Below are 72,089 nucleotides of genomic sequence, written 5' to 3' on the forward strand. Positions count from 1 at the left end.
CAGCCTGTATTGGGGGTTGCCGTAACCCAGGTGCAGGACCTTGCACTTAGACTTGTTGAACTTAATGAGGTTCACATGGGTCCAATTCTCAAGGCTGTCAAGGTCCTGCTGGATGGTAACCCTTCTCTCAACTGCACCACTCAGCTTGGTGTCATCTGCAAACTTGCTAAGCATGCACTGAATCCCACTGTCTATGTCACTGATGAAGATATTAAATAGCATTGTTCCCAGTACAGACCCTTGAGAGCCACCACTTGTTACTGGTTTCCACTTGGACTTGAAACCATTGACTGTAAATCTTTGGACATTGCCATCCACCCAGTTCCTTATCCATCTAACAGTCCATCCATCACACCCATATCTTTCCAATTTAGAGGTAAGAATGTTGTGGGGGAGCATATCAAAAGTCTTACAGAACTTTAGGTAGAGGACATCCGTAAGTCTTCCCTTGTCCACTGATGCAGTCCTTTAATTTTAGAAGGCCACTAGATTAGTCAGGCAACATAAATGTCTCAGGTTGTCCACAACAGCCAACAGCAGGAAATGAGGAGTTAATTTGGCCAACAAAAACTCTGGGGAGCAAGATCAGACTGCACTCCTGTCTATCTCCAGGCAGCACCACTTTTACCTCAGAGGGCAAAGTCCTGAACACCCTTCTGAAGTCAGATGTTTATGCCTAGCCTTTTTCCAAAAACACTTCTGGCAGCAACAGGCACACTTTTTAAACCAATACTTCCTTTCTGTCCCCCACTCTCACTCTCCCTTTGCTTTCTGCACCTGAATATGACAGAGGCTCTTACTGTGTGACGGGTATGAAATCCACCTTGGTGACATGCATTGAAGTCTGGAGTCATGCCAAGTTCCCATTTTGCATGGGGCATTGAGCAGGCCATGGAGGAGGAGATCTTCTGGATCTTTTTTTAGGCATTTTCTGAATGAGGAACCTGAGTCTTACTGCGTGATACAAGGATTTAGTCATTGAGCATCAAATGGGAAGAAAACAAACCACTGTCACTCTTGAGAATGAGGAAGACTAAAACATTTCTAGGTCCTCTTTCAGTATCAAGAAACTTCCCTCCAGATGTTATGCATTGACACGGGGAACAGCTGAAATAGCATATCTGAAACTCTCTCCCTCCTGTTCCTTCAGCTGTTTATTGCGGGTCTCCTACTTGCATTTTCCCAACCCCCAGCTGAGCTGGTTGAACAAACTGGCTGAGAGGGGTGAGTCTAAGCGGTGTGGAGGGACTGCACACTCACATCGGAGGTCTTGCCGTGCCTTATCTGGAGGGACTGTCACCTCCAGTGGGTTACATTTCTGAATAACTGTTGGTAAAAATTTTAAACCATTTCATGTGTATCTGCAACCATGTCTGCAATGTATCACTCACTCTCTAATTCTGTTCTGATATTCAGGCAGCTGTCTGTCTTACACATTTCATTTCCAAAGCCAGTTCTCTTTCAGAGGAGCAGGCACTCTTTAAGAATGAGCATTGCTGTGAAAAGTCTTGGGGGAAACATGAGAACCAAATCATTTTTTAAAGTGCAGCCAAAAAAATAAAAGCTGCTTTTCTGTATCCTGGCTGAGGGAAATGTATTTGATGCACTTTGTGAGCTCCGTGTAAAAACAAAGATTGGCATAACTAAAGATTATGCACATCAATTCTGCTTAATTGACTGCTTACATGGGTCACATTTCTGTTAAGTTAGTTAATTAACAGAGCTTTCAAATCACTGTTGCACTGCATTCTCTGGAGCTATCCAAGTTTTTGTTCCCGACCCCAAGAACCTTCCTGATACTGTCTTCTGCTTCAGAATGAAGTAACTATTCAGCATCTAATTGAGATATTGTAAGTATTCTATTAGTGTTGTAATATTTTTCCCTGAAGGAGATGACCTGCTTAATCCATGAGATTAGGCTGATGCTGTGTTTATATACATCAGGAAAGCCTAAAACATACAACCTTTTGAACATTTCTGTAAGACTATATCATACATATGCACAGCTTGCAATGCATGTTGCTGTTGCATGTTTTTAAATTTAGTCCTCTGAGGTTATGTTCACCTTAGCAAATACAAGTGCATTTGTAGAGAAAAAAATCGACACTGAGGCCCCACTCTCCATAACACATGTATTTCAGGGGTTTACCTTAGACTAGCTCCACTCTGGTTCCAGGACTGAATGACCATTAGTGGCTGGAGCCTGATAGGTGTATTCCCAGAATGCATCTTCTGTCTTGTTTTAATCTTGCCATTCAGTGATATGAACTAAAGCATGCTAAATGGGGACAGTTAGGAGTTTTGTTTCAAAAGTGCACTCCTGGTAGAAGCAAGATGACACAGAGACATAGAAGTTTTGAAAATAAACCATTACTAGTTTGTTGTCATCCTCTCCTAGTCTTTTGATTTGCTCAAAGGAAGCTCCAAAAATTTGTCTAAACCCTCTGTTATTCCTTATTTATATGACATGACTGAGACATGTCATATATATATATATATAATCCCTTCCCTAGTCCAAGTTAAAAGACACTAAAATTAAAACAAAAAACCCCCATCTTTGCACCTTAAAGGAAAATAATTTTGGTCATGTCATAAAAGCATCAAAGAAATACTATTGGGGTTTTAAGTTTTCATTTTAAAATCTTTTAAATTTGTATATATACAACATAATTGGAATACGTAAAAATAGCTTGCATAGAAAATATCTTTGTGGTAAGTATTTCATACCAGTAAAATGCATGGAGACATTTTGATTTCTTTTGTTGTTGTTGTTCTTAGAGTTGGTGATAATGTAAATTGTATGCATTGAGTATGTAAAATGCTGCACAAAACCAGCTGGCAAAATTTCTTTGCTATCACTTCTGTCATAAGGATAGGATCCCTGATATTTCTCTCACAGGCAGTTTCTAGCTGCAGCTGCTATGCTGTTCTCTACATGAGTGATGAACATTTAACCCTCTGTAGAACAAGGTGCAAAACATGACCACGTTGGAAAGCACCAGGCTTTACCCTGACAATATTTTGTAATCAAAATAACCCAAGCCCTGACCCTTTGGCTTTATCCAACGAGGGTGTCTCAGAGAACCAGTTTGGACACCTGATGTGTCTGACCATGGGTTCAGGAATGCTGGATCTGAGATCAGGATTGGAAGAGAAGATGTGAGTGGTGCGTGGCTGCAGTACCATCGATACAGTAAGACCCACTGGTATTGCTCAGGTGCTTGCCAGTATTGTCACTGCTGATATTAATCATAGAGCTGATAAGGAAAAATCAACACAAGTGAACTGTGATTTATAGGTATTTCTGTATCACAAGATATAGATCCGATTTTTGGTCCCGGACCAAAAAGATATCATTTGTAAGCAAGTATTCAGTGTCCACATGTATTAAATAAAAAAATTTTAAAAACTCCCCCACCACTTATTTGTGAATGCTGCTTAAAATTCATTAGCCTTTGCTGTTGTTTAGACTTTCCCTTTAATTAGTTTTCAGACTGTACATTCTTTATAATTACCCCAAGCAAGATAAAATGAGAAAGTTTAATACACTCCATTTGTGCAATGAACTGAATAATTTGCGGAAGGTGCTGTATGATTAAGATAGGTTTGTTGCCAAAGTACCATTTTCCATTTGATTACTGTTCACTTATTGCTATGTCTAATTTAGAATCCTATTGTATTTTGTGTGTATATCTTCAAGATGTGCTAGAAATGCCCTCAGATATTGAAAAAACAGCCAGACTAATTTTTGAAAAAATTGTTCCATTCAAAGTGTAGAAGCCAACTGGGTTTTGTTGTTTGGTTTGCGTTTGTTTGTTTTTTTTTTTTTTTTGGGGGGGGGGGGGTTGGGTATGTACAATAATTTGTCATTTTAATGTTTGGGGTTTTTTTTTAAGTAATAATAAAACCGTTTTTTTTGGACATGTTACAGGTACTGGACCCTAACCTGTTACACACCATTGCTTTTGATCTGAGGAGTGTAAAGGTTTCTGAAATCAATTATATTTTAATGGAAGGCCATCATTGCAAGAATTGCTGTAATATCCTCTGTACTAATATATTTCATCACAACCTTTATGAAAGGTTACAAATAAAACACTGATAATTATTTAAATATTTTCTGTGGTTTTTTTATATTTAATGAAGTAATTTATTCTTTATTTTCCTTGTTGTATAGAAAAAATGGAAAACCCTGTTTCAGATGGAAAATTGTTTTAACTGTTTCAATTCAGACACAAAAACTGAAGCTGTTTATTTGAAACAAATTTAAAAATCAAAACCAAATTGAAACAATATTTTAGCAACTGCAGTATCAGTACATGTGAAGGATGATACACCTGATAATTTATTCTATAATAGTTTTCATGGTTACCTAACTCAAATGAAGCACATCATTATATTTAAACATATACACTTGTTCTAATGCAGTAAATATGGGTGCAGGTGTAGAATTACTGGACTAACACCTGATAGGTTAAAGTCTTTGAAAGTTTAGCCTGTAATTAGAAACATAGATATTATATTCCCAGGAAAAAAGCACCTCATTATTTTCATCTTTTTATATTTCAATAACTATTCCATTATTTTGTTTCTTACTAGATGGTAAAGAAATCTATTTTGACCTGAGCTAAAGCTTATGAATCATGAAAACTGGAGTTTCTGGTTATATTTGCTCCTGGCCGTTATGACATTTAAGGATGTGCTTTAAGCACAGGCATAGCTGCATTAAACAGCTGTGTAAAGCTGAGAAGTTATAATAGATCTCAATGCATGCTAAGATGTCTTCATGCTTTTACAATGAAAAGTAGATTCTCTTGCAACAAAATCCGAGTACCAAGTTTCTTGCTATTTCCTGCAAATGGTCTGCTTCCAGCAAATGGTCTCCTTCCCATTCACAGTGAATCTATCCTTCCTGGGACAGCCTAGCCTTGAGAAGAGAAGAGCAAAGTTGCTTTTGCTCAGGTATGCCATCTCAGACACTGGTAACTAGTGGATCTGTAGAGAAAGAAGGTAGAAACAGGCAAGTACATGAAAAATTTTCTTTGGCGCCAAAAAGCAAAATTCAGAAAGCTCCTCAGTTGGAAATTCTGCTGTGGCTCTTCTGTTCCCATGGTTAACCCATATCAATGGACTTCTGCTTCCCAAATTTAAGTCCATATGTTTTTCAGGCATAACATCCTGTGGCAAAATGCCTGGCAATCAATTTTAATTTTATGCTGGCTAGAAAATTACTTCCTTTGATGTTTGATGTCTTAATTTAGGGGGGTTATGGTAAGTGGTGAACAACTGTTGTCTGTAAATTTCCATTACATTTATGACTTTCTAGACATTGATTGGAGGGTATGTTTCTGTAAGAAACTCTGAAGAATGACTACTTTATTCTGAGTATAATGATAAATAATATTGCATCCTGTCTATTTTTTAAAAAAATTTCCAAAAAGTAGATTCCGAACAAATTTGTTTGGAAACAATCAAAGGAGCTCTGGGAACCAACAGCTCTGCTAGTCTCCCAGGACTTCTGATCTTCTGGTTGTACGGCAGAGAGTTGGGAATTTTTAAGTTCCCACTTCAGACAAATGTGTATCTTTGATTTTGCCACCCTATGCCATCAATCTGATGATGCAGTCATAGCTTAAGCCCCTTCACAAATCCCAGGAAAATGATTAAATTTTAAAATTAAATCATCTAAGTTCCTATAGGAGTAGCTATACAAACCTGAGTACTCAATATACACCTGGATATTCTGCATATAAAATGGATAAAAGACTGTTCAAAACCACTTTCTTTTACTGGGGAGTAAAACAATGACATGGTAGAGAGGCACATGGAGAAAAAATCTTGAGCCATGATGTGGTCCAATACTATGCAGCTATCTTAAAGAGCATCTGATCTTCCAAAGACATGGTTGCATGAAAGACAATGAGTGAAACTGGACTGAGACCATACAGAAGAAAAATTGTCAGAGGAAGGCAGGTTGAACCACTGTGGAAGACCTCACCTCTGATTCTCTTTAGAATTCCTACAAGAATTGGGTGCATTTCTTCTATAAAGCTATGAAATCTGACATTGCAGGCTCATCAAGAGATGGCGATGTTTATATCTAAAAAATGTAACCAAAAATAGAACCAAAGCTGAGTTCCCATGGAGTTTTAGAAATATATAAACAGAGTCCAACAACTGCAAAAATATCCTAAAAAAGAAAAAAACCCATCACTTAGAGATGACTCATATCTCTCACTTTCTCAAATAGACAGCTTCAGCACTCCAGCTTCTTATTCATATGAAAGCCTTTGTGGGCATCTAAAAGATACATATCTTTGAGACGTTTGGGGTTTTTTTACATTGTGGAAATTGTAACCTGTCTAAAAGAAAAAAACACATATTAAATGTTCTGCAGGCAGGAGGTTAGACTAGAATTGCATCTAGAAATTTCCCAGTGTTTGACAGTTTACAAAGACCTTCTTGAAACAAGTGCACACTTCAGTCTAGTGTTAGTTGACAGTAGTATTTCAGTTGTAGTTTTGTTCCAATACTATTATGGTCTTCTAGAGAAATTTATGAGAGATTAGTAAGATGTTCATCTCTAATAAGTCCGACTGTATCTAATATGTAGTATTTCTTAGTGGCCAGATGAGAAATCCAATGCTTAGTCTTTGCCTCTCATGGTTTCAGTTTGTGAGAGGGGCTTTGTTGAAAACTGTTTAAGGCTTGGATAAACGACAGCAGAACCAGATAGCCACATAAATATTTGGAGTATTATACAACTATCCTTATCACTACTGCTATCCTTACTTGCTGTTACTTAATAAATACACTAGAATCACTTCTGTGTACATCCAGACTATATGTTTAACTATTTGTAATCAAGCCCATAATACATTCAATATATTTCCCATATTTCCTCAATATAAACTTTTTTCTAAGGCTGGTATCTTAAAGTACTTTATATTGTCAGTATCCCCATGGCTTTAAGTGACATAAAAAGTTAAGAGTGTCCATTCTATGCTGAAACATTTGTTACCTGTATGGAAGAGTACAAAAAATTACACTTGCAGAAATGTTGGTATTTATTACATTAGTTTCAACTTGAACATTTCTTCTGTAAAGCATTTAAAACAACTGGATACTCATAATGATACTGATATTCATGGGCATCATGAAATTTGTATTCTAAAATGTTGTCACAGGAAGGTCATGCATGACACAGTGCTGTCTTTTCATATTTTCAGTAAGTTTTTTTTAATGTAGTAAATGATGCTTCCTAAGACATCTATAAAATAACCAGTAATACTTTAACTAAAATGAAATGGCCAGCTTAATATTTTGAACTCCTTGATATAGCAGCATAAACCATAAAACTAAACAAAACACACAAAATCAATCAAGAGTGGATGGGAAAGAGCATGTAACATGTCTCAGTAATGTCTTGTAGATATGGAATAACTGAGGGTTTAGACAGGTTTTTGGGCTGCCTTTGAGTATATCAAATGGCTAGGAGAGGATGGCAACAGACACCAACAGTTTATTTTAGAAACTTCAATTTCTCTGTGTAATCTTGCTCTTAGCAGGAGAAAACTCAATAATTCAAATTGTGCTCTAATTCTCTTAGGAAACAACCTTTTCTATTACTTCACTATATTGATTATATCAATAACAATTTATAGAGATTACACTGTGCACCAGCAAACAGCATATGTCCTTTGCTAACTTATTACATCCATTAAAAATAAGACATTTTTTGTCTTATAATCAGAAGTCTAAGTAAGAAAATATTGTGTTAATTGTTCATAAACTAAAATGTCAATGCTATAAAAAATAATTAAACATTTAATGCAAAATAATTGTAAACCCCATCTAATTATGCCACTCTCCTTTTAAATTCCCTGTTCTGGCTTTCTCTTGGCTTTTTGGTCAAGTTCGTAATCCTTGTTTCCACCTAGAAACAGCCTATTATCCAAATAGACAGGAAACTCAACCTGTGTTATGATTTGCATTTATCAAAGCTATTCTGCTTCTGATTTTGGCATTTACTAAGGAACTCATGTTTATGCAAAAAAATTCTGACCAACTCCACCCGTTCTGCTTCTGTGACTGCCTATTTTTCTCTGTTTTGGAGCTTGAACAACTGTCAGTAATGGATAGATTTTATCAAATTCTTTTTATTGTTTTTAGCAAAGACAAAACAAAACAAACCTATTTCCCCCAAATTCCTAGAGAAAATATAAACACAATATACCAAATATTTTTCATAGCAGTTGTGAAGAACAGACTTCAGCCGTATTTTTACTTAATGAAATGTCTGCCTAGCCATATTAGCTTCATTTTCTTTGGTCACTTGTACAGTGGATGTCCTGTAACTTAATGCAATGTAATTTAATTTCCTATTTAAACTCCAGTTCAGGACACATCCATTTAATCCATGCAAACTGATCTTTGGAGTGGCCTTCTGTCATACAAAGCTAGACAAATGTGATGTAGGCTTTGTTTGACAACTTAAATTGAGCCTACAATTTATTTATACTTCCTTGCAGTAAAACTTAAATATTATCAAAACTAAAAATCATTTACACTGTATTCAACAACATAAAAGTTATATAGGGTAGATATGTATGCAGAGCAAGTGAAGTGAAAATCATTGGCTGGTAAATGTCCATGACTAATTAGATTTATGCAACTATAAACCTAGCAGTAGTTATCCAGCAAATTATTAAAGGAAAACATTTGAAGACTATCTCACAGAAAAAAAAAAAGTTGCTTTCTGTTTATTCACATTCATTACATGGCAGTAGAAACAGTCTATGTCCTAGAAGTTCAGCCTTGGTTTTTGGTTTTGGTGGGGTTTTTTTTAGTAACACATTAATAAAATAAGGCAGGCAAACACAATGAATACTTTAATGTCAGTACAGTCTCAATTAGCAGAAGAAGAACCAACACACTGAATAGCTGTAAACCAAGTTGGGAAGTAAAGAGGTAAAAAAAAAGATGTGGTTTTAGACCTAAGCACTGCTGTGGTGGCTTTATCATACTTCCACATCTGCACCCATGGTGCCTTATGCTATGAGTCTCTGGAAAATAAGCTACACTGAGCTTTAGGATCAAAGGGCCATAGCATCACAGGGCAGATAATTCAGGCTGGAGGAGGCCTAAGGACATCTCTAGCCCAGGCCCTGACTACAGCAGGGTCAGCTCTGAGGGCAATGTTGGATGAGAGGAGTAATGACAAATACTTGCTTCCTCCAAGCAGGGCCAATTTCTCTCAAACTGTGCTCTGTGAGGATGTAAGCTCATGGCAGCAAGCTTTTGATAGCCAATATTTGGAGGTAATATCCAAAGAGTAGCAGGTGTTGGCTCCTACACACTACCCATTGCCTTATTGAGATGGTATTAGGACTTTCAATGATACTTAGTCTATGCTGTAAATTAAGCAGTGCCAGGTAGTATTCAAGTACTAGAACTTAAAAAGCTATTCTGTCACAATGTTAAAATGATCACAGGCAATTTTAGGGGACCAGAAACTGTCTTTTAGAAAATTCTCAGACCCAGTCTTAGGAGTTAGGACTCAAACCCGATTCCAATAGTCAGTTTGCTATCCTGTTTAGGAGGTAAAATATGTTCAGGTTTAAGGATGCAGGCTGTGCAGTGCTTCAGTGCCAGAAAGCAGCCCAAGTTGTGTTCATCAGCCATGTTTGCAAAGGAAAATTAGTCTCCTGAGTCACCACCATGAATCTGAAAAATCAAAGTGTAAGTGAAGCTTGTATCTTTATCAGGACTTGGTTTTCCCCTTCTGTCCTTTAATGGATCTGCTAAATCTGACTACGTTTTCTTCCCTTGTCCACTCTGCTTTATGTTGGATAAGCTGGTCCGCCTGAAAATGAAGATGAAAATCATTCTAATTTTCCAGAAATCTACTATAAATGTTTAACTAGAATTGTTTAACTAGAATTTCTTCTACTACCAATTTATTCAACACTGATTTTTTTCACATAATCATATACACAGATGGTGAAATAGGAGATAAAGCATTTTAAGAAACAGTCATCACCAACTGTAGTAGAGAGACTGCATTCTGTTAATAATAATAATGTTAGAATGTTCTGAACGTTCAAACCATTATCCATTGGTTAAATGGTCCCAGACAGACTAAATGGATTTAATATAGCTAAAGGTAGTATATATCTAGAGCACAAATAAAATACTATATAAATAGGGTAAGAGATTTCTTTGGAAACCAGTGGATCATCAGAGGTAATGGACTCAGCATGAGCTCTCTGTAATAAGAAAATGGAGAAACATGCTTTTGCCTGTGTGAACAGACTTCTGCTAGGACGTTGTTTCCACTTCTGGCATCTACATTTCCAGATGAAGTAGAAACACCAAAAAGAGTTCAAAAAAAGAACTGCAAAAATAATACAAGAATTGGGGGGGAAAAAAGTAGGGTATTAAAGTTCAGTCTACTCAGTATCTGTTAAAAAGGGTTTAGAAGTAACTTGGTGGTATGTCAGACATGGAAAAGACCATTGATTCTTGGAGCTTTTTAGTCTTTCAGAGAAAGTCATAATAAGATGAAGTGGTTGGAAAGTGAGATTAGGCAAAATGAACTAGGAATTCAGCTGCCATTTCCTAGAAGTGCCAGCTGGCACTGGAAAAATGCATCAGGAGAGTGACAGAATCTCCATCACTTACTGCTTCAGAAGAAAATGAAGTACCTACATAAAAAGCTAGAACCACAGAAAAAAAGCATGACTGAAAAGGAAAAGGGAAGAAAATCAAGTCCTGCCATAAAATAAACATTAGATGCCCGGTATGGTCTCTAGTCTGAGTGTTGGGATTTGAAGGCAGCCACTCTGAGACTTGATTCCTTTGGTTGCAGTAATCTCCATTTCCTGTTGTACCATCACAGCTGAATCACTTCAAAGTAATAACGCATGTTCTGAGTATGAAGTTCCACTTCCTATCTTGGCTTCTTGGGGAGGGGGAAGTTATTGAGGTAGCTAGTTAGCACAGTCCCCTGGGAATCTGCTTTTGAGGGCTTAGGAGTCCATAAGTGCTGGTCAGTTTTTAAGAACCACATTTTAAAAGCACAGAAGCAGGCAATTCCATTGTCTCAAAATTCAGGCAAGTGGGGCAGGAGACCAACTTGGCTGAACAGGGAACCCCTTTTTGGAACTCAGGCAGAAAAAGAAATTGTGCAATCTCTGGAAGAGAGGTCAGGCTTCACAGGAAGATGACAGAGCCCTGGTTTACATATGCAGGGGGAAGGCTTGCAAGGCCAAACTTGACCTAGAGTTGAAACTGGCTAGTGTTGTGTCAGACAACAAGAGCTTTTTTAAGTACTGTAATAGCAAAAGGAGGTCTAAATAAAACATTGGACCAATACTTGTTGAAGACAGTCACCTGACAAAACGGGATGAAGATAAAGAGGAGGCATTCAATGTTTTTTTTTGCCTCAGTCTTTAACAATTCTGATAGTCCTTGGGCTGCTTGGTCCTGAGTTGGAGGACCGTGTCTGCAGGAACAATGACTTTCCATTTGTGGACACAGAAATTGCAAGGGATCAGTTGCATCAGTTGAATGTTCCTAAGTCCATGGGGCCTGGTGGGATTCATCCCAGAGTACTGAAGGAGCTAGCAGATGTTATAGCAGGACCCCACTCGATCACGTAACAAAGGTCTTGGGAGTCTGGGGAGGTTCCCACTGAATGGAAGATAGCCAACATTATTCCAATTTACAAGGAGGACATGAGGGAAGACCCAGGAAACTACAGACCTGTTAGTCTAAACTCAGTACCTGGAAAAATTATGGGAAACATCGTACTGGGTGCTGCTGAAGGCATTTAAAGGCCAATGCAGTCTCAGGCACAGTCAATATGACTTCACAAAGGGAAAATCCTGTTTAGCTTATTAGTATTCTTCTAGGATAAGGTCACCCACTTAGTGGATGAAGGGAAGGTGGTGGATGTTGGTTTTCTGGATTTTCATAAGGCTTTTGATACTGTCCCTCACAGCATCCTTCTGCATGAGTTGTCCAACTGTGAGATGAACAGGTACATGGTGTGCTGGGTGATGAACTGGCTGAAGGGCAGAATTGAAAGGGTTGTAGTGAATGGGGCTACATCTGGAAGGCAGGCAACCACCAGCGGTGTTCCTCAGGACTCAGTTCTAGGGCCAGTTCTGTTCAATATTTTTATCAATGATCTGGAGGCAGGAGTTGAAAGCACCATTAGTAAGTTTGCTGATGATACTAAACTGGGAGGTGCAGGTGCCTCTCTTGAGGGTCAGGAGGCCTTGCAGAGGGATCAAGACAGATTGGAGCATTGGGCAATGATTAACAGGATGAAATTTAACAAGTCTGAAGGCTGGATTGTGCACCTGTGATGGAGTAACACTGGGCACAAGTATACGCTGGCAGACGAGTGGCTGGGGAGTAGCCCTGCAGAACGGGATCCGGGGGTGCTGGTTGATGGTAAGCTCAATACGAGTCAGCAGTGTGCCCTGGCAGCACCCTCTGCATCGTGGGGTGCATCAAACACAGCATAACCAGCCGGTCAAAAGAGGTGATTATGCTGCTTTATTTAGAGTTGGTGCAGCCCCACCTTGAATATGAATACTGTGTGCAGTTCTGGGCACCACAATTTAAAAACAATGTTAAGGTGCTTGAATGTGTCCAGAGGAGGGCGACCAAGCTGGTGGAAGAGCTGGAAGGCATGTCCTGTGAGGAACAGCTGAGGACTTCTGGTTTGTCTAGTTTGGAGAAAAGGAGGCTGAGGGGCGGCCTCATTGCTGTCTACAGCTTCCTGAGGAGGGGAAGAGGAGAGGGACATGCTGATCTCTTCTCCTGGGATCCAGTCACAGGATGCTTGGGAATGGCTCAAAGCTGCACCAGGGGAGGTTCAAACTTGACATTAGGAAGCATTTCTTTACCGAGAGGGTGGTCAAACCCTGGAACAGGCTTCCTAGAGAGGTGCTCAATGCCCCAAGCTTGTCAGTGTTTAAGAAGCATTTGGACAATGTCCTTAATAACATGCTTTAACTTTTGGTCAGCCCTGAATTGGTCAGGCAGGTGTTGGACTAGATGGTCATTGTAGGTCCCTTCCAAATGAAATATTCTATTTTAGTGTATTTTAGAGCCTTATGCAACGCTGCTAATACTATGTACTACTGTACCCCTAATATGTGTTATGTTCTTGGCTAAATTTCATTGCTAACTTCAGAAATAGATGACCCTTCTGCCATACTAGATTGCCTAAAGTCTTTTATCACATTCATAAATTTACTTTGAGCAAAAGTCTTTCCTTTTTGAGGAACTATCACTGAGTTCCTGTTAGGTACAGGGCTTTCCAAAATGTCTGATATGTTTTTTCAGAACACAGCAGAGAACAGTGAATTATCAAAATGTCTAAAATTTGTTTTTCCTTCTTAAGAACCTTCTTTATTGAATATTAATTACATTGGACCTATGGAGCTAAAACAAAAACAAACAAACAAACAAACAAACAAAAACCTAAAAGAAAAATATCACATTTACAAAAACTATAATTTGAAAGAATTCTGGTGCTGGAAACCTGTTGAGATTTTTATCATGCACCAAACCTAAAATGCTGGGACTAGGTAGTCTTAGAATTTCACAGGAATGAAACTTTAAGAATCTGCATACCTGCTGTGTTCACAGCAGTCAATATGGTTGTTGTGTACAGTGTTTTTCCAATTTCTGCAGGAGAAGCTTTATACATCATGACAGCTTGGGCAGTTTTATAGGAATGTGAACGGCTAGTTTGGCTAAAGGAAAAAAAACAATTCCATATTCAATGGAACTAATACATTCTGCTTTCCACTGTATCACTCCTGCACACATTGTATTTAGTTTAATAGGCTAAGTTTGTAGTTTTCTCTGGGGTCTCTCTTCTCTATTTGACTACCTCCCCTCCCCCCCCCCCCCCCCCGCCCCCGCCCTTTCTTTTTTTAGTTTTTAGGAAGATAATCTCTCTCTGTGTTATATCTAGATGAAATGGGCCAGTGTCTTTCACTGTTATGAGAGGCTAGCAGAAAGACTTTTGTACTCATGCAGACAATGTGGTCATGAAGCTTGTTTCCTTAGAAAGACGGGCTAAAAGCAGTGACTTACCTACAATAGCATTTCCTTTGCAATGCAGTGTAATCAAACTGAGAGCCAAAGATAAACAGAGATGTTATTTTTGCACAGTTTATAATGTTTCATTCTACTGGGAATGACTTTTTGCATCAAGAAATTGCACAACAGACATTATTCAGCTTCACAGTAATTGTTACTAAAATGAAAGATGACAGAAAAAGTGCAATTTACACACAATTAAGAACACTTAGGAATATCTAATCTAATATCTATCAAACATGAAAACAATCTTTAAAGTTCATTCAGTGGCACAAGATGTTTGCAATGTGTATGTGTATTTATTCATTTTTATGCATTGTATTATTTCCAAAACATATTTTGGAATACTATGTTTCTTGGTAATGTAGATCCAAAGGCATAATACTCTCGACCATGATGAGACATTTGTGTTACATCCCTTATTTTGAATGTTACCCAATAGAAGCTCACACTCATAAACCAAAATCCAGTTTCAAGTGTTTGATGAAGTTTAAAATATATAAAATAACAATAAAAATAAATGAAATATTCTTCAAAGGAGGCAAGAATGGCTATTATCTGCAAGGCTAAAATTTATGGAGGGTCTTGTCCTTTTCTTTCCTCAAATTTTTCTTATTCTGTCCTGCTGAATCTTTCTCATATTAAATAAGCTCTGACAGGAACAGATAATAAGAGTGTGAATTTGGCAGTTTGTATTTTTCAAGTTTCATTAATTGCCAAACAAATAGACAAACCTTTTACTGAATTTGGAGCACAAGAGCAACATGTCTCCTGAATAATACTACAGAAATAGTGCCAGAAGGACACTGGGCAGGATAGGAGAGAGCTCTTTGTGATCTACTATATATGAAATGAAGTGCCAGTATGTTTGCTTGAAGAGGAATAGAAAACATTACAAATGTAGTGGAAATTATAGCTCACTGAAATATGTATGTTGCTCATGTAATCTTAATTCCTGTTGCATATTCACACAGAAAGCTACTGTATTAAGCCATAGAGTGTGTGTATGTGTGTGTGTATAAGTAATACAACTAAGAAAGGGAAAAGGGGGAATGGTTATGTCTGGCTAAGTCAATTATCTGGAAGACTATGAATTTCTACATGCCCTCTCACTTCTGTCTTACATGAGTTTCTTTTCTCATTAAATTGCAATTGAGAATGTGGACTTTTGATAAATACTACAGTTCTTCTTACCTCAAACTGCTCACAAAACTGCCCTTTTCCAAGAAACACAATCTAAGAAAGGATTTGTTCCATTGTTAATGTTTGTTCTCTAATATATAGCAGGTTATTAAACATGCACAGTGAAGTAACCGAAGTATGACATGCAGCTCCATTAGATGTGTGTAATAAATAGAAGACATTATAAAAGGAGATTTACAGAATCTATTACTGTTCCATGCTGGAGAGAAATATAAAATGAAAGTCCTAAAGGAGATATATGATAAGCCATGGAATACTATGCAGCACTTGTTCCCTAGGGGTCCAGTTTAAGGCAGGCCAAGCAGAGGACAATTGAAGAGCAGATGTAAAAAGTGCTTAAACCTTAGGGAAGCATGAAAGGCGATTGTATGGATAGATAGTTTATAATCTGAGCAGCTGGTTTACAAAATCAAAGGAAAAAGAAAGAATGGGAAAATAATAAAAAATTAAAGACATTATTTTGTTCATCATGAAAAATTCAGTAAAAGGGGTACTGCTTAGTGAAACAAAGGTAATTAAGCAAAATCATGTGTTTTATCTTTGCCAAACTGGTTGCAGCAATTGACAAAAATCTGTCCACTTGTCTTACACTGTAAGCTTGATGCAGGCATTGCCAATAAGTCCTTGCCATTGCTTTTGACATCACAAATATTTGCCTTTAGAAATGACAGACCTGGTGATCGAAGTGTAAATGCAACGCAGTGCATAAAGAGTTCACAATCAGCATCTCACCTATGTAGTCAGCAATGTTCATTTCTGAGAACAAAAAGACTTCAGATGGTGAAGTTGTACAGGTGTATGAGCACATTAATCAGAAGGAAAATAAAAGCTGAAGAAAAATGTCCAAAGGGCAAATATTCCTGTTTGTTTTGATTAGATGTTTCAGATTTATGAAGAGCACTGACAATAATTGAAACTCTTGTGAGGTAAAAGTATATCATGAATAATAGGAGTGTTTCATGTCTAACCTCCATCCCAAAGCACTTGATCATATTTTACAGATTTTGGATTTGAGCCTATGAGCTGTGCTGCAGACTCAGTTGTTTTTTTTCTGGTGTTCCACACAAGCACAAAAATCTGCCTGCAAATTGATAGGTAGAACTGACCTGGTGAAATTGGGCTGCTACACAGATGTGTACTTATTTTCTTATGCAAAAGAATATGAAACCCTCGCCTGACATCTTCTTCTGAGGTTAACTCTGCTGGCTGGAAATGTTCCCATTCCAAGGTGTTTACCACAGTTCTAGCTGGTTGTCACTGTCCCTTCATTTCTTCCTGAAGAGCAGTCAGGTAAACACTTCCATTCCTGTCTGGGGTAGTACGTATGTACGTATGTATGTACGTACATGCATACTAACTACTCTCCTACTATCCCCCCCACTTAATTATAAAACAAACACAACTGCTTTATATGAAGTGACTAACTACTCTGTGGCAAAGGGAAGTAAGAAACAGGTGAGCAGAAATAATCACATCTCTTTGGAAACTGAGTATTTGCCCATGCCTTCTATAAATACAGTCTGCTAAAGGTTTGAACAGGTCTTCAGGTATCTGACCTATTCCAAAATGAGTTTACAGCACAGATTTTCCTCTTGGTTAAGAAGATGGTATCCAGAATGGGTAATTTAACAAAACTTTGCAGCAATATATGCTATTGAAATTTTAAGCATCTGAAGGCTGGAGGAAAGCTTATACTTACAATTTAGGCAATCAGCCACCCTTTCAAACTGATGAATGTTTACTCCTTTTCAGCAAAACCCTAGTGATTTTTAAACTATGAAATTATATATATTTCTTAGCTTCCTGTTCCATTTTTCACTAAATCAGCATACAGAGTTGCTGCTTTTGATGTAAAACTTTGTGTTTTGTTTTGTTTTGTTTTGTTTTTTTCTTTATGAGTATGCTGGGCTCATCCTAGAGAGGAAACAAGCATTTATTAGAGCACATTCCAGGACATTACACGGGTAAGTCTACAGTACCTTCTACAATCTCCAAGGTTCTGCAATAGGGGCAGAAAGTAGTCCACTGATATCTGACATTCTTCTGGTCTACTTACCAATAGTTTGTGTCCTGGCACATTCATTTCTGCTACCCGACTAACAACTAAAATGAGATAATAAGATTCAGTGTCACTCTTCATCTGCTATTGTGGAACTACTCCATCTCTTGAAATGACAGGGGAAAGGGAGAAGTTTGTCTGGACACTGCAGTCTGAAAAATTAGCACAATGAACTAGCAAAACTAATCTGCCATTTTTACAGTGTTTAATTAGTAGCTCTTAGACATGAGTCATGGTTGCAGCCAGTGTTTGACCAACCTTTCTCAGCAACAACACTCAGGTTGCATTTTCATACAGGAAACATCCTTTGGTAGCAGTATTCACTTTCAGGTGACATTCAAAGAGCAAGAAGAGTACTAGCAAGCCTCTGTAGGAGAATCTGGGGTTAACAAAGGTAAATAGGAGAAATCAAAGGATACAAGAATTTTTGGAAGGATGGAACTGATAAATATTGTTGGCTTTTTGTGGGGCAGAAGGGAAGGAATTCCTGTTTTTTCCCAGCCCCTAAGCTGCATCCTATTTTGCCTGTCATCTTGAACCAGCCATAGCACAGCCATTCTCAACATTTCCTCAAGAAGTTTTCCATGTCATTGCTGAACAGGTTTATTCTTTGTGTATCAGACATAACGTGGTAGCTGAATCTTTGGGCATCTTCTTGAATAAGCAATACACAGGCACAGTCACAGAGCCAAATATTTTCAATAATAATGCAATTGGCTTTGTCCAAGAAGGATGAAGAGCTGTGCTAATACAGAAGAGGGCTGTACCCTTTGAGGGAAGAAGGAAGGGAGAGAAAGAGAATGGACGAAAAAAATATGAGTTAAGCAGGATCTGCAAAAAGTGCTAGGAAATGCCACTAAATGTGGAAGTGCAAATGATATGTTATAAACTGATGTGTTGCCCACAAAATTAATTACAGGGCCAATGATAGATGACAAAAAGATCACTATAAGAAAGAGTACACCCTTTCTGTATGTAAACATACACACACAGAGGAAGAAATGCTAGCCCTCTTATTTCCCATTCTTGCGGGGTTTCCAGCATCTGTACCCTCTGCCATCTTTCCACTACTCACCCAGTGACCACAGCTGAGGTGGCTGTGTGGCCAGCACTGGGGCAGAGAGAGGAGGAAGCTGAGATTTTGCCTGCATGTTACCCTGCTCTGACTGTGTGTTTCTGTAACAATTTGTTATCTCATCTCCCATCACAGAGAGATGCAGCAGAGAGAAAGAGAAGTAATAAAAAACCCCAGTAAAATTCCAGACATCTCTACTGCCAACTACTGCCAAGCACATATTTTGGTTGCTTATTCAGCTCTATTGTAGCATTTCATATTTAATGATTCACTTTTCAGCTGGGAGCTTGTCTGAACCCCTTCAAGGCTACGTATAAGCTACATTTTTGGAATGAAAGCAACTATTATTGGTTTTAATAGAAAGTTCTTTTGTTACAGCCAGACATGCTTGTTAAACTTCTATCTCACTTCTGTCTTAAAAATTTGACCATCAGTATCACAATAAGCGCTGAATTTTTGTGAAAATCCATCAGCTATTTAAGTGCCTAAATGGGAATGAGGTTTTTCTTAAAGTCTAGTTCCTGCTGTGCTGAGCCTAACAATGTCTTCCTTGAAGTCTAAAAATCAGGTTTATTGGAACTACAAGATCAAGCTTGTGCAAGCAAAACCTCAGATTTGCCTTCACTAATTGAATTTCATGAAAATCTCTTCTGGGCTTGTACTTCATGAAAAAGAAACAGACCTGTGAGGTTAGGGGGAAATAAACAAAAGGTTGACCAGGTTATACAAGGGTGTTTTGCCCTTTGGAAATTTTCAATAGCACAAAAATTGTTCTTTCAAATTAGGACAAAATTAAAATAGATAGACATTTTGCAGATGTAAATATGCTCTGAAATGATTTTTCAGAATTCACTGAAATTAAACATTTCATTACTTTAAAGCAACATTTCAGTATTTGACTCATATTTCAAATGAAATTTCAAATTAAGACATAAGATGGAAGGACAAATGTCTATTTGTGACTTGAAATTTTGCTTCATATCAGGAATTGAAAAAAGTGTGATTTATTTTTTTTTTTTTTGCTTGGAAAGAAAATAAGAATTATAAAACTTTTTAAAAACAGAAAACATTTTTCTATATAACATTTTACCTTCAACAGATTATATTTTTGGCTAGCAACATTTCCAAACTAATATTTTTAGTCTGTAGTGACAGGTACTGATTTCAAGCAGTTGGATCCTCCATAGTCATCCCCATATTGAAATATTCTAACAAGTGTCTCCAATGATCCCATATTTATTTTCTATCAAATTATGTTGTGTTCTTTTTTTTTTTTTTTCTCATACAAAACTTGTAGACATGCAAAATATCTGTTTGAAACACAATCCTGCTGTTCTGGCCCATACTAACTCCTGAACTATGCCTTAAAATTGTCTGGAGAGTATTAACTGAGCAGAACTGTCTCAAGGGCCATTAGGAGCATGATATATTCAGTTAAGTTCCAGCATCTAGAGATGTTTCTAGGGAATAATTAATCTTATATTCTTTTGAGTCTTTCCTGATTTAAAAGCAACAGAACATGACTGATGAGAATCCAGTTTGTTCTAAATTTGCTAAATGAAATGTTCTGAAAATGTATTCATAGCCCAAAACCTTCATTCATTTCCTTCCATGTTTGTGTGGACTTTCAACTATCTCCAGGTAGACATTCCCTACTCCATCCATCTTGACTTGGTAATAGCACAAATACATTAAACGTGGGAAGATTCAGTGATGTTGGCATGATATATTCACACCTGACAGAGTTCCCACATTTATAAATCTATACCGAGAACATATAGACAGCTTGTGATCTTGCTGACGTCACACAGTCAGCAATAAAAACCCCAGCTAAAATCCATCCTTAATATTCTATTGAAAATTCAAAGAATTCAGCCACTTTTTTAAAAAAACCTGTTCACCTGCATAAAAGTGTATCGAACCAATACACTATTGCAACTATGATGCACCACTCTGTAAATACCTGATCACTGAGGATATGTTTATTGCACAGAAGCATATGAGGCCTATTCATGTCCAGCATTATTTTTTTTCCTAAAACATAGCAATAAGCTCATTTGAGACAGCTGCCAACTGCCTGAGATATGAGAGACTTTTCTCTGGGAAGAATCTTCTCTTTCAGAGGACTACATATGTCACAAAACTGATGCTCTCCTCCTGGGAGAAGCAGCTAACCTAAATACTGGGTTCTATTGTAACTTAGAATCATGGAGTCACAGACTGGTTTGGGTTGGAAGGGACCTTTAAAGATCATCTCGTTCAACCACCCTGCCGTGAGGCAGGGACACCTTTCACTAGATTAGGTTGCTCAAAACCCCATCCAGCCTGACCTTGAACACTTCCAATGTTGGGGCATCCACAGCTTCGCTGGGCAACCTTTTCCAGGGTCTCACCACACTCACTGTAAAAAATTTCTTCCCTATAGCTAATCTAAATCTACCCTCTTTCAGTTTAAAACCTTGTCCTAGCCTGTCTCAAAACCTGAGAGAACAAAGCTTTTGTTTGCACAGGAGCTAGACAAACTGCTGAGGGGTTGAGAGACAAAATGTATTGCAGATGACATTAGATTCATAGACTATATTGCCATGACAAAACAAGAATTGGGAAAACCAACTGAAGTAAGATGGGAGATGAGACAGGGAAAGTATCCTTTATAAAGAACATGGCATTGACTGAACTCAATCAAAATCTCTCGCAGCTCTCAAACTCTTCTGCCTATTGTGTTGTCATGATCAGGAGCCATTTACTTGACCTTCCCTGGGAGCTGCTGGCTAGGTGAGGTGGCAGGTGGCATACCATCTCCTCATACTGTTTTGTGCAGAACCTGAGCCTGTGCTGAGATGTACTGCATGGCACCATTAAGCCTTCAGGTACTATAATGACATCAAGATTGAAAACTGGGATGCCCAATTTTGTGTCTTTGCAGGAATGGGCAGCAACTGAGGAAGAATTTTATGGAACTAAATGTTGCACTAGGATGAGGAGAATAGCAGTTGCGTTTAAGACCTATTTTAAGTCCTTTTAAGAATCTAGCCCTGAAAAGTTACACAAATATGTGAGGCAAGAAATGGTCTTCAAAGACCATGGTGTGATTTGAAAAAGAAAATAATTTATGCAGTGGTATAGTCAAAGAGAGTAGGAAATACTAAATATAATTTAAATAAATATGAATAACCTCTGACTTTTTCAATTTCCTTTTTATGAAGTCTTTCAAAAGGTGTGTTAAGGAAACAAAATCCTTGCATTCTTTCTAGCAGACTCTCTGTCTTTTTCTTTCTCTCAAAGAATAAAATGGCCATACTTCCATTTTCAGCACCTGGGTCCTGTCTGAAATCTATTAGGAAAGTTTGGTGTCAGCAATGATAAAAATCTGCTTACATTAAGTATGGGATCTTATGCGAACTAATGACATGGAAAATGACTGCACTATGCATGTTCTCAGAACTTACAGCATACATTGTCTACAGGAATCCTTACCTGCTTCATTTTCCTCTTGGACACCGAACACGTTGCATTTCATGTTACAAAATTTAACAAGCAGTGCTGATCTTTCTTTTAGTCTTCTTTTTGATACTTCTCTTTTTCTACTTCCATTTTTATTGCCGCAGGGTGCCTCTCTTCCACTAAATCTTCCATCCTTGCACTCCTCCAGCTCCCTTCCTCTCTGGATTCTACCTTTAGGGGTGCTGAAGGATCTGAGAACTTTGCTTTTCTCTACCCAGGCTGACACTTCCTTGTCTCCTGCGCTCATCATTTTATACTGGTTTTACTTTGTAGCCAAAAGGAGGAAATTAAAGTGCCAGCTGCACTTATGTACCAGTCCAAAAAAAAAAGGGTAATAGTCTTACAGAAATAATTTCAAAAGCTTCCACCTAGATTCAGGCAGAAATCCAGAACTCTCCTACTTACTCAAGAAACAGTCTATGTTTCCTATGGAAAGAGAGGCCTAAATTAATGAGGTTCAAAAGGAGGCATGAATCATATGATCAAAGCGATTAGTGTGGTCCAGTGGGGTACAGAACAGAAGAAGGTTCTCTTAGAAATAATAACCATTTTAGTTTGCATTTTTATTACTGTAGACCCTATCAGCTCAAAGGAATTAACAGAGATTTAAAGTCTTGCCCTGACATCTTTTCTCATGTGCAACACTGAGTACTACCTGGTAGTTTTACAGCCTGCAAAATACCTAAGTTTCCCAGTATTTATTCATGGATATCCCATTTGGGTGTTAGCTTAGGATCACAGAAGGCAGCCAAGAATCCACAGGCCAAACGATAACAGTGATGAAGGAGTAAAACGAGCTGAAGACCAGATAAATGTTGAGAAGTGAGGGGATGAAAGAAGCAGAAATCCCAGTTTAGAAATGGATTAACAATGAATGTCAGTGTCTATAAAAAAGATTTAGTCTTCATTAAGTTCTGAGTTCAAAACAGTAATGAAACTCAAAATGCTGGACTGAAAATGCAATGTGCAATCAATGATTTTGCTAGTTAATTTCATTTTTGTTTTCTTGTCCTTTCATTTTTGTTGTCTTGACCCTTCCCAGCTTGGAGAAGAGAAGGCTGAGCGGTGAGCTTATTGCAGTCTACAACTTCCTCAAGGTGGACAGTGGAGGGGAGGTGCTGATCTCCTCTCTCTGGTGACCAGCGATAGGACACGAGGAGATGGAATGAAGCTGTGTCAGAAGAAGTTCAGATTGGACATTAGGAAAAGGTTCTTCAATAAGAGGGTGGAACAGGCTCCCCAGGGAAGTGGTCACGGCACCAAGCCTGTCAGAGTTCAAGGAGCACTTGGACAATGCTCTTAGGTTAGTTTAGCTTTGGGTAGTCCTGCGAGCAGCAGGGAGTTGGCCTCAATGATCCTTATGGGTCTCTTCAAACTCAAGATATTCTATGATTCTATGATTCATCAGATTCTAATTCTTACCTTTTTCTGATGGTTTAGTTGTATTTCTTTTTCCAAGTTTTTAAGATGCAGACAAATCAAAGTTTGGCGATTTGCAGACTACAGAGTAACACAGAAGTAGTTATCACCTGCATATCATAATGATATGTTTAGAAATAATATTCTGTGTGAAATATAACCAAGCACATTAAAATAATTGCTAACTTCCTGCATTACAAAAATAGCATATACTAACTTACACACTATGCAAGAATGCTAGTGTATGCTAGCACTAGCTGTATTTAAGTTAGGATTTCATTTATTAAATATTATTGTGTTCAGTGAATTCCTACCATTTGGTTACACAGCCACCAGTACACTCCACTAAGTACACTTTTACAAAAGCAATGGTATTGTTGTTATAAAAGTGGTTCACACAGGATGAATAATAGGAGATTAACTATATAAACAAATGGCCAGCAACTGCAGAAGAAATGGAAGCTATTCATCCTGACTGAAGAAAGGTACTGGTCACTTGGGATCTCCCAGTTGTAAAAGAAAGACTTTGGTGAAGAAACAGAAAGTTCTCAAAGATCTACCTTACCAGAGTACATATAAACCGAAGCAAGTTCTAAACAATGAACTAAGATCAAAAGGAAACAGGAAACTAAAAACAATAGCACATTATTTAAAAAGGATGGATATTTTTAAATAGGAGTGTATTGTTAGAATCTAAATACAATGACATGGTCATTCAGATTTGGACACTACTGACAAGAAAAGGACTTTGAAAATACGTATTCCATAATTTTGACTGTAAAACCTCCTTTTAAGAGTGGCAGGCCAACAGATGCTAAAATACTGCATGTAAATTTCTTTCCTTATGTACTTACAACAATAAGGCTACAGAAGGCCTAATCTCATCATAAGCCCAATTTGAACTTGATTCTAGCTTTCCTAGCCTGATCTAGGATGTCAGCAAGATTAACTTCATTTTAGTTCTTCGCATCGGTTTTGAATATAAATGCATTTTTCTCTACTTTAACATGAATGAATGACAAAGCACCTGCAACATTATTTCCATTAATTCACTTTACTATCACAGTGGACACAAAAGGAATCAGTACAGTATTCCAGATTATATTTATAAATAAAAAGCATTATCACACAATAAAGAATTACAACATATGTGAATAAAAACTATTTTATAAAGCAGCAGGCAGTGAAAAATATTTAACTTCAAGGCCATGTTTCTGACACATATAGTCTGTTGAATTTTACATGTTTTTTTTCAGTTGTTTCACAAGCACAATAATCACTGTGTTGGATGTCCCGTTTTTCAGATGCAATCTGCATGAATAAATAGGTTGATTCAAGATCCACTGTTGCAACATAAAGAAAGGTTTAACAGCTTGAAAAAGAATGGCTAAACCAGAGCCAGACCTCTGCAGTACTTACAGTCACTTGTAACTCTATTACAGCAAGATTCAGCCATGTCTACCCATTTGTTGGAAAAAGGGCATCACAAAACCCTTTACAACTGAGCCCATTATTGACAATTATCTACTCATTTCTGTAATTATTCTGGGTCAAACCCCACATTATATTATTTAGTGCAAATTCACAGATCTAAATCCACATCTTCACAGTTTTTCTTAACCCTCCATTTTCCATTTCAAAACTGTATGCTGAACTACAGGAATTTCCATGCTGAAATGACCATAAAATTGAAAAATTAATAATATGGAAAATAAATGCATTTTCATACTAGTACAAATCACTTCAGGGAAGAATTGTGCATAGCATTTTTTCCCTACAAAAATACGTATTTGAACATGCCCACTCCATTAAGTTGTTTCATGTATGCCACACTCTACTTTGACCTAAGTTTCTATCTCAGAATCCACCATGAGAGATATGCAGGTATATTGCCTGTTGGCATTTTTCATATGCCACAATAATAGTATTAAATTGTCCACCCACTGAAAAAATGCCAAATGAGGTTTCTTCAGAGATAATTGTCTCCTGAACCAATCTCAAACAACACATCAGTCTGTTGTAGCTGTCCCAGTGGAGTTCACACACTTCCTTTCCACTGCCTTTATCTATTTTCTTCAGTGGACAATTTATTAGTGTGATTAGAGATATTTCTTAGTGTTTTGAGAGAGACACCTCTGAATACTGTACTTTCTCCCACAGTATGCTCAACTATTTTTTCTTGGTGTAACACTTAGGGTGGAGTAGGGTGCTTGCTTTAAAGAAATAATGTTAACACAGACATGCAGTTCATGTGTCAAACTAAAAAGATTACATTCATAGATGGACAAAGGATAAAACTGCCTCTTCTATGTTCAGGAGATTATGAGTTCAGGCGAACATGAGTAGCAACACAGCTTATTTTGCTGTAAAAGTCAGGATGATAGTGTTTAAATAGTTTATGCGAAAACATGGTTGCTCTCTAAGTTGTGAAACTGCCATTTACAATCATAATGATGAAAAGCCATCAATATTCTGTGAGAATAGCTTGATTTCTGAAGAATTATGTCTTTCATAATTCATAGCTTAGAGAATTTGACTGAGTCTGCTTAAATGAAGGTATCTGAGATAACGTAACATACAGGATATGGTTCTGCACGTTCTGCACATTGTGGCAGAGTTGCGGCTTTTGGTGCTTCTATTTAAATGCGTTAGTCTTTTCCCTTATAAATCAGTTATAAATCACTCCTGCCAGCAGGGGCACTACATAAAATAGGATTCAAGTGAATATTTGCAGGGCATTTAAAGGGATCTTTAACTTGTTCTTACCAGGATTCCCACTCATTAGATACTAATAAAACTCAGGATGTAATTCTTGCTAGGAAAAAAGAACAGAAGAATCATAATAAATGCAAGCAAAACACATTTTCAGCAGTATTTAAATTTTCAATAAATGCGGTTTTTCATCCTTTAGTTGTCCAAAGGCAAGCCTAAAAAAAAAGGGATCCTTGGCTTGTTTGAGGAAACAAAGAACCACTTAATATTTTCCCTTAATAGATAATACATGAGTCATTTGATGGAACAATATTGGCCATATTTTAGAATAAATACTTTCTTTACAATATGAAAGTATTTCTTCAGAGGAACAAAAGTAAAGTTGTACTTCATTGGTCCAAATAACATCTCATGTAAGCCAAAGTTCTCCAAAATAGAGATATATTGTGCATGTGAAATTTTATAGTATATTTTATAAGACAAACAGTAGTTCTGTTACATTTTCAATCATAATTCTAAAATCACTATACTTAAAATACATTATTTTAATACTAATCATTTTAATACTAATACATCACTCAATAAAAATAGCATTATCTCTTAGAGAAGGGTAACTTGAGCTGTTCTCAACTGAGAAAAATAAGATAATTTTTTAAGTAAAATGTATCATCTTATCTAAATGTAATGAAAATTTTTTTTTCTTCCTCATCCTTCATACCTGAAATATACTTGAAAGACTTGCTCCTGGTATTCACTTATTCACTGTTCTGTAGCAAATTCTGGAGCAAATTTGGAAAACTCATTCTCCTAGTTGATTAGCTGCTGCATCCTATTTGCTTTCCTCCTTGACAGCTTGAAAAAAGTCCTGTCTTTCACTTGAATACTTACTTCCTACCACTTTCAGCAAAAGTTAACATCATCATTGATTTGGGGCAATGAGGTCTTGTAACAATCCATCAGAGACGTCATTTGTTAACAAACCTGAAATCAGAATTTGCACTCTGCTTGAGACTTCAAACAAAAAGTAAAAGGAGGCATTGAGAGTCCTACAGTTGCATCTGGGGCTCATCGGAGGGTTTGGTGCTCCTTATTCCTCCCTCCAGGTCCTGGTGAACCCCTTGAAATAGGGACTCCCGGCCTCGATCCTTGGTGCTGCCACCCTGTGGCCAAGAAAATTACTAAAGATGATCCCTAGAATTTCTAAGCTATTACGCATCAAGAAGTCAAGGATTGTTCTTTAACAAGGAAAAAAGAAAAAAAAAATGGAAAAGTGTTTATTCCCATAGAGAATGAAACCAAGGGAAAGGAAGGAAATGAATCAGGCATGGAAACCTTGGATACCAAATAACAAACAAACTGCTTAACATTGAAGCGACTCCCAACTAAGTATTAGCAAACATGCACTGTAATTTTCCCACATACTTAGGTTGATCTGCAAAGTGGAGCTCTGTATACACATCTGTTTTTAGGGATTCAACTTCCTTTCAGAAGGATTAAGTCACCAGTGACATTAGTTCCTTGCTATCCACTACTACCGCTGCTGCTGTGGCCTAGAAGAGCCAAGCAGCACTGAAATTCATTAAGTGTGTTTGTCCCTTGTGTGGTTGAGGGATCCAAACTCTTTTCAAGACCTCTGACTGTGGGAAGTCAAATGCCACCTCTCCGTTTGCTGCAAGCACTTTTCACTTGCAGCTGCTCTGACTCAGCCTCCCTAAAGTGTCCTGTCAGTCCACATTCAACCCAGTATGACCAAGCAGTATTACACTTGGACATGCAAATGAGAATCTGGTGTGTTAATTTCTCCTCCTCTTTGCCCTAAACATCTGTAATTATGTTTAGGACTGACATGCTGGAGCAATCACTCCCTGGCCAGCAGCTGGTCCCCTAACTCGTCTTTTAGTCCAGCCCAGGGATTGCACAGATTGTGGGTAGACTCTGCAGTGTCCTCTGGAATCCATCATCCCCAGAGTTCCTGTCAGTTAGGTGTTCAGGCATTACTGGTAATTCCTCATTCAGAATAAAAATTACTCCTTCTTATTCTCATATTTCATTATTTATTTACATAGAACTACACTTGTTAGCCATCCAATAGAATCTACTTTAGTACAGGAAGACCAAGCCCAACCATCTAATTTGTGTTACACAGTAAGACAGGATGTATCTTTCCCTAGTTCAGAAAAGACACCTTACTTAAAAACTTAACAAGTTGTTACTTCCTTTTAAAAATAAAGTTGTCACATCTCTAAATAAAGGGTATGTAACATCTTTTCATAAGAAAAATAAAAGGAAAGCTTCTGCTCTCACTTTTCTTCAGTGAAAGCTCAGAAGTGGTTAGACTAGCAGAGTTTATGATTTGCACTACCAGATGCAGTCTGTGGCAATTGGTAGTGGACAGTACATCTTGTAGCTGTAAAATGAAGACACTGATGCTTCTTTTCCATTATCCTTTGTCTGCTTAGCCTGCTTAGTTTCCAAGCTCTTGGTCTGTTATTGTATCTATGTTGAACCATTTATGTTGAACCATACACAGCAAATCCTTGATTCTACTTGAGGCACCTTTATCCTTCTTATTAGAACCATTTTGTAGGTAAAGAATAAAACCAAATACAAGTGGTTAGGAATGAAACAAACCAGGTGTCTACAAAACAGAGCACATAGCTGTACCGCAGCAAGCCAGACTGCTGACATGCATCTACTACAAACTGGAATAAAGCATATCCTCAGACAGAATTTAAAATTTACTCCTGCTGGATAAATGGTTCCTTCAACCTTTCAGCCTGCCAAGCACTAAATTTCTACCCAGTCATCGTCGAGCAATAACTATTGAATTCTAGATAATTCATGCAGTTCACAGATCCAGCTTTGTAACAGGTTATTGAAAGCAAATCAATTCAGTTTCTCTTAGAGAATAGAGTAAACTGAAACCTGCAGAAAGCATACTCCAAAGACTGGTCTTTCTTCTCTTCACACCATATCATATACCTTACCCTCAAAGAAATCCCCCTTCATTCAGAAGAATCTGCAGTAAAATATTCCCTTCCAAAACAATCACAAATTTAATAGTTCTTAAGTTCATCCTCCTTTTCTCCTGATTACTAGCCGAGTTCTCCAAAGACAAATAACTTTTCTCTAATCATACCAGAAGAAAGTTTCCCCCTTGTGCATATACACTGCAATACAGTCCTTAATTACATAATCGGAATGTATTTTTCCCAAAGGACCCTGCTTCATTCAGCATACAAGATGGAGTGCACTCGAGGAACGAACTAAGGATACATGGTGATTAAAGATCTATGCGCTTTAGTACAAGGTTAAAAGGAAAAAGAAAGGGAAACAAAATTGAACAACACTCTACAGAAACAGATTCTACTGCAGGCTCTGCCACTGAGTTTCCAGTTGATACTAAACAATCTTTTAACTCAAAATTTGTCCACTTTTTCCCTCCCTATGCATTTCTCATTTTCTGAATGATCAAATGAAGATTCTGGCTCTGATCTACAAAAGTTCTTGCAACAGAATGATGAATAAAAAACACATACTTAAAGCATGTGAAATGCTTCAACACCCTGAAGAATTATTTCTAGCTGTTTGAACTGAAGCAAATTTACTATAATAGTAACACTTGAGTCTCTCACAGTGTCAGTATCCTATCTGTAAAATGAGAATAAGAACTTTTGGTGTTTCTGTGAAAATCAATTTGATTTTATTAATTTGAAGGTCTAAGCCACTATTGGCATGGGTGTCTTGGAGGAAAGCTAAGAGGAAAGTAGTAATTGCTTATGTAGAAAAACATCTGAATTCAGGAATATGGCCTACATCACACAAACATGTGAGGAAAACAATACACTGAAAATTTATTTATTAATTGAGTTTCTTCACCCTGCAGTAAGCAAGGAAAGTCCTGTGGAAAAAATGTTATATATTCAGTAATAATGATATTATGTTTATACCTGAGAATCAAATTAATGTTGCACAGAAAACCTGTATGATGCTTTCAAACATCTAAACACTTGATCTTTTATTGTAACTTCAACTATTTTTGACTTCTTTGCATGCAATGTGGACATACACATGCACAAGCCGTGAGAGAAGCTAACAAGAGTCAGAGAACTTCTATTTGAAATGATGCCTTTATACATATTGACAATTAATTCTCAACTAAGAGATCAACTTGAAAAGGTTTTAAGATCACAAAAAAAAGAGGTGTGTAAAACCAGACTTCTAACCAGTTACTGTAAGCAAATGCAGAACAGCATAAAAGGGAAAACCAAACTTCTGATCATGAAGAAGGCCAAAAAACCCCCTTACGGTTAGTGACATTAAATATTACTTGGAACAGATGTTATCAAATGCATGTAAAGATTTACATCTGTCTTAAACACAGACTCATATCAAACAAGAACCTTCAAGCAAGTGAATTTATTTTTGAAGATATCAAGGAATTTGATTGCCTAGTGAAACCTGATTTTTACTCTAATACAAAACAAAGAATAATGTTTTATAAAACATGCAGTTGAATTTTCAGTATTGTACCCTGCCATTAAATATGCAATTGTCATTTTTAAGTTGAATGACTGCTCCTCTTCTTGGTACACTAAAGCGTCTAGCCTGCTGAATATCTGTTGTTCAACACACATGTGAAAGTGGTTTGCAAGTTCTTCATATGTTGCAAGTGATCATTTAAATACATCTACTTCAGAATGAGCCAAAACTCTATAGTATGTCAAATTTCACTTAGTACTACTAAGTAACACGTAATTTATTGACATGAACAGGGTATTGGTCCTGCCTGCATACTTCCCCAGGGAATGGCTTTCCAGCAGCCTAGTACAGTTACCTGATTTTTCCAGACAAACTGGAATTCTATTAGTATAATTTACAGTGCTTCAAGATCTTAGATGAGCAGAGATGTTAGACATAGTTCAAATCCAGTTGACCTATGTGGTAATTTAGCATATGATTAAGTGCTCTGATAAGTTAGTTTGTTTGTTTGAAATAAGCATAAATATTAATGCCTAGTAAGAATATTGCAACGCAGAGCTGTGAGTAGTGGTTATTCTGGAGTTAAATGTATACACTGCTTGTAAATAAACTGTTTCTCCTCTTAGTACACTGTGTTGAAAATGTAGAAGAATCTGTCTCAGTTAGAGCTCCTTACGAGGGAATTAAATACATTGTAATGAGATATAAAACCATTATGCCTAGATTACTCCTCCACATCAAATCTCGATTTTAAATTGAAACGTTATTATCTGCTGTTTGTTTGAGCTTATGTCTGTCTAAAACGAGTTGCCCTGATTGCATTCACTTTAGAAAAATATGTCACAAATATGAGACAATGACTTACATAACTGTCCTGTTTGCACATGCCTGAGTGACTACATCTAGGTCTGTCTGCTAGGCCAAATTATTCCCAAGCATTTATACAGGCTACACAGCTTCACCTATATGCACATAACATTCCCACATGGCAAGATATCAGTATATCTCCACTCATGCCTATGCTAAGAAAACACACAGGGACTGCTAAATCAAGATTTAAGACAGAGGAAGGCAGGATCTAAGGCAAAACTCACAAGATTTGCTCTAAGTTTGGCAAGTCTGTTCTGGGCCTTTTCTCACTACCAAGTCATCAGCACCTTTCTCATCTGTTGTGTAGGGTTTTTAAGCTCTGCCTGACATCTACCTTCAATGTCCACACAAACCTCATTGAGCAAGTATGGTGCATCAAGCTATGATCTACAAGGTGGAGGTAGAGAAGACAAAGCTTTTACCAAGTAGAACTTTAAGAGACATCTAGTAAAGCACAAGAGAGACAGCTAGTGAATCTGCAGAAATTTGGTCAGAAAGAAAGAGTAAGTTGTTGTCCAAGTAGTTTTGAGTTGTTGGCAGTTTTTGAGCCTACATTCACCATTGTTAAAAAATTACAGGTATATAGGCTGATCCCCTCAACTTCTGTACCCATAAATTTTTGGCAAAAGGTTACATTCCTGAGACAGTTGTTGGAGCTGGTGCTATGTTCAATTCAGCAACCTGCATTTTCTGGGCTTTTGTTGGAATCCTGAAGCAGGCAACACTAACCTTCAAGGGATGAGCAGCACAGCAGTTTGATACTGCACGGTTAACATGATTATAATCACGGTCCATGGCACCACCTGAAATATTTAGTGTAAGGGCCACAGAATTCAGGACACATATCCAACACTGCCAGCCCATAGACAAGAAATCCAGTGACTAACACAGGGAGCCTGCTGTCACAATCAAAAGAATAGAGTGAAATGACAGCATTGTCTCAGCAGAAGTGATTCATGCATACTTACATTAAGCCTACTGGCTCTAAACAACACTTATTTGTATCAGTATCAGAATTCCAGTAGCTGTCTCCTATGATAAGCTAGCACCTGTTTGAAACATGGGGCAACAACTACAACATTGTCAGCATCACTGCCTTACCTCTGTTGCTCTGGTGCCTAATGTTGTTCTGTACAATCATCAGTCCTATTGGAAATAGTGGGTCCTTAACTTCTGCCAGGTGACCATGAACTAGACCTTCAGGCATCTCCATACACACCAGCTTTGCCTTCTGCACTGGCAGGATTATCACTATGTGCTGCACACTTTGTAATTCACATGAGGAACAGCAAACCCATCCAACCTGGTGGCTTGCAGGTTCACATTGTATCTGGACAGTGATCCTCCTCAGGTGGGCATCTCATAGGACAGATACGTCTCCTTGCCAGCACTTACTACACAATAGAAAATGGTGGATTTGTGGAAACAGGGAGGAAGGCAGAGGAGGAGGGAAGGAAGTAGGGGGAAGGCAAGACATGGAATTGTTCATAGTCCAGCAAAATGTAATCACTTGCTTCACATATCCAGTACATCCTAATGCCACCTATAAATGATACCCATGCAAGGAGGTTCACCTTTCCCTTCTTTTCATGGCTTCCCAAGGGCAGGACCCCCCATTCCACTTCATATTCCTCCAAGCGATCTGGACACAGCCTCTCTTCCTTGAAAAGCTAACAGCAGGACCAGTCACGTAAAAGGTAGCATTTAGATGTCACAAAAAAGAGAGAAAATTATAATTTTTCCAAGACAAAACCCATATGTTGTTATGTGCAACTATTTTGTTGCTTTTCCAAAGCGTACATAAATTTGCAATAAAAGGTGAAGAAATACATTGGCAGTATTGCATCAGTGTTCCATGGATAGCTGTTTATCCAGTGAAGAGTACTTCCCTCTTATGTTACTAGGAGCAGCTCACAGAGCTTGCCCACTGTGAAGACCAAGTCCTTCTTCATAGCAGTTTCACTGCATGACTGGTGGGGTCCACTTCCAGGTTACACTGGCCAAATGACTTAAAAAAAAAGCCCTGAAAGAATCCCAAACTAAACATGTTTCTTGAATGCTTGGCTGATAAGGAAGAGGAAGCCTGGTTGATTAGAGATCAGTTTGAGAGCTGCTGCTGAAGAGAAGTCCATGCTGGCTGACAACAGACAGGTAAAAAAACCAACCAAACAAAAAACCAAAACCAAACCAAAACCTTGGGCTACCAGCCAGCTCAGCCAAGCAGCTAGTAGTAGAGTGCTAGGGAGTATATTCCAGAAGGAACATTTTGCTGCAAGGTGGGCACCCGGCTCTGGCTGGTAACATCAGTGAACAGATGCTCTGTCAGTGTTGATAGTATACCTGCAGCCACACAACTGTGCCAGATGTATCTGTAACATTATCCAGAAGTATCCTTGTGATAAAAGCTTGTGAGTGCTTCTGTTTTCATCATTGTTGGTACCAAAATACCAGTTCTCCCACTAAGAACATATAGGCTGAACATTGGCTTTCCTTCTGTATTTCAGGACTTTCTGCATTAGGCATGAGAAAGTGCCATCTTCTTGCCACAACCACCAATGATCTTGTGAAAGTCTTGCTGAAGTCAGTAGTTTATTTTGTAAACTTCAAGCTAGTACAAGTAACTAGAAAATATGACTTCACCATGTCCATGAAGTTCTTATAGCATACATATTTCATCCCTGTGATCTCTTACTGAGATCAAATAACACCTTAGGTACTAGATTCCTGATTGCTAGCTAGGGAGAAGAGAGACATGCATACCTTGAAGGCTTTGCTGCAGATTTTTTTTAAGGGGATGTTATTATTTCAGTGCATGGTCACAGAGTCCCTGACAAGTCTGTCATGCAGATTTCTAGGATACATGTCAACAAGATACGATTTTGAAGGGTGCAAAGGACATTATTGGCACAAGCAATAATGATCAAAATAGTCTATTATCAATCCAAAATGGTCTTGTTGGTGAAAGGCTAAGCTTGTACAAAGCATGTACTCTCTTCCTTCGCTATTAGAGTTGCAACTTCACTCTGAAGCATAAAGTTTATATTTCTTTCTCTACATACAAGACTGTAGTCCACTGTCAGTCTGTTACTTTAAATGAAAAATATCCTCCAAATCAAATATTCAAGTCAAACCCTGAAAATATCAACTATTATCACCTTGCCACTTAACTAGAAACAGATTTTAAGAAGCTGTGGATTTAACTTTGCTAAATAAAACACATTCACAGTACCCTTCTCCTGCTTTTGCCCACTGAAGAACGGCATGTATGCTACCCAACACTGAACTTGTGTTTGCTGTGAGAAAAGAAACAAAATGACAACCCTAAATGTTTCAACAGGATTTTGGTCTAAAATTTCATATTCAAGGCAAGTCTTACACTTTGTCATAAGGCACGGTTACTTTACTACAGTGACCGTTAACACCCCTTGCACTCAAAAGCACAGCTGAGGGGACAGAACAGTTACAACTGCAACACTAGCCAGCTAGATGGCCTGAATCTTCAATCCTAAAATTTCCTTTTTCTGGAATAACTGTTTGGTTAAAGTCCTAGATTATGAATCAGAGGGGGGTAAAAAACCTCAAAACCAAACCTTTGCGACTTGCAAATTTTAATCAGAATTTTGCCCTTTTATGATTTTAGAAAGAAGACAAAACTGAATCCAACATAGGAATTTTTCTGTTCATTTAAAATTTGAAATGTTACGAACAATTTTTTTGTGAGATACAGTATCTAGCCATGCAAAATGGCATTATCTGCAGTGTTATAAATTGAAAAATATATTTCAATTCCACAGGTACTGAAGACAGATATATCTGCACCAAGGACAACATAGTTTACATTCGAATAGCAAAATTAAGAACAGCACATTTTATAATTAACAAGTTCTTCATATGTCCTACTTTAGTTTACTTTTTCTTGAAACTTGTATCAACACAAGTGAATTTAAGGGGTTTTCTTAAGGACAGCTAGACTTGCCACAGTAATCAATTAAAATAATAATCACTCTCTGCTATTTATATGTAGAAAACTATAAACACTTTAGTTACATCAATATTGCACACTGAAGCTCAGGTATTTCTGTGTTATGTTAGTAGAGACCATATAACATTGCAGCCAGAATCACCACAGCTGCTCAGGCAAACAAGCCCTGCTCTCATAGCACCTCTGAGAAAATGAATGCTGTCACGTCCTAGCTTGGACTAAACAAAGCTCTAGAACCTCCACCCTGCTTGCAGATGTAAAGCAGATGTGTAGTTATTCATATTTAATTTAGAATCCCATTTTCTGTATGTTTACTTTCTAGCATTGAACAGTTCCGATGCTGCTAGAAAATCTAAGGTCCTAAAACAATAAAAGTTATTTAGAGCACCACAATTGAAAATATGACAACTTCTTATCTTTTACATGGGTAGGGGATGAAGGAAAAAGCATTTAATTTCTTATGTTTGTAAAATTCAGAAAATGGATTGAATGCAAATCACGGAAGTTACACATAAGCCTCCAATCACTGAGCTAACAGCTAAGACTTCAGACCATCCACTTCCGTCTCTTATGGGGGAAAACTGTGTGTAAGGGGAAACACCAACCATTATTTTGGCAGCTGCAAATAGCACCAGAAAAATTCAGACATGCATGCTGCACTCATAAGATGCATAAGTCATTAAGGCCAAGTATTGCTTCAGCAGGAAAAACAAGTTGCTAACTACTGCTGTCTGAGAACTAAAACTATATGGTGTAAAATAGCACTTCACAAATATCTATGCATTGAAATAAGCTGTCTTGGATAAAAATAGGCATGTTAAATAGGCCAGATAGAGTACTGAGCTGATGCAGATAGGCTACATTCAGTATTTAAGTTGGCTTATTCCTGGCTTGGTTTCTTTGCATGGTCCAGCATTGCCATATACCTAGATAGAACATGCATAGAGAAGTTTTAAGATTATATATCATGCTTAAGTACACTTTAGTCAAAAGCTTTCACTGCAACACTACTGGGGTAGATTGAAAGCCTTTTACATTGTGCTAGCAAACACACAGAGAGATTAGTGTGTAGACAGCTGATTCCCCATTAGTCCTGTCAATAAATAAATAAAAAAAAGGCAGTGATCTTTTGCAGGGATAAGGATATGTGGGCTATGTACACTGATATCACACACATACTTTCCATTGCTGCCATCTCATAAACAGCACTGTCTTATCTTTTGAACACTGCAATTCATGGAGCCTGTGAACAAGCCAATTCATTTCCAGAATGAAATGTATTACATACCTACACTATAAGAGTACTACAAAATAATTTGAGGGAGCTTTGTTTAGACAAGACTGAGGGGGAATATGATGATCTTGAAATATATGGCAGATCTGCAATAGAACAAAGCTCCTACCATTCACTAAGTGTAATGGCTTAGAATTACTAAAAACAAGATTTAGACTACACATCAGGAAAAACAAAATTAAAAATCAATTTACTAGAAAGGACAGTAAGCTTTGAACTAGATTTCTCAACTTAACCTAAACAATCTTCATACTTGGAAGTGCGAGACTAACTTTCAGAAACATTGCAACAATGTCGGTATATTTGTTCCTGCTTTGATCAGTAAGTTTAACGTACATCTTCACAAAACTGTGTTTTCTGTGTTTAGAAAGACGAGGGGCCTTTGGCCTCTATCAGAGTACAGAATAAGGACACCTGTATTTGGTCTGAACAGAAATCCACCTAGCCATGCATCTTTTCTTGGTCAGTGGCCAACGCAGTTTCAAGAATAAGATCAACGCAAATGTATTGCACTTCCCTGCAGAATCTCCAGGTTTCAAAACATTTGTGGCATATAAGTTTTTGAACGAAGTAAACTCTTACAGAAGTCTGTGCTAGCCTAAAGTGCCTAAAACTAGGAATTTCATAAAGATTCCTCATAAATGCCATTTACCTTACTTATAACCTTTTTTGCTGGATTTTTTTTTTTTTTTTTTTTAAGAAAACACTGTGGAAGCCATAAAGAGTCTGTTGTTATAAATTAATAATTCTTTGTACAATGCATGATCCAGTTGGATAGCTGTTGAACTGACACTGGCTTTTCCTTAAAACATGAACAACGAAAAGCTTGCGTGAGAATGTGTACTGTTTCATCCTCTACCTTTATGGATCAGGTTTTCCGAAGCTACATTGCATGAATCTTTGCTTCTATTAAACAGAATGAGGCTTAGGGAATAAGATCAATAAACAAAGTGCCCTTTTGGAATAACAGTTCAAAAAGATCTCTGGCATAATTTTTTTTGAACTCAGACTATGTCCTTGCCATATACAGAATCATAGAGTATCTCAAGTTGGAAGGGACCCATAAGGATCATCAAGTCCAACTCCCCTCTCCTCACAGGACTACCTAAAACTAAACCATAAGACTAAGAGCATTGTCCAGGTGCTCCTTGAACTCTGACAGGCTTATGCCATGACCACTTCCCTGGGCAGCCTGTTCCAGTGACCGGCCACTCTCTCAGTGAAGAACCTTTTCCTAATGTCCATCTGAACTTCTCCTGATGCAGCTTCATTTCATCTCCTCATGCCCTATCGCTGGCCACCAGAGAAAGGAGATCAGCACCTCCACCACTGCTGCCCCCCTTGAGGAAGTTGTAGACTGTGAGAAGGTCACCCCTCAGCCTTTTCTTCTCCAAGTTGAACAAGCCAAATGACCTCAGCCGCTCCTCCTAAATCTTGCCCTTAAGATCTTTCACCATCTTGGTTGCCCTCCTCTGGGCACACTCTGATAGTTTGATGTCATTCTTATACTGAGGTGCCTAAAATCGCACATGGTACTTACTCCAGGTGGGGCCACACCAGGGCAGTGTGGAGTGGGACACTTCCCTCAACCAGCTAGTTATGCTGTGCTTGATGCACTCTGGGACACAGTTGGCCCTTTTGGCTGCCAGGGCACACTGTTGTCTCACATTCAACTTGCTATCAAAACAAATTCCCAGATCTCTTTCTGCAGCGCTGATCTTCAGCCTCCCCTCCCCAATTTGTACATATAGTCAGGATTACCCCATTCCAGGTGGAGAATCTGGCACTTGCTTTTGTTAAATTTCATAAGGCTGGTGATTGCTCAGCTCTGCAGTCTATCCAGATTTCTCTGTAAGGCCTCCCTACCCTTGAGGGAGTGCACAGCTCTTCCTAGTTTAGTGTCATTGGCAAATCTATTTAATGTACATTCAATTCCTGCATCCAGATAATTTATAAAAACCTTACATATATTGCATATTGTACAAAGCATACTGTCATAAGCATCCAAAAGGTTTGTGCCAAAAGCATAAGCCCTTTGGCTTATACTCTTCTGATGAAAGAAAGCAGGAAATCACATGCAAAAGATTTCATGATTTAAGAACCTCATTTGAACTTCTCCATCCATCCTGATATCTTCAAGAAATCTTCTCATTTTACTGTGTCTTAAAATAAGAATGCTTCAAGATGTAAGCTAAACAGTGCAAGCCACTTGGAATAGATGAGCAGCTGAGGACACAGAAAAATCACACACAAATCTCAGAGGACAGCACTCCGGAGAGATCTGGGTCAATTCTGCAGGGGTTTAGCAGTTAACAACTTGGAACAACATCATCAGTAGTATCATGACACAAAAAGTTTGTAGCAAACAGCAGTCTATTCTAAAACTATGAAGCAATCCACTCATGCTGGTTCTTTAGAGGTCTTTCAGTTGGCTGATATATTGGAGTCCTTTCCTGGCTCTTCCTGGTCAACAACAAAAATAAAAATGCTTTCTGCCTCTTCTGACTCATGAAATTCTCATTCCCATACTCATTCATAGTATCTGAGGGTGTATACTCCATTATCCTGTAAAGACACTGAACTAACACCTTCAAACTTGATCAGGAACTACACATTCTTGTACATGCTATGTCTTGAATTGCACTAATGAAGAAAAAAGTCACAAAGCCCTAACAAACAATAATAGATATACCATGACAGCTTTAATACTGTAAATTTGTAAAAGTACCTTTTAACTACCTTTTTTCTTCGAATATTCCAAGGTTTTTCTCCACATTCCATTTCTGTCTCCAGAAATTCAAGTTATTGAAGAAATCTAGCCTCTCCCCCAGCTTATTTCCCATTAAACTTGGGCTATCTCATATCCCTAAGGAGCTTTATTTCAACACATCAGCTCCCATTCTTTACTGGCCTATTAACATCTTCACTCAAACAGGAATAAAACTTTCCATGCATGGCTACTCAGTTATACATTTCATAATTAATTGTCTCCATCTTTTTAACCTTGTGTTTTACATCAAGTTGTAAAGTGGTAAGTACACTTGATATAAACTTTAGTCCCATTTACACACAGGTCAGTTACTGGCCTCTGGGGTGGCATACTCTTCCCAGAATTTTTGAAAAAATGTTAGGCTACCATAAGAACAGCTTATCAGCCACAGCTGGAAATACTACTGATGATGTTGCACATATCAACGGGGGCTGCACATAATTCAGAGCAGATTTCCAACTGTTAAGACCAACACACATACAACACTGGTTATTTTTGACTAATTTTGTGTCTGCAAAAGCAATGAGAGCCAATTCAGCTATTGAAATTAGATATGGTCTGAATGAGGCTGAAGAAGTTTACACCATGGACCATGTAGTATCTGGCATACCAGAAAACAAAACTGTCACAACTTATAACTAGTTGTATGACTGCCTTACAGATGTTTATCTTACAAAATAGATCCACATAATTTTTGAGGCATTAATCCAGGAAGCCCACATAATTGTTTGGAAAATTTGTTGGTTCCCCCCTTGCCCCCGAAAATTTGCTTAGAAATGTAAATAACCTGTTCTATTTTGTTTTTCCTTCAGGAAAATCTAAAGATTTACTTGCAGGAGATGCAAGAGCTTACAAACTGAGTGTTTGCATTTCCAGTGTTTCTACCATACTTACACAGTTCAACTATCTATGCTTAGCAAGCACCAGCTCAAAGCCTACAAAGATTCTACAGAATTAAAATGACTAGTTCTAGGATGTCAGGAAAACAGTCTCTACTTCTACAGCTAACATGTGGCACCGCTCGAAAAATTAAAGTCTAAAGAAAGACTGCAATTACATTTAGTTTTAACACTGATGGTCCCCTTTATATATGGAAGCAACATGAATTTGCCTTTTGCTATTCTTCACTATGTCTCTAAATTCCCCAACTAAGCCCCTCTGAAAAATCAGTGCTGTGTTTTCATTTCAATTTTATCTTTAAGTATGGGAAGAAAAAGTTGGGTACAAGAAGAGAGGAAGCAAAATAAAGACTTGCATCTATTTAAATATGATATATTTCCTAGCTGTGTGTGGCACATGGGCAACTGTAGATGAAAATGACCTTGGGAGGCTGAGTTGGCATCCATTACTTCAGACCTCATCTGAGTTGTTACTAAAGTAAGTAGGTTTTAATACAGCAAACTGGCTGGTACAGAGTTAAAAAAGTCTACCACAGACACCCTCCATACCCCATCACTGTAGAAATAACCTCAAAGACAAATAAGTATTCCAGTTTTGTTCAAACAGCGAGAGGGGACCGAAGGATCAGGAAAAATAATCCCTCTTTCCCCATAGCCCATAAGACAGGAACTTTCAAGAAACATAGCCAGCCCCACCAATACTGCTATAGCAAGTTTATACCTAGATACATACAGAATTAGCAATACATTTACACAGTAATTTTAATGAACTGGAATTTGAACGTTTTGTCTGCATTATCAAGATTCCTGTGTAAACTTCAACACATTTTAAAAAAAATAAGGTCTTCCAGGTCTTAAAGCTTGTTCTTTCAATTTTTATGGCACTAACTAAAAAATAAATGTAATTCCTGGAAGCCAACTACATTCACGTGAATATTAGTGCACATTTCACAGTTAACAGCTACTTCTGATGTCACTTTCTCTTTTTAAAGTTACAGCAAATTTAGTACTTGACCTAGATTGTTTAAAGAGCACAAAATTAAACAAGGCTACCCAAAGGCTTATCTGTGCTTCACCACAGGTCTGAACATTGACACCACATGGACTACACCAGCAGCACCCTGAAGTCAGTAAGCACCAACTGTTCACACAAGTTGAAGGTGGACCTCACAAAAAAATTGACTCAATAGTTGTAATTAGGAGTCTTAACAGCAAAAAGATGTTGCAGTACTGTGTTTTACAAGATTATCATAACATCCTTAAAATCTAGTGTTGAAGTATGACACTAAATGCTAGGAACACTGTGAACAGTTTTTATTTGTTCACCAAAGTTTATACAAAACTTTTAAATTCAGTTTAAAAAAAAGTCTCCACACAAAAGACAGTAGTTTGGCTTTTTATTTGTAAGGAATAAAGCATCTCCTCAACTAAAATCATGTTCTAACAATTCTGAGGAGTCCACAGAGGATATGCTTACTTACAATTTAATATCAGCAAAAAAAAATGTTAACATTCCAGATTACTGTAGAAAAACTGTATACCACACTTATGGCATACAAGATTTGTAACAAGCAAAAAATACCCTGTTTTAAAAGTAATCTCCCTTCCAAACAGGTTTTCATTTTAATGCACTCTCTTTCTGTAGGCTTTACATTTAGAATCCTCTGTATACAAAAAGGTACAACAAAATGGTACAGTATTCATTGCAACAAATTAAGGATGCCATAATATACACAAATTAAATTAGTCCTCCCAACTTGCATAACCTCTTGCTTCTTATTCCTCCCATGAAGCAGCCTCCTTCTCTGGTTCTAAGATTAAGTTCTTTCACTGAAAGGCACGTACTTCTCTACAACAGAAGAAACAGATGCATTAATCTGAAATACCCTGTTTCAAGGGGAACTTTAGCCTACATTTTTTGAAGATTAAACATTACTAAAAACCCCACAGAGATGTAACATTTTATTATTAAATTTGCCTGTAAAAACTTGTAGTATTACTGTGAAGAAAAGTGCCATAAAACTCCATCCATTTAAACCTCCCAAACAGAGAGACTTACAAAAAACCCTGGGGTTTTACCATGTTGGATATATTTTTGAACTTCCAAGGCTCCTGAGTTTCTATTCAAACTTTGGTAGCTCTTGGTAGCATTCCATAACTGGAATGCTATCAAAAGTAAAGTGCTTTTCCTTGTGCCTTGCAGTACAGCAAGTAGTTTGTGTGTAAAGTGATTTAATGAGGATTGTAAACTATTAGTGTGATATACCTTTGAAAAACAAGGACATGATATTAGGATACTATACTTCAGTTGACATGTAGGTAAAGTTGCACGTGAGAAACTAAAGGTTAGAATTTCAAATTTTGACATTTAATAGTATGCTATTGAACAAAATGGCTAAAACATCCCATTCAGGTAAGCTGCCCAAAACTGAAGAGGCACAGAGATTAGTGACATGGGTGATGACGACAGTGGAGTACACTTAAATTGTATCTATGTTACAGAAGGCACTATGGACTTCTTTTGATATAGTTCTGAAAGAAAATAGTAACACTTGAAGTAATAACCATTTCAGGACACCAGTATATTAACACTGCCGTGCTGGTTTAAGGAAAGATGACAGTTTCTCTGCCTAGCCTTAGAAAGAGTCAAATAGACTTACCAGCTAACCCCAAACAAGCCTATAAGGATTTCTAACATATGCATACTGTACTGTAGAGTATCACCTTAAAAAAAAGAAAAGCTCAACTGTTTTAGTGAAAAAAAATGAAAGAGTGGATACTACTTCAGCCTATTAACAGATCACAAAGAAAGAAGGAAAAAAGACAACTATTTTCTAGATAAAACAATACTTATATAATTTGTTGTCCATAACAAATGTATATGAACCCACCAGAACACATAGATTAGAATTTCCTGTAACTGCATTTAGTTTTTTAGTGCCTTCCATTGTAAGTTATGAGTGTAAGAAACTGATGAACTGAATAAGCTCACTGTTGACTGTAGTTAAGCAAAACTGCAACTGTGATTTACTTAACAAAGGACTAAACCACAAAACCATTAAAGGTCCCTCTTCCTTGTTTCCTAATTAGTTGCTCCAAGCCTGACTGCTATTTATACCACCTTAAAAAAACCCAACCAAGCATACCTCTGAATTCTGCAAATGTCAGGACAAAGTGTAATGACATCTCCTGAGAATATCTGAGTACCATTATCATCAAGCTGTCCTCAGCGAGTCCGATTACTTATGCATTTTTTACTCCCTTTGGTCATTCTCAGTTAAGCAGTGACATGAAGACTGATTAAAAAGCTTCAAAGGAGATGCAGAAGACTTAGTTGAAACACAGGGAAAGAAATTACATGAAAAAAAGTACATTCCCAATTAAGGATTTTTTATTTTTTTTTTAAATTACTCTACACTAGTTTTCAAACTTCTCTCCCAGCAATGCCGTTGCTTTGCAAAGTTCGGACAGTATTTTATCAAGCTGTTCTAAAGAGATTTGTGGAGTGCATTCACATCATTCAGCACTGTTTTCCTCCTACATACAAACACTGTTAAGACAAAAAGTAACTTTTAAAATTTTGACAGCTTCTCCCCATAAAGCAGAACACAGCAAGCTTTCAACATACATAAACTGAGTATGTTCATATTATTGACTAAACATAACTGAAGTCCTTGTTTTCACAAGCTCCCAATATCAAGATAATGACTTTGTTAATTTAAGAACTTACTGCTGTTTCAAGATAGCTCAGAAAGTAACATCTCCTTCCTTTATTATGTATGGTTATTCTCTTCTGAAGTTATTACTTCTCATCCGTTTTGTCAGTTTTCCTCAGCAAGTTAACAGAAATGTGTTGAAATTAAGTTTGGTTAGGTCACTCAATTACTCCAATACAATTACTTTTCTTGCAATTTGACCAAAAGGTTGACATTATCATCTCTTGTGTGAGCAAACGTCAAATTTTAGGTCATTTTCCAGCCCCATAGGGCAGAAATAAAGGTATGCCTACACCACAGGTTACATCAATCTATTTACTCCAGACTATGATGAGTTCAAACATTACATGCCACTTCTCTCCACTTTTTCTGGGCTCTTTGGACTCTAGATCAAAACATCAGGTATTACTTTTTCAGCTGTAGCTGCTGCTTTTAAAATCAAATACTACTTATCTAGCAGAAGTTCTTTCATCAACAAGATACCACACTGTGTGAGGAACTGTATCTATTAAAATAAATACTTGATTTATCTTAAAATAGCTAAGCCATCAGCTACATGAAACACTGCTACTGTATTCAAACTGTTTGTATCACATGTCACCCAAAGAACTATTTTTAAAATGGTCTGGATCAGTAATTTACTTTCAAATACTGCCAAATTGCCTGGTATAGCTAAGCTAAATGATGATTTGCTGCAGTACTTCAACTTAAAGAGGCACTAAGTATTTGGAAATTAGGACAGGGTTTTTTTTGGTGTGTGTTTTGGTTTTGTTCTTTTGTTTGCAACTACAACACTAATAATGTGAATTTTTTTGTAGTTATCACAGTTAAGGACAAGTGCGGTTCAAAGGCTGCTGGCTATAGTTATAAAGAGTTTGCTTTAATGCAAGTTAATATCTTCATCATAAACCAAATTAATTTCAACCACAGAACCATAAAAGTGTAGTGGAAAAACCATTAATTTAGGACATAATTTGACAAAATCCATACTGGGACCAGAGGTAGGGCTATCCGTAAGGCAACCACTTCATTGAGTATGAGTTTCTGAGATAAATTGTAAAGTGGAATGAACAGAGTATGCTCTACCCAATTGAATAACCATGATAGAAATATATAGGATCCTTGGTACAGCCGTATTTAGATTTTACAAGTTCTCAGCTTTGTCTCTTAGATTGATAGGCAGTCAACAAGCATATATACACCCCTGCATCACCCAAGAATGTTTGTGTGGCAAAAAGGGGAAAGTAAAATAAAAATAAGGACCTCAGTCTAAAACATACTTCCTTTTCTTACCGTTTTCACTTTTCTTTTGCCCTTATACATCCTGTCAGGGACAAGAATGAAATACCCAAGAATGAAGTAACTGATGTAAACCTTGTAAGAACAGTATCTATCTGCTTTACATACTTTGGTTACTCCATAAGCCGCTGCAAGACTATGATTGCAGAATGGATTTGTAACTATTTAAAAATACTGTGCATATTAGCTACTTCTACAGTAAAATATTTGAATGAAACTTTTTTCTCCCTCAAACTGAAGTGTTTAGAAATGTACAGGGGGGAAAAAAAAAAAATCAGAAATGTGCCCTCTGAAAACCTCTAATATTATTTATCCTCTAGGGTTTTCATTGCTTCTATTTAAGGTACGCAAAGAAGGTTAAAGACACAGAAACAATTACTTTGATGCTTTGGGGCTGTTTTGTAGCTTCAGACTTCAAAAACACAATGTTGTTTATCTTAATGTACAGTAAGCTTCAAGATACAAATTTTAGATTTATCTCCAGAATGAATTAAATTCAGACAGCAACCTACTAAGGTAAAAAAGTAGGGTTAGCAAAATGCATGCTGCCATTTCAGTGTCTGGAAAGCTTAATATAATCTCCCCAAAATTTCCAAAATAGGTAAATTGGAAGTTATTATAAGCAGTTGAAAAAATCAAAACACCTATCTACATGCGTAAGACACATATTTAAGTACCACTTACTAACACAGCCTCCTTTGTGCTAGAAGACACAGTGCGTATACCTATTTAACATAAGAATATAGTCCCTTCAGATAAAATATGGCTTCTGAGACATAATTAACTCCTTGAAATTTAACAAATACAACCATGCTTAATCTCCAAATAAGCATATAAAAGTATGAAGTAACCTCTATCACTTGAATACAATACTGTCGTTAATTGTATACTACTGTTTGTTAATGATGACTAGCCATATTATCATGTTCATTCCTAGTAAAAATGTTACTTGATACTCCTGTAAACAAACATTTATGAGTATCATGTTAACAGGTTATCAAATACCTCAGTCTAATAAGTATGCTGAGTTACAAGTTAAAAGATCAAAGACAGACAACAAGGAATTCCAGGATATAATGTGACAATTACCCATTACATAATAGGCATAATTTATACTGGAACAAGACTAGTAACATGGGGTAACTGTAAGTGCCACATGACTCTCTAAAACAGGGGAGCGGTAAGTGGAGATATTCCAACCAGTTTCTTCTAATGTATGGGGGAGAAAAAGGAAAGAGTGACTTTGACTTATGAAAAACATTTAATCTGAAAGATTCCCCCTAAGGAGACAAAGTTAAAAAAGACCGAACCTTTCACTTCAAGTTCCAGAACTGCATCCAAAGTTGTTTCCTGATAAACACCAGAACATCTGACTTACTACTCCAATACTTTAATTCATCATGTATTTGAGACATCATGTATTGCATTTGTTGAATTGTTTTGCTTGAGACTTAATTCAGTTTCACATTAAACAGTGTTGAATCAATTACTAGCTGTGACTGGCAGAATTAATCATTTTATCTTTTCTTATACTTGACAGCAGTCCTCACTATGACAATTCTATCAAATTTTTTACTATGTCTTTGCATGTGCAATGTGATGGCATTAATCAGTAAGAAAACTTTTTTTAAAGTTTGAATTGCATAAGTTTAAGTTTCAATTGATCATAAAGTTTAAGTGTAAGGACAATAAGGAAATACAAGAAAATTTTCCTGTACTTATGTATAGTTTCAGAGAGTGACTTAAGAATATGAACCTTTCTATGCAGCAGTACCAAATCTAAAACTTGGTGCACGATCATCATCAGCTAACTGCTGACTACTTTAGCAATGAAAAAGCAGAATGAAGCTGCTGGAAGACAAACTCATAGGACAGAATAAACAAGAAAAATTGAGGAACCTCCAAAATAAAAAAATAAATAGAGGTAAGAGATAGTTGTCAACTTTAACATAAGCTTCAATAATGACACTGTATTTGTAACAAAATTATCCTACCTTCCTCTCCATTTCTCTGGAACTCACATGCTGAAGACAAATGGTGCTTATCTTCTTGCCCACTAAATTCTTGCCCATTTAAAATTCAAGTGATCTTGACATCCCTTCTCCAACTACATGCATATGAAACACAGTAGTGAGCCTTCTCAGTGAAGATGCTTATCATCCATACTCCTTCACTTTTATTGCTAGAAGTACATTTGGCTTCTATATACAAACCTTCGAGGATGATTGACATCAAATAGTGTTGTATCATCATCATCATCATCGTGATCTAATGGGGTCAGCTCCATGTTTTCTATGTTTGTATCCAAAACTCCATATCTTCGAGTTTTTCTGTGTCGCCTTCTGAGCCTGAAATGTATTTTAAAACATTTAAGTTCTATAAATTCTTCTTTGTTTTCTATTCCAACAACACATGAAAACTATCCCTTAAAATACAGCTATATTGATACTTATCATAAATTTAAAAAAAGTAGTGTATGTAAAGTCTGCAGACTTAGCTCTATGAAATTCAGAGGTCAGACAATTCTAAGTGTCAAAGTTTAAATGAAATGATTAAGGCCAATAAGAATGTCATCTGTAGTTTTGTACAGAATTACTGTAGTGAATACAAAAAGCCTATAAAGACACTTGGCAGCTAAATGGAAGAGCCAGGTAAAAATACATGCAAAAGCATACTTCTAGCAGATCCTACAATGAGAAAAAAAATTGTCTTGCCACATATTCTCTATGTGTTTTATGCATCTCTATAGAACAGCAGATCAAATCAAAAAGAAACTCAAAAGTATAGCAAAGATGTAACACCAGTCATGGGTGACATTGAAACTTTTTATTATCATTTGTGAAGTCTTTTATAGCTATCAAGTAAAAAATATTTATAATTACACTTTGGAATAAGAAAGAACTTGTAGAGTCAATGTTTTGTATGCTTCACAAAACATGGAAGGAAGCAGAAGTAATTCACATTTCAGGATTAAACACAGTGCTTATCGTAGATGAACAGACTGTTTGCATCAACTTTTCCTACTTTCCGTGGCTTCTCTGCATGGGCCTGGGTCCCATGTGAGCCCCACGCACACTAAACTGTTCCATTTGGCTTTGCAGAAGTATTCCTATATGCATCGAATATACCTTGCTCTAGTCTTTTAGGATCGGGAACTTCGACCACTAGCCATTCAGCAAAAACTATGCAAAGCCATCGTTACAAAATGCTGACAGAGTCACTTTCAGCTACTGTATACTAGCAAACAGCAGCTACATGAAAGCTATTGCACTTAAAATTAAAAGAATATGCTTTCCAGGCATTCGGTGCTAAACTCAAAGGTGGCAGTAGACCTTCCTTTTAGAAACTTGAGAATTTACAAATCCAAGCTAGGTGCATCTAGTAAAGGTGCCTACAACATTCAGGAAGTTCAATACTGGATATTTCAGTGCTAATAATAAAAAAAGATTATTTATGTATAACACATGCTACTATAGTATGTACTATCATACTATGTATAATATATTATACTATTACAATACTGTGCATAATCAACTGTGAGGCACCACTTTAACCACCTTGTAAGAGATGTCAAATATGACATTGCGACTCTAAGGTTCAGTTTGTCCTGAACTCTGGTGTGCTTAAATAATTTTTTTTTAATATGCTTCTTCGAAAAGCATTCACTGTTTCACACCAGGGCAGCTTTGAAAGAACACACACCGGCATCCAGTCTTAGTCCAGTGAAACAGACCTCCTTTTGGAGCTGAGAAGCCAATGTAACTTTGTTAGGATGGGAAGGGTATAAAATACATACCTTTCTTCAAAGTGCTCCAACTTCGATATTATAAAAAGAAATAATGAGCATGATCATTTCCTCTGCCCTAAATTATGATTTGAAACAGCAGCAACTGTTGTGCCAGGCACTTAAGTGCTTTAGCACAACTTAAAGAACCTAACTTTATAGTTGAAAGCTAAGGCTAATAACAAAGAAGCAAATTTCACCTATTGGTTCAAGACAAAGTTCCTTCCATTATCTTCCTTCTTTTCATCTGGCCTTTAGCCCTCAACATAGAAAGAAGTTGTATACTTCAAAGCACCAAGTATAAGAAAATTTTAAAGCTTTAAGAGGAAAGCATGATGAACAATATGGTTGTTTCACACATACCACTTCTTTTGTTTTGATTTGACTACAGTAGAAGCTGAGCAATTGGCTCTAGGACAAGCACTCCCAGATATTCTAGCAGACTAGAAAGAATTCCAAACACAAATCAAATAGGAAATGAAGGAGAGGCAGTTCATGCTATTTGTATAGCCAATATTTCTGTCAATCTCACTATAGACTTTTAATTTCTTTGCTTAATTGGGTAAAAAGGAAAGTGAGCTGTGAGTGTGAGTCGAGAATAACCTAAGACAGTAACAGCAAATGTTCAGATTGCAGATAATGCAAAAAAAATCGTATCACAAGGCTGGCACAAATTTCTGAATTCGAACAAATGCTGTTGAAGAAGGGATAAAAGAATTATTTGTGACAAAAACTTTCTCTGTATACAGATTAGTTAAAAGACTAAAGCTAAAAGAATACTGGAAATGCTTATGCAACATGCATGTATGTTCATAACTATGACACTAGAGCAGTGTCATGAGTGTTAACAAAAACTAACTTAAAACCTTTTATTCTGTGACCGTTAGGAAGAAAACCTAGGACAAAATCCCAATTTCCTTGAAGTCAGTACTCCTTTCTATGCCTCTCATGAACTTAAGAGTGATAATTTTTATCTTTGTAGTTACTACGGATACCTTGGGGTCTAATAAGATAAAGTTAAGAAAATGGATTTAAAAGTACATAAAAAGTTAATGTTAAACTTCTATATACTGTCCCAATCCTTCCTCAAATACAGCTAACAGCAGTAGAAGAATCCACAAGCAAATATGAACAGGTATTACCTAACTAATGTCAGAGACAGCATAGATAAGACGACTGTTAAACTAAGAGAAGAGCTAAATAAGAGAAACTAAGAAACGTTGGTGTAAAAAAAAAAAAGCAGAATGTATGTTAATAAAATGAGAACTGAAGCAAAACAACAGGTCAAGTTTCAAGAACATCCAGTGCAATGGTGGGAAGGGTTAAAAAAACCCACAGAGTAAGGTAAAAACCTGTTACTACATAATATGTAACCTACTTTTTGGGGGACTCGGGGGATACAATTCTAGAACTGACTGCTGACAAAAATTTCAAAATCTCAGTCATCTCAGGCAGTTTAAACGTTAGCTTAGATCCCAGAACTTCCTTGTACAAAAACGTATTTTCTATTACATAGTCCTAAGTTTTTTTGAATGCTCATCTGGTGTTATCATATACAAACCTCTTCTGAACATGTCTGCACCAAACAGTGGCAGAAGAATCATTCAAAAGCAAAAAGCAACAGGCAAAGGTACCTTTACAAGAATTTTCATTTTTACATAGTCTTGACAACTCACTGATTACATCAACACATTGATAGGGTATATCTTGAGAAACTGCAGTATTTTCATTGTCAAATGCTACTTCAGTTAGAAGAGGCAAACTTCTTTCAAGCAATAAAACAATTCGTACCTGAATCTGATACCAAGTAAAAGGGACACAGCAATACTTGTCCTTAACTCCATCCAGAACATTAATTTAGCATAATAATTGTGTAAAGATATTTTTTCCAAGGATCTTTCCATGTATTTTCTGTGTAGAACATAGTGTTGTAGGATTTGCAGGATAATGACTGCTTATAAGCTGATCTAACTTAAACAGCCTCTAAATAATGTTCACCACCTTTTAGGGAAGTCCTGAACAAAGGAGATTTAAATGCAGCCTGAAACAACCTACTCGGTCCTTAGACTGTACCAGAGTGAAAAACACCACACTCCATTGGCAGAACCTAGCGAAACAAAAAGAAATTAGATTTTTTTTTTTCCCTCAAACCAGATGGCTTTTCAATGCTAATAATCACACAAAGAAGCTAGTGCTATTCATCAAGTCTGCAAATGCTTTCCAAAAAGTTCAAGACTTCCTCATTCTACTGTTAGATGATTCCACTCCATGCAAATTCAAGAAACTTAAATTTAAGAGGCTGGGATAAATCCATGCTGTATTAGTGCCAGGAGTGAAGTCCCACTCTAGGAGCATAATCAGCAGTACATTTTCTTAAACTAAGACTGACAAATACAGCAACACTGGCCTAACATAATTACTTAGTTTAATAAAAGATTGGCCAGGACTCACAATACGTATATAGAATTTCTATCATGATTAAACACATCATATATGGTATAGTCATTGCAAACTGCAAGCTTAACAAATAAATGTCTCTAAATGCTAAGAAGAAATCTTAGCACAAAATGACATTTTCCTGTAGTCACTTCCACCTATATAAGAGGAGAACTAACAAGCTATATTACACTATCCTAATTTGTCCAGGTGTAAGGTAATACACTTGCAGCAAACCACAAACACTTTAAACAAGATAAATTCAATAAAGTGGTAATTGCTAATCACCCTGTCTTTTTAGGTAAAGTGTTTCTACTAGAACCTTGTTACTGTTAGTAAACTCTACAATAAGCCAACTTCCTCAACTCATCACTCTTCAGCTTCACAATATTTTAGAGGACTCTGAGAAGTATGTGCCAAGGAAATTGCAGCTCTCCTATCACCTCAACCTGCAGACAAATCTTACTTACAGGACAGTACATGCCTTCTCAAAAACAAAACTCAGATTTTCTTGCTCAATAGTTGCAAAGGCAGACTACTTTCAAATAGGTGAATAAGTTATGGGAAACACTCACAGCTCAGCAAAAACATCATGGAATAGTTCAGTAACAGTCTGTGTGACAGAACTAAGTTTTATCTGTCCCACTCTTGACCCAGGGTTGGGAAAGTTCCATCCTAAAATTTTCTCACACCTTGTGCTACAAAACACGGTATACTTAATTCACATTCTCCCTTAATGCTTTTTTTTTTTAAACTAAATTCATTTTTCCTGAACTATGAGCTATGTCCGTTACAAAAAGTATTCTCATAAAGCTATTACTTGAAGTTAACTGAGCCTTTCTTCTGCAAAAGGCATACATGAGCTACAGATTTCATACCCATGGAAGACATTCAGTAAACATCCTCCAAAAGGCTTACAAATAACTTTCTAGAAATTTGTTTTATATTAAAATCATAATACACAATTCATACTGAAACATATTTTGGATGACTTAGCATGGCAAATTATGTAGCACACTTTTCTCTAAAAAGAAGAAAAGCTATTTCACCTCAACTGCTACACCTGTTTTCTCATCACCTCAGAAAGACTGAAGATTTAAGGGCATGCACTTCTTACAAAAGCATGGAATAAGACCCTTATCTGTAACAGGCTTTAAGTTAAAAAATGAAAAGTCTCCAGACAGAGTAATAGGGAGAAAAACCAAAAGGATGTATGCATTGTAACTTTAGCCTTTCTATGCATCGTGAAGGGCACACAAGGTATTTTATGTAAGCATCAGAACTAAGAAGTAAAAAAGGCAGTAAAATTACACTGGTAGACTGAATAAGGCATCACTGTGTCTTAATTTTCTTATTGTTAGCTCTGATGGATCTGCCGTATGAACTTGGTGCTACATACTTTATTCTTTGCAAATCTTCTGTTATAAAAGGAGTTAGATATATACCAGAATAAAAACCCATAAAAGCCAAAAACTTCTACTGTAATTGGCAGAATTAGCTACTGCAGCAAAACAAGTCTGTGCAAGAAAGACCTTTAGTTGAAGGGACTCTAGAAAATACTAAGGCTTCACTACAATAAAAACTTTTTTCACCAATGTGATCGAAGAAAACAAAAAAGCAATAACAACATCAAGAGAAAAAAAAAAACTTCCTTACTGTGAGAGTGGTAAAACACAGGAACATGCTGCCCAGAGAGATTGTAGAATCTACATCATTAAGAGATATTCAAAACCTAACTGGACAAGAGCTGAGCTACCTGCTGTAGGTGACCCTGCCATGAGCAGGGAATTGGACTAGACAATCTCCAGAGCTGCCTGGCAGCCTCAGCCACTCTGTGATTGTCCATTTCAGTTGTCACAACTACCAACAATACATCCCAAACTAAGCTTCTTAGTGTACCAGGAGGAGAGGTGCAAGCAGCCCAACCTGTACAATAAGGTTGTTCAAACAACAAGTCCCCATACAAAGCCAGAAATTAAATAAAGATTTTTTCCTAACAAAGAAATTGCATCATCAGCAGTATCACTTCAGATGGTCAACAGGAGATTGCTATAGTTTACGTAATCATCCCAACAAAATTCATCTCCCATATGGACAGAAAATACGTTAGCCACATTAGCAAAGTTGTATCAGCTTGCACAAGATTTTCTTGAAAATATATTTTCAGGGCACCATCTTCAAAGAAAGTCACATGGCTCTGAAAATAAGAAAAGTCATACTTTATCAGAATGTATAAAATTGATAAAAGAAGAGATTGCTACCTTCCTGAATCAGGCAAAGCTTTGGCTAAAGGTGTCTCAACAGAGAGTAGCTAGATTGTCCAGGTAAAGTCATTACCAGAACTTGAAAATCACTATTTTTTTATTTTAAAATTACAGATGTTCCCTCTGAACAAATGAAGTTGAAGAGGCTGTATATATTAAGCTAGAATACAATAGTGTATTTCATTTGGAAGGGACCTACAATGACCATCTAGTCCAACACCTGCCTGACCAATTCAGGGCTGACCAAAAGTTAAAGCATGTTATTAAGGACATTGTCCAAATGCTTCTTAAACACTGACAAGCTTGGGGCATTGAGCACCTCTCTAGGAAGCCTGTTCCAGGGTTTGACCACCCTCTCGGTAAAGAAATGCTTCCTAATGTCAAGTTTGAACCTCCCCTGGTGCAGCTTTGAGCCATTCCCAAGCATCCTGTGACTGGATCCCAGGAGAAGAGATCAGCATGTCCCTCTCCTCTTCCCCTCCTCAGGAAGCTGTAGACAGCAATGAGGCCGCCCCTCAGCCTCCTTTTCTCCAAACTAGACAAACCAGAAGTCCTCAGCTGTTCCTCACAGGACATGCCTTCCAGCTCTTCCACCAGCTTGGTCGCCCTCCTCTGGACACATTCAAGCACCTTAACATTGTTTTTAAATTGTGGTGCCCAGAACTGCACACAGTATTCATATTCAAGGTGGGGCTGCACCAACTCTAAATAAAGCAGCATAATCACCTCTTTTGACCGGCTGGTTATGCTGTGTTTGATGCACCCCACGATGCAGAGGGTGCTGCCAGGGCACACTGCTGACTCGTATTGAGCTTACCATCAACCAGCACCCCCGGATCCCGTTCTGCAGGGCTACTCCCCAGCCACTCGTCTGCCAGCGTATACTTGTGCCCAGTGTTACTCCATCACAGGTGCACAATCCAGCCTTCAGACTTGTTAAATTTCATCCTGTTAATCATTGCCCAATGCTCCAATCTGTCTTGATCCCTCTGCAAGGCCTCCTGACCCTCAAGAGAGGCACCTGCACCTCCCAGTTTAGTATCATCAGCAAACTTACTAATGGTGCTTTCAACTCCTGCCTCCAGATCATTGATAAAAATATTGAACAGAACTGGCCCTAGAACTGAGTCCTGAGGAACACCGCTGGTGGTTGCCTGCCTTCCAGATGTAGCCCCATTCACTACAACCCTTTCAATTCTGCCCTTCAGCCAGTTCATCACCCAGCACACCATGTACCTGTTCATCTCACAGTTGGACAACTCATGCAGAAGGATGCTGTGAGGGACAGTATCAAAAGCCTTATGAAAATCCAGAAAACCAACATCCACCACCTTCCCTTCATCCACTAAGTGGGTGACCCTGCTGTAAGTTTGTAAAAAGCCCTGAAGCTTTTACGTCTAATAACAATTCATATGATTTTGTCCTTAGAAAATCTTTCAAAAGGAAACTGGGAGGTTTGTGGCTAAAACTTCTTATACAACCATTGCCAAAAATATTTCAGCCACAAGTTCAAATTCAAAAGCATATGCTTCATCTATTCCCAAATTCAGAAGCAGGAGGCAACAGAAAGATGCAGCAGAATTACAGAATAACAACATGAGGTTTAACCTTCCTGTTTACAGTAGCACCTAGAAGACAGCACTCCAGTTTCAGATGCAGAACACCAACCTTCCTATTGCCAAAACCAGAATATAAAATACTTGCCACTTATCCAGAAAATAATGGCAGTAGATGAAAATTTCCTTCTTTATTTGGCGTTTCCATAGTACTACTCCGAACTCCAAATCCAACAGGCTGAGAAATCCAACACGTAGAAACGCTCTTCCTTTAAAAACTTATGCCTCTTCCTTTAAGATATAATATCATCAAGACATGCATTCTAATGAAAATAAGATTGAAGGCTGCTCAAGAGTGATCTGTAAGAGCTATGGAGCAATCAGGATATCCTAGTTTACTTGGACTGCACGTCTTAGTAATTGCCCCACACAGACTACCGTCTTTCCACTACCTTCCTCGAATAAATGATGAGAGTATTGGATGCACTAACCACCAGTATATCCAACTACAGTGAAAAGTACATAGAGAACCTGCTGCATAATGAATGTGCTTTATGCATAATCACACATTTGGGCCTTGCTTAGAAGAGTTCACAGTTTAAGCATGAGAGAATGCAAGTAAAATTGCAAGGACAACAAAACACAGTGACAAACGCTGTAATGAACTGTAAAAGCACGTGGTGTTATGCAGTGAATAGTTTCCATGAGAGTCATAAATGCAGCTGACTGGTAGCGCAAGGTTTCCAAGGGCTCTTTCGTAAGAAAGCGCAGAACATTCTCTATTTTGAAAAAAAAAAAATTGAAAAAAATTTTGCTGGAAAAGAAAGCACAAAAGAAAGATGTTTACTGACAAAGGAGGGGAGATGGATAAATTCGGTAGATCAGCAAGACAGAAGTTTGCAAACGGGACAAAAATAGCCCACAGAGCGGACAAAATTAAATTCCAGTGGGCTGACGGATGCCGGTGGTGACAAGCCCACTTGAAGAGAACAGGAGGGCGCCGGGAAAGGCCGGGCGCCGACGAGCGGCATCACTGCTGTGAGCGGAGCCCGACCGAGCACCTTTCCGCCCCGACGCGGCGGGCCGGCGGCACCACCCGCCTCCCAGACGCCTCAGCCGGCGGCGCCCTCCGCAGGCAGCGGAGGCAGGTCCTGCTCGCCGGCCCCTAGCCAGGAGCCGAGCGGACCTCGACAGCCAGCACAACCGGGCGGGCCCGGCGCGGCGCTGGCAGAAGCGGGGCCGGCGCTTGCCCCTCGCTGGCCCCTCGGGGACAGCAGCAGCACCTCCGCCCGCCCGCCCGCCCGCTCGCTCGCTCCTCGCGGCAGCACTCCCGCCGGCGCGGGCCACGCCCTCACCGCACGGTCCGGATCACGAAGTAGACGATGAGGGCGGCGCTGGCCAGCACCAGCACGGACAGGGCGCGCTGGGTCATGGGCTGGCCCTGCTCGGGCGGCGCCGACACCTCGGCCAGGCGGCTGCCGCTTCGCGTGGCGCCGCCGCCAGCCACCTCCGTGGGGCGCGGGGAGGCGGTGGCGGCACTCCGGGGTAGAAGGGCCGCCACGGCAGCCTCCCCGCAACGGGCAGCCAGCAGTAGCCCCACCAGGGGCCACAACAGCCGCCACATGTCGCCCTGCCCTGCCCTGCCCTCCCCTCCCCTCCTTCCGCCCGGCGCGGCCTAACCACGGCAGGGCCTGGCCGCCGGAAGCGGAAGCACTCGCCGGACGGCGCCCGCCGCTGCCATGGCAGCGCCGGCGGGCGGGCAGCCAGCCCCGCCCCGCCCCGCGCGACGTCACGGCAGCCGGGGTCGGGGCGCGCCCGGAGCTGGAGCGCGGGGAGGTGCGAAGGGCCGCGGGTTCCCCCCGCCCGCCAGGGATCCCGCTGCCGCGGCACTGCAGCCTGCTGCCGTCTGCTCCGGTGGCCCGCTCTCCTCCCGCCGCCCCCAGGCCGCCCCCGCTGAGCGCCCATCGGGAGCGCTTGAGCCGCTGCGCGTGTGGCCGGGCCGGGCCGGGCCGGGCGGCTGGCGGGCCCCGCGGGCGCCGGCGGGGCAGGGGCGGCGCGTGGGCGCAGCAGGCGCGTGGGTACAGCTGGCGCGTGGGCGGCGCAGGCGCCGGCGGCTCTGGCAGCTGCCTGCTGGGCGGCCTCCCGGCTGTCAAAGCTTGGAGGTAACTGTCATGGGACGTTCATTTTCTCAGTCGTGACAGACAGACGTCGGGGATCCGGTGATGAGGTGCCAGATTAGTGGTCTGCTCGGCGTTTCTTGTATTAAGCCTTTATGCGAAATGCTTAAGGAAGGATAAGCGGGGGGGGGGGGGGGGGGGGGGGGTGTTGGAAAATGTTATCAAAGTCTTTGTAGATTTATTGGTGGGGGTTTTAATCATTGAAATGCATGAAGTTGTTTAGTATTCAGGTCGGGTGTAAACAAACTTCAAGTTTGTGTGTAAAAGTTTCCTTTGAGAGAGCTCTTAAGATAACTTTTCAAAGAAATGTGATATAACTTTGAACCTGCATGTGGAAATTGATTTGACAGTCATAGTTAAGTTTTTTAAGTGTACCTACCTGTTGTCTAATTTATTGCTTGGAGCCAGAGACAGGAAAGAGAAAAACAAGTGGAGACATTCTGTGATTATCCTGGTATACAGCCACATTTGAAAGAGGCATCTTAGGGGTTGTTGGGGTTTCAGTCCAGCCAGTAACAAAAGCACCACGCAGCTGCTCGTTCACTGCTCCCCACCAGCCACAGTGGAATGAGGAGAAAATACAAAGAAAAGTTCATGGGTCAAGACAAGGACAGGGAGAGATCACTCACCACTTATGGTCTCGGGCAAATGACAGGAGCAACTTGGGGGAAGAAACAAAGTCAATTTAATTTGTTACTAATCAAATCAAAACAAGGATAATGAGAAGTAAAACCAAATCTTAAAACGCCTTCCCCCACCTCTCGCTCCTTCCCGGCTCAACTCCACTCCCAATTTTCTCTGCCTCCTTACCCCCCAGCAGCACAGAGAGACAGGGAAGGGTGTTGTGGTCAGTTCATCACACATTGTCTCTGTTGCTTCTTCCTCCTCAGGGGGAGGAGTCCTCACTCTTCCCCTCCTCCAGCGAGGGGTCCCTCCCACGGGAGACAGTCCTTCACAAACTTCTCCAATGTGAGTCCTTCCCACAGGCTGCAGTTCTTCATGAGCTGCTCCAGCGTTCCAGGGTCCTTTCTGCGGGCTGCAGTCCTTCAGGCACAGGCTGCTCCAGCACGAGCTTTCCCATGGAGTCATCCACCTGCTCCAGCGTGGGCTCCTCCATGGGCTGCAGGTGGGATCTGCTCCCTGGCTCCCCTCTGTGGGCTGGGGGGGAAGAGCCTGCCGTCTTACTGTGGGCTGCAGGGGCATCACCTCCTCCAGTGTACCTCCTTGCCCTCCTTCTCACTGACCTTGCTGTTTCCAGAGGGGTTTCTCTTGCATTCCACCTCCTCTCCTACTGCAAGTTTCCCTTTCTTAAATCTCTTCTCCCAGAGGCACTACCACTGTCACTGATGGACTCGGCCTTGGCCAGAGGCGGGTCCGACTTGGAGTCAGGGAAGCTTCTAGCAGCTTCTCACAGGAGTCATCCTTGTAGCTCCTCCCCCGCTAGCAACCCCCCCCAACACACAAGCCCAAAACATAGGGGTATATTCCCACATTCCATGTGTAAATTGTAGAACTTTTCTCACTTATGAAATAAATGAAGAACTTCCATATCTTACACCCAAAAGGTGAAAGAACTTGAGTACTAGTGAAAGACCTTGAGACTGCTAAGTTGTCCATTAAAATTGATGGAGCTTACTTGACTTTTACCCTTGAGAAATAGAAAATGGGCCAATTTTTCCAAGTTCCTTAAAACAGGCCTTGTATTGAAAGAGCAGAGAAATTACTTTGCAAGATTATGTGAGTGTCAAGGATGTCTGTGAAGGGGCCTTTTCATCAGGAAATGAAATAGTAATTCAGAGAAAGACACTTAGGAGCTTGTATATTCTTTCTTTTTCTGAGTTTGCTACTTCAACTAAAATGTCATTTTATGTTTCCTGATACTTGTAGTGAAAAAGGGCACAGTACAGAAGACACCTATTTCTTTTTTACCTCACCCTATCAGTCTGTCAATGTCATCCTTTATGAAGACCTTGTGGAACGACTTCCAGGTGATCTTGAGAAATGAGAAAAACAGAAGTGACCGTGCTTCCCTGCTCTGATAGGAGGCTACCCAGGTGCAAGCTGTCCTCTGCCCCTATAAGCCATATTAAGCTCTTAAACCCTGAATAGCACTATCCAATTCTGCAAGTCTCGAAATCACGTTCTTATCACTATTATTTATGCTATCTGAGGAGATCATTGTGCAAGTATATCTATACTTACCCTTGTATAAATCAGAAATCTTTTTGAGCAATCAATTAAAAAAAGCCCAGAGGTTAACCTGTCCCTTCTCTTTTAATGACTTTTCCCCCATGATACTTAAACTAAGTAACTACAAACTGTAGGAAAGGATTGCAGAAGAATATACTCTGCAAAGGATTTACAAATACGTTTTGTAAACAAGCATGTATATAACTTTTCTAAAAAAAGAAAAAGTGATGCATTTTACATTTATTTATGATTAGCTGGAGATCGCTCCCTGACTGCTTTTTACAATGCAGCTGAATGCACCTTTAGGTAGGTGCCTATAAAATCCAGCTATTTAGGTCTACATAATTGTTAATTTAAATGTATTCATTAGCTATGGACCAAACTAATTAAGATATTGTATTTAAAGAAAAGTTTGTGAAGAAGACAGTATGATTTCCTGGCTGTAAAAATGGTATCTAGAATCTGGAGGTAAGGAATACTTCCAAAGTTTGAGAATATATTGTCTAAAACCAGGTTTTGAATGGTATTCTGGTGGTGTACACAGACTACCCCAGAGGAGACGTGGAATAGCTCTTCCTGTACATGTGCAATTACAGAACCAGAGGCTAATGTATCTGGTACAACTGAAGTAAAACAATTCTATGTGTTCTTGTCATGGTACTCCTATATAAAATGTTTATCGTAATTAGAATAATTGATTGTATTTGTGTGTAAGTTTTTGACAAAATGCCTTGAAGGGACTAAGGAATCTCATCATGTTTAGTGTTATATTTTCATGTTTGCTTATTACCTTTTGTCCTAGTAGTACCAAAAGGCTCTGGTAGTGCCAGGATCAATTTCTTGTGCTCAAGAACATGAAGTAATTAAGAGGACAAAAGAATGCTGAAAAAAGAAAAAAATATCTCTTAAGGTTTTTATTGTAAATCATGAACATATACTTAGGAATATATCACATAAGTTTAAATTCTTTTTTGGAATTGAATGTTTGGAATGATATTTGCTAATAAAATCACAGCACTGTATTTTGCTTTCTTAATTTAAGCAGGAGAATAGTAAGAGTTAACAATAAATGTTGCTTTTCTATAGTGCTTTTGTAAAATTGTGTTGCCAGATACAGTCTGCTTTTAGTATTATGGCAAATTGCTGAAGGTAGACAAGCTACTTTAATTTGTTTCAAAGAAGAAATCGTTTTATATACAACTATAAAAGATTGAGTAGTTTATAGCAGAAATAAATTGGCTTAAGGATTTTAAAATGAGTTCTTATTACTGGTGTGAACAAATGTTTCTTTGGAAAGTTTTCATATACATCAGTGTCTTCTAGTATTCCAGTGAACAGTATTTTTCTTTCATTACTCTCACATTTATCTGTAGATCCAACAGTTTCCAGCAAAATCTAGGCCTTTACCTACACTTGAAAGCCATACAGGGTTTCTATTATGCATTGTTGTATGTGACCTTCTATCACAGTCCCTTGATTATTTTTTCTTAACTGAATTGATCTAAATCTCTGGGTCCTACATGTTTTGAGCCTATGGACCATTGCAGCCTCTTCCTCTGTCACAGAGACATTTACAACTTCCTAGAGGCACGCTGTGTCTTGATTGAAGCACAGAAGTGTTGACACCAAACACTGCAGTGCTTCCTGAAAATCTTCTGCTCTCTTCCCCATAAATCAGAGCTATGTCCTGGCCAAGCAATGAGCATAAGGACAAAAAGGCCTCAGTAGAAAGAGCCACAGTGAGTGCAATATATTAATTGTTCTGATTGTTATAAGTGGCGACAAAAAATTGTCCGCCAGTCCGTGGATAATCCAATCAAAGTTTTATTGAAGCAAGCGGCAAACAGGCAAAACAGCGCTTGGCGGACGGGGAGTCTCCGCTCTACCAATGGCGCGCACCCCCTCCCTTCAGAGTCCCCCTTTTATCGTTTTTTTGTCGCTGGGTTAGAGTCCAGAGTCTGGGCCCACGTGGGCTTGTTTAGTATCTCCTGCGCCTTGTTACTGGGGGGAGTCGTAGTCTTCTTCTGTGTTTCTTGTCATCTGGAGCGTGTGTACTTTAAAATACATCCTTATTAGGCACTGAAAGCTAATACATCTTGTTGGCTTAGCAAGACATTGCAGTTACAAAGTTTCCAATCGCACCTGTTTGCAAAGGCTAACACTGCCTTGCAAAACCGAACACATTGTGCAAGGTTTTACAGAACCGGTTTGATTAACAAACACATAAAATAAGTTTATCACATGATGACAGCAGCTAATTTCTTTTCTGGGCTACTCCACTGTACACAGACTCACCTGCACAGATGTGCTACTCTTGGCAAAATCTTTCTGCATGATACACATGCTTGATGCACTGGTGGTACTCCTGTCCCTTCCTGGAAACACTGAATAGTCTCTAAAAGGATGAGTGGCCGGTTGTTTCCTGATGCTAAAAGCATGTTGATACAAGATGCTTTACATCTTGTGTTGTGAGAAGAACAGAGTGGCATTGTTATGCTGACTGGTGGTGGATAAGAAAACCTGTATGTTGCAAAATGTTTAAGATACCAGAGGAAATCGGGTTTGGTCGACCTTGCAATTCCCTGGGAAGATGAGAACCTTAGGCACTTTTACATAATTTAGCTTAAAAGTGTCAATGCGGCTTGTGTTAAAAGAATGAACATCAAGAAAAGGTAGATATTAGAGTTACTAAGGATCATTCTTTAGGATAAGTTGTAGCAAAACTTGTAAAGTGTCCCACTGCACAGAATCACTAGAATAGGGTGAACTAGCAGACAAGTGAGGAAGACTATCGAAGACCACCAGAGGACCTCTGAAGACCACCAAAGAACTCGAGTGCACCTGCGCCAAGGACATTTACATATATTGAGTTCCTGGAATGAATATGTTAATTACTTCCAGGAAAAAGCATGAATATGCATATCCATTTTGTATATAATCGCAACTGTTGAAAGAATTGGTATGCGCAATAGGTGGAACAATCCCCCATGCATCCAGCACTGCAATAAAGAATGCCTGCTTTCCAAAACTCCAAAATTGAGTCATAGAGAGTTTCTGAAGTGCCGACTTATGGTAATAATGTAAGATGTCTGATGTTGAAAAGGGCTGGAGGCTGGGGCTTCAAAATAAACAGTACTGCTTACCACTTTAATTACTTCTTAAAAATCTAATGTATCTATCTGGTTTACAGATTTATATTTATGACTGTCTCATTAGACATCAGAAATTTATCAATAATTTCCACAAGCATGAGTACTCTCTTGGCTTGAATGATTATTTACATTTTGAATTTATATGTTCACCTTTTTCTGACACTTTTGTGTTTTTCTTGCTTGCATTCTTCCTTGCAAAAGCATCAAGAATTCAGTGTGTTGCCTCAGTGGATATGTATACCATTTAGGGCTTTAGTACACTCCCAAAAGATGAGTTTCATAAACTTGGGGGCTAAAAAAAAGGCAAAACAAAAATAAAATCTCTGCCATTTTTCTTGTGTTGTAAACATCGACAAAAAAAAGCCTTGTTTTAGGAATAATAAAAATAGAACAGGTAAATAAATCAGTTGCAGAAATCCATTTTTTTTTTCCTGCGTGAAACAATACCACAGCTTTCTGCTTGAACTGCCTGGACTGTTCACAAAGTATGAATTAAATCTCAAAGGCTTAGACTCTGTGTTACGCACACATGTAATTTACATTAAGACTTGTAAGATTAGATACAACTGTACTTTGAAGATGCACAAAGTAGAGTTCATTATCAAATTTTACTGTAATAGTAGAACAGATGGTGGTGTTAAAAGAATGGTCAGTTTAATACCTAACTGGTTTTCAACATAAAAGTGAGTTAGGAATGTTTTCAGATATAGCCTACACCCATGAATTAGGTATCGAAAAGCACAGCTTTAAAATTGGACTTTAAGAAATGGTTTTATCTTTCCTTACTCTGTGTCTGTAGAGACAGGCTGAGTGAAAGAGGGAAATAAAGAGCAGACCATATTGGGGTATCAGTTGAATTCTATTTAAAGAAAATATAGAGAATACTTGTTTGTTTATAACACTTGTTATTTGTTATTATTGTTAAATATTTGGAGGTGTTACCTGTCAACAATGGAATACAATAGACAGAAAAATAGTTTTTAATCAGTAACCTTTTGTTGAGAAATGGAAGTTTGAAAGAAAGTATGAAGTGTGTCATATCCAAGCAAGATGCAGCCAGAAAATAGAGCCCTAAATAGAGCAGAAAATTTCATAACAGGGCCTGTCTAGAGGGTACAGCAAGACTCAGGTATACTGTGAATGAGGGGGGTTATGAAGATAAACCAGCAAGTATGTCTTGCACATTTACATTGTGTTCTTTCACTAGATGATATTACAGCAGAAAACAGAACCTATGATTGCCATAACTAATACCTACAAAAATTCAGTCTTAAATTGTGTGATTAAATGCTGTAATACTATACTAATTTGTTATGGGAAGTAATTTCTTACAGTGACTTTCCTTTTATATGTCAGCCCTTTCTATCATTAACAGCTTTTTCAATGGGAAATTTTCAAGAGTGGCTTTGGGGGTTTTTCTCACCCTCTTTTATATACACGTTCCTTACAGATAAATTTAAAATGAGCCTGGTGGCAGATGACATTGCTAAATTAGGTTCTTGGAGTCATAACACCCATCTTTTCCACCTAAAGAAGATTAGCAGAGTACTTACAAAAAGGGGTGAAAAAAGAACACATTCAAAATGTACTCTTAAGTACAATTTTATTCCAAGAAAGTGCCTCTCAGAAAGGTTGAAAATACCTTTAAAATTGTAATGTCTTTTTAATCTTTTTATGTCAGGGGAAAATACTAGTCCATTTATTTAAATCTGATACTTTGTGACAGAAAATGAAGCTTGCAACATTTTAACAATTGTCTGCCACATTTAAATGAATATTGTAATGCCTAATTCTTACTATGTAAGAGATCACGTTTTATCGGAAGAGATTTAGGAGGAAAATGAGAGAAAGTCTTACATAAATTTTCACCATGGCTGGAGGCAATGCAAAAGTATATTGACTGTAAGTGATGTCTGTAGTGGAATTGTTTTTCAGACCATACTTCACACTCAGTCAGAATTTCCATTTTACATCCTTATTTTTTCAGATTAATGTCTGCCTCTGAGAAACTTGTGACTGTTTATATGTATGTATATCATTCATGATACAAATTTCAAAATATAGTTTTAAAACATAGTTAGAAGTTTGTATTTCTTAGTGAAAGCTTTGACTAACAGAAAAAACAAAACAATAGCATCCTAAAAAATTATTTAGTCCTGCAGTAAGCAGGAACTTACTGGAAGCCAATGTAATGCACCATCAATATATGCTAACATATAGACTTGAAAAGTCTTTTTTGGGTTGGTATGAGAGGCAATCCCCACTGCTGTTGCCTCTTTTTGCCTGCAGGAAAGCTGAATAAATGGTGATGAGGCTTATTTCTTTGGTCCTCCTCTTCCTTCTCCTTCACCTCCATGCAGCATTCACTCTCCCTTCCTCAATGTGGTGTGCATATTGCATACCTCATTTATCAGCTCTGTCTTTTCCCTTCTCTGATTGCTGCAGGGGGCTGGGAGCAGGTTCCTTGTGCCTGTCTCTGACAGAGAAGCCACAGAGGTGAATAAATTCAACCTGCTCATGAACTCTGCAAGGCTCTGAGGAGGAAGATGCTGGTGGTAGTACAGGTGGCAATGGTAAAGAAGGGACCTCCAAAGAGAAGAGCTACCTCCTGTATGTCCTCATCCGAGCTGCCTGACTGATGTCCTGGGTATGTGGAGCCAAGTCACAACTGAGGTACAAAGGAGTGCAGAAGAGTAAGAAAGAAGAATGTTGAGACTACAGACTTGCCTGGATGCTGTAATGCCTGTTATGACACAGTCTGTATTAGTTGTGTTTTCTCCTCAAAAGCCTGGTAATTTCTGTTATGCAGTGATGGCCTGCCACCTTCATGGTTCAGGGTATTTGGAAAAGTGGAGCAAAGCCTTGGAGGAAAAGCTGTTAAAACTAGCCTACAATCAGCTCTAGATAAATCTAAATTTATGTTTTATTTTAAGTTATAAAGGTAGCACTTGCCTTTTTGGGATGCTTTAACATCATTAACACTGATTTTTCCCCAAATGAGTTTTTTTTGCTAAAGCAGATTAGTGTAAATTAAGAAAGAAATTCCATGTGAGTGAAATTCAGGCTGGATGAAAAAAGGGCCCTTTCTGGATAGCTCATCTCAGTGCTCAGCATTATCTCAGTGAGACATTTCTCCTTGCTTGTCTGGCAAAGGACTGTCCATAATGTTCCTCAATATTTAATGTCTCTCAAAAGCATCAAGAAGCTTATCTTCTATAAAAACATGAGGCGATGACTGTAATGGAAGATAAAATGAAAAATAGGTATCCAAAGATAACAGCTATCAGCCTGCATTTCTTTTGGCCTGACTCCTTTTTCCTAACTGCAGTCACAGAAGTTTTTGTGTATAGGGGGCACCCATGGGCACTAACGAATCTATCCAGTCAAAATTAAATCCCTAAGGAAATCCCATCAAACCTTCCTTCTTTTCTGACCTTCAGTTCATCCCTTCCTCTGTCTTCCCTCTCTCTCCTGCCCTTAAAACCTCTCCCTTCTGCTGAGGAGCAGAGTGCAAGTATACTTTATCAATGGAACAGGCTACAGGAGCTGTTAACTGTTTCCAGGCAGTGGCTTAATTGCTGGTAGCACAGAGATGGTTTTCTTAGTCAAGCCAAGCAGGATCACAGGATGTCCTGTGGTAACTGCACTGAAACCATGGTCAGGATCGATCTTCATCTTCACAGTGAAGGTTAAGGGCTGCCAATGTGAGCAAGGCACAGGTATGGAGTGTTCAGGAAAGGCGTCCTCTTCTGAAGGGAGTCCTTGCAGGTGGGGAGTACAGAAACTTCGGAAAATTAACAGAAGATGAAAGAATGGAAGGGCTTTTTTGAGAGTACTATGGCTAAAAGCGACTAAGGGTATGTAGGACAGGACTGGAGGTCCAGTATTTAGGGAAAATGCTTAGTAGGGGAGGGATGAGGATGGCTTTTCTAGATCTTATGGTACAAGGGTGGTGGAGGTTAGCTAGTGTGGACTCCTCTGCTATATGCATACAGCTAAGGGCTCAGGGCTGCAGTGTATTGATTTACGGTAGGTCACTGTGTGACTTGTATGTATATGGGAAAGGAAGGAAATTTTGAAGTGTATGTCTGATCTCAAAAGTTTCATACCTTCTGTGTTGGGCTGTTCTTCATTTAAATTTAGAGCAATATCCAATTGCTAGTAGATAAGTTAAGTGCAAAGTCTCTGTGGTTTTCTTGCAGATTAGTTTTTCTAAAGTTGTTAATATTTTGTAATCAGAGTTCCTTGTTTGCTATTTTCTGCTTTTCAGAAATATTCAATAAATATACAAGAAAAGACAAAACCTTTAACAGTTCCCTTAATACATTTCAACCAGTTCCCATCCTTTCTGGCAGTCTGTCCAGTCATTGTCATTTTCTGTGTTGAACATGTGACCCTTTTTTCTGTACAGTTAGAAAAAGATTTTTGTACAAATTATCATGAGCCACAATTTTCAAGGGAATTTCTTCAGATTGAAAACATGCTGTTTCTAGCTCCTACTACACAGTTATTATGCCATAAAGTTAAATCCAATCAAATTACTAGTTCCCGCACAGTTCCAACTTCCCAGAATTTTAAGCTTGAATCAGAAATCCAGTATTGAAAATAAATATCTTGGTCATCAGCCTCTACATTCAATAAGACTTTTGATGACCTATTGCCTTAGAAAATCTGATCTAACAGTTTAGGACTGAGCTAGAATCTGTTAATCCTCTTCTTTTAAGAAATCCCATTGTACTTTTAATACCTAAATGCTCCATACTGTGCAAGTGCCCTGGACTAAATAGAGCAGTTGTGTATCCTTGCATATCCAGCATTTTTTACATTTGCTTTCCACTCATTTCCAGTCTTGAAGTAGTTGATCTTTGTGGCTAGACTCAAAGTATTCATGACAGTCTTTTCTGTGATAATTTTTTCATACTGCTGGCATTTAATTGAAATACTTCATTGTTTGCTTGTTTCTTGCTGGTTTTCTTTGTTATATAAACTGAATGTGCTACTTTGTGTAGAAGTACTTTGTTGTAGCTGTGGAAATTTAAAGGTGTGAATGAGGCTGGTGGTAAGAGGTAAGATTTTTGGCTCAGACCCATACGGGTCACATGTACTTTTCTTACTGGAGGATGTCAATGTGAATACTTGCTAACTTGGTAAGGAGAGCTTGCAGTTAAATTCATCAGTGCGGGTGGGCGGAGTTGCGACTTAATGCCAAATTAGAAGTGTGGAGACTAAGTGGACTTGCATACTTCAGTCACAGATAGATGCACAGTGCTACTAATTATATGACTTCCCTGTCCTAATGGACAGCACAAGCTGGGGCCATCTATTATGTATCCTTTGACTCCCTTGGCTAGAAACACCTTCTTCCTTGCAATACACTAAATCTTCTGATGGCCTTGAAAATTCTTGACGCCTGTGCCCCCTCCGTACCTGTTATTTTTCTCATTTTTATTTTTCCCTCTTACTATGCCAGTCCTTTTCCACTACACTGGGCCTTGTAATCCTTTTTTGTTCATTTCTGGTAAATTAAGCTTTCTGTATTTATCCATACAGACTCTAAACTTACTTTTTATACATAGCTACTACATTTTCTCTTCATTGAATCCTTCCACGAGGCTCATTTAAACCATGTTACTGGACAGAAAAAAACCCCACAAGACTAGTAAGGGATAAAAATTAAACCCAGAGAAATTAAAATAATTCGTAAAAGTTAAAGAAGAATTAGGTATATATAATTTTTTATTAAGAAAGAGGAGAGAATAAAAATACCAATGAAAGAATAGTATAGTAGGATTAATTACAGTGTACAGCCCCAGTTCAGCATCAGAATCTTCTGGCAATGATCACTGGAGATATGTAGTCATTTAAAGGTCAAATAAACTCATGTAAATTAATCTCAGTGGAAGTTATAGACATTAAGAGTTAAAGGTAGTAGCTGCTAGAGATAGGTATGGTAATAAAAATAGAAATTCAACATATGAAAAAAGATAAAAAAGGCTGAAGCTAGCCCAAAGAAAGGAAGATATATAAAACATTCGCTAATAATATTATCACTGCAAATGCCTCCATTCTTTAATGCAAAAGGTCAGTCTTTGAGAAGGAGTGATGGTCCTCTTAAGCAGAAAAAGTTGGCAACTGGAAGATTGATAGAAACCCATCACAAAAGAACATTTGATCTGAGGAAAGGAATTTGGGGACATTCAAAATACTACCTCTCACTGAAATTGTGATCTGCTGTAGTATCTTTATAACAAATAATGAGGAAAAGGCATTTTAATAGTTAGATTAATTTTAATAATAGTGTTAATTCATGGCTATGAGTGACAAGCTATCTTGGAAGCAAGGCTGGCTTTACCAATTAAACTTTTATCTCTGCCAAAAAGGGGCAGACTGTTACCTAACTTCAGGAAGAAACCATAAGCTCTCGGAATTAAACATAAGTATATGATCTAGAGTGCCTTAATTGATTATTTGTATTTGCTATGCCAGAATTTTTATTGTCTCTTCTGGTGTTAGCTTTTGAAAATCATCATTAGTAGTACAAAGCCTCAGTATTTTGTAAAGTTCTCCACATCATACTCATGCCTTATATTCTGCAAAGCATCAGAACTAAATTCTGCTGCTTGCTGTGGCAGACGGGAGAGACTGGGACAATAATAAATTTATATATAATAAATCTAATACACTATATATATGTAAAATATATTTATAATAATAAATTTAATACACAATAAAGTAGAAACATTGCATTTTTCATTTTCTTACTTAATCAGCGACTGTCTCCTATGTTATTTTCTTGGAGATTAAATTCAGTTTACCTTAAGCTATCACTACACTTCCATTTTTTTGTATGCTGGAGGTTTCTGGTCTGGTAACACAAAGCTGAATTGATAAGGACCACAGATCTTCAGGCTTTAATGGCTATGTAAGGTAGAGTTGGGCCATAACAGAGATGATATCGGAGAGGTTTTCAGTTGTAATATATCTTAGTTGGATGATTTGTCTAGAATACTCACCAACTATATCATTAAGGCAGGCATTGCACTGTAATTTTTTATTTTCTCCTTAACACTCCATTTAGAAAATAGGGTGTGTAAATGCTCTCCAGACCTCTTGTTTCTAGGTGGCCTTAGATTTACAGAGGAAATACTGAACGGATTATAGATTCTCTGTGCTGCTCTCCATAACACCATTTGTATGGGGACTACAGGAAAAATCCCTAGGGTTATTGCTTCCCTTAACAAAAGCCTCGGCTTTTGCACAGTATCTGCAAAAGGTCCTGATGACAAAATATTACCCAGCACCACCCCATATTCAGGGGTAAACCACACACTGCAACTGTAATCTCTTTGTCATTCAATAGAGTGCCAAAGACTCTCAGAAATTGGCCTGCACTGTACCAGTACTGCTAGTCTGCTAAATGGGGACAAACACAAAATAAGAGATGTTGTGGATACTGTGCACTGTACCCTAAATACAGGTTGTAGACAGAGACCTTTGCCGGTGAGGTATAATTCAGAGCAATCCTGAAGCCTCTCTGAAATGTGCTGCAGCTGGGTTCCTAGAGCTAAGTCATCAGAGATGGTGCTGTTAAACATGTCGCAGAGCATATCTTTGAGAGTAACATTTCAGTTTTCATACAAATATCCAATTTATTCCCATCATCAAGGCCCATCTATGTCTATAAAACCAACAAAAACCAAAATACAGATTTGTTTATTTTAAACATTGCTCACTAGTAAGGAAAACTAACTGTAATTCCAAGATAGTTTATAGTCCTGGAGAATATTTGTGTTCATGCCATTGGACAGTGGATCATTCTCGGCTAAATGCATGATAATATACTTTCTTGATTTTAGGGATTATTTCAGTATTGATCTTTATTGTGATAATACTCTACATTAAAAACAAAAAAAGGTTCTGCTACTATTTTCAGTCTGGAAATCAATGAAGGTGTGGTTAAATCAGTTGTCTCACTTATTTTTCATGGTGATTTACACATTTCTTGGAATTTTTGCATCCGTTCAAACCTGATGGAGGAAAAGCATAGATTTTTTTCTTAGCAATGCTTAGAGACATAGCAAAACATAGGCCATTTGGTGGAGCATAAATCAACCACTCTCTCCACCTACATTCTGCTTTACCCATTTTTCAAAATGAGAGGTACTTTAATAAATAGCAGCTCTTGCCACTATACATGCACAGTGATGTTGAAAAATAGCCTCATTCTGGTCATCTAGATTAGCAGTTTTTAAAAAAAATCAAACTGCAGTTAACTGTATCACTGCTGTACATTTGCATTTGAAATCTGTTTTTCAGAAAGGTTTTGTCAATGGCCTGTCAATACAATCAGGGCAGCATTGATTTAATGCTTTTTACTTTTATCTTTCCTTCTAGTCATGGTTTTAATACATCTTTGTTTTCCAAAGACACCCAGTGTGAGGCAAGCACTAAAAAAAAAAGACAGAAGGAGAAGGTAGATACAGATTTGTATAAATGAAGCAGAAAAAAAAGGTTAATATTTATTAAGTAAATGAGTAAGATTCAGAAGGAACCAAATCTGGAGAAATAGCTAGCACCAGATTTGGAACCAGATTAATGGAAGTCAGTCTTTGATGTATGATGTAAAAATGGACAACATATTCAGGACAGTAAGACCCATACAAGATCAAGAGATCAGCATGAGAAAGCATACAAGGAAGAATAGGAAGGAGTAGCAAAGTAAAAATAGTAGGGGGAATGCTAGGGCTAGAAACAGGGCAGTTTTAAGAGTGGTTAGATGACCTAATCTTCAAATTACAGAATAAGATCCCATCACCATACTAGACAGAGAGATAGGGTTCACAGCAGATTTTCAAGGGTAATTTGAGTATATGCCCCTATCTGCCTAACCTGGAGAATATCTAAATTACACTTAGACCTTTAAAGTTCCTAGATACTTTGTATTTCTGCTTTCCTCATATGCAGAACTGGCAATGTCAGAAAAGCGTGTCTCAATGCCTTTCGTGAGTGGGTGCTAGCAGGATTCAGTCAGGCCAACAACCCATGTTCCAGAAAACAGGAGTAGTACACTGAGAAGACTGCAGCTCAAATTCTGTTGTTTAAAAGCTTTTTTAGAAAAG

At 38.2% G+C, this 72,089-nt stretch overlaps 1 protein-coding gene across 5 annotated transcripts; it reads right to left on the reverse strand.

Annotated features, from left to right (window-relative positions):
- Positions 1 to 8,950: 8,950 nt before the first annotated feature.
- On the reverse strand, positions 8,951 to 57,085 carry FAM174A (family with sequence similarity 174 member A). 5 transcript variants are annotated; one of them, XR_007505164.1, is made up of 4 exons: positions 56,807 to 57,085; positions 47,625 to 47,759; positions 47,406 to 47,518; positions 41,761 to 42,245 (listed from the first exon to the last, which is right to left on the reverse strand). XR_007505164.1 is itself a non-coding variant. In XM_049796403.1 (3 exons), the coding sequence occupies exons 1-3, from the start codon at positions 57,073 to 57,075 to the stop codon at positions 9,814 to 9,816; spliced, it is 456 nt and encodes a 151-aa protein (XP_049652360.1). In that variant the 5' UTR covers positions 57,076 to 57,085; the 3' UTR covers positions 8,951 to 9,813. The 5 variants fall into 5 exon arrangements, 2 of the variants coding, with proteins under 2 accessions (XP_049652360.1, XP_049652361.1); XR_007505166.1 differs by lacking the exon at positions 41,761 to 42,245 and adding an exon at positions 42,252 to 43,704; XR_007505165.1 differs by lacking the exon at positions 41,761 to 42,245 and adding an exon at positions 42,252 to 43,946.
- Positions 57,086 to 72,089: the final 15,004 nt, after the last annotated feature.

Source organism: Accipiter gentilis, chromosome Z (genome assembly GCF_929443795.1).
Source record: "Accipiter gentilis chromosome Z, bAccGen1.1, whole genome shotgun sequence".
NCBI classification, from domain to species: domain Eukaryota; kingdom Metazoa; phylum Chordata; class Aves; order Accipitriformes; family Accipitridae; genus Astur; species Astur gentilis.

Coding starts and splice junctions, on each gene's coding strand:
- FAM174A (XM_049796403.1), bottom strand. CDS start 57,075: ATGTGGCGGCTGTTGTGGCCCCTGGTGGGGCTACTGCTGGCTGCCCGT. Junction 47,760..56,806: donor TTCGTGATCCGGACCGTGCG/GTGAGGGCGTGG, acceptor AATACATTTCAG/GCTCAGAAGGCGACACAGAA. Junction 9,866..47,624: donor GATGTCAATCATCCTCGAAG/GTTTGTATATAG, acceptor CTTCATTTTCAG/GCGGACCAGCTTATCCAACA.